A 71,511-nucleotide genomic window follows, 5' to 3' on the forward strand; every position below is an offset into this window, starting at 1 on the left:
CTCTTGGCTGGCCGCAGGGCTGCCCTGGGCGCTAGGCAGGGCGATTGGCTTGAGCCGTCTTCCCTCAACCTAGGGCACCACGGTGGTCCTAGTAATTTACAGTCCCACCACGAGTGGAGGCTGAGGCAGGAGGATCACAAGTTGGAGGCCAGCGTCGGCGACGGAGCAAGGCTTTGACTAACTCGGCGAGACCCTGACTCTAAATAAAGAGTAAAAAGGGCTGGGGGTGTGGCTCGGTGGGTACGTGGCCCCTGGGCTCATTCCTTGTAAAAAAAAAAAAAATATTAAGATCTGGGTGGGGAGGCCTCTGGGGTCCGGGTGGGGCCTCCGCACACCCTGGGCTCCCAGGCCCCTCTATGGACTCGTCCCCTCTCCTGCTCCCTTTGATTGACAGTCGGTTCCGCCTCCAGGAGACCAGTGCATTCTGCTAGATCCCAGGTGATGGAGAAGGTGCTTGGGGCTCTGGGACGGCTGAGGTCACCAGGTGCAGGCCGTGAAGGGGACCAGGGTCCTTATAAGAGGGACCCCGAGAGCCCCCTGCCCTTCCACCATGGAGGACCCAGGAGAAGCACCCTCTGGGAGCAGGAAGCAGCCTCAGCTGACCCCGGTCAGCCCTGCCTGGACCTCGGGCTGCAGCCCAGAGCTGGGGGCACTTGGGGTCTGGGAGTCCCTGGGGCTGGGGACTCGGTTACAGCAGCCTGAGGGGCTGAGACTCATGCCAATGGGCACAGGTGCATTTTGCTCCTTAGTCCCGGGCAGCGGGTGACCATGTGAGCTGGGAACCTGGGCGGGTTTGCAGGTGGACTTCCCCGTGTGGCCGGCTTTCCGCGGGGGACAGACGGGGGCTCATGCTGCATTCACTATGACCCCGTCTGCACCGTCTCCGGGGGACACGAGCGTGCACACTCACACGCACTCGCACAGTGCCCGAGCCTGCTCACCGGCCTTTGCTGGCGTGGGCTCGGGGGCTCTGCGACACCCCGAGCTGCCTGTGTCCCTCCCTGTTCCTCCCAGGTGCCCCCTCCCGAGCCCAGGGACGGCAGGGGAGGACGTGGCTGGGGCCGTCAGGGAATCCTGCTTCGCTGCTGACCTTGGCCGGGGTCAGTCCTGCCCCACTCCTGGGGCTGGACCAGGGCCAGGAAGCCCGGGATGTTTTGGGAACTGGAGTGAGAAAGGCCGGGGATATCGTGGGGCCAGGAGGAGGGCGTGGGGGGCACGTGGCCTGTGTCCCCCCAGCGGGCAGCACGGAGGCCAGCTAAGCCCCACAGCCCGAAAGTCAAAATCGAGCCAAGGCTGCGGTGACAGCCACATTGGTGACGTGGGTGCCCGCGGGCAGGTGGCACAGGACCAGGGGACAGGACATGGCCACTGATACAAGGCCGAGTGTCCCTTCCTGTGCCACTCCAAAGCCCCACAACCTGGAGACTTAAACAGCTCACATCTAGTGTCCCCCGTCCTGGAGGCTGGAGGTGCGAGGTCCAGGCTGGGCAGGGCGGGCTCCTCCCGAGGCCTCTCTCCTGGGCTGGCGGACCCTGTCTTCTCCCTGTGTCCCCCCCAGGGTCGTCCGTCTGTGTGTCTGTGTCCCTCCTCTACAAGGACCCCAGTCCTGCTGGGTCAGGGCCACCCTGGGGACCTCACTGCACCCCCATCCCCTCTGCAAAGACCCATCTCCACACAGAGGCACGTCCCAAGGTCCTGGGGCCAGGATGGAATTTGGGGACTCGTTTCAACCTGTCACAGGACCCAGGAATGTGGTGAAAAGAAAAACAAAAGAATCATTTAGCTTCTGGGAGTCTTCGGCTGCTGTAGGAACTCAGGTTTTTGCAGATTCACTGGGAAAAAAAGACCTCTTTTTAAAAAAATTTTTGTCTCCCGCCAAAGAATGCAAACTGTCCTTCTCACGGCCACTCAGGGGAGTGGACATATCAAGGGGCAAATGCCAAATGGAATCAGAAGAGTGTTGGCAGCTGGGGTTTTCTTTCCTATGAGCATGTCCAACGGTCCCTCTCTGTGTCGGTCCACCTTTAGGACAGGACGTCATTTTATTTATTGACTTTTTTTTTTTTTTTGAGTAGTAGGGATTGGACTTGGGGTCCCTCGACCCCTGAGCCCCGTCCCCAGCCCTATTTTGCATTTTATTTAGAGACAGGGCCTCCCTGAGCTGCTTATGGCCTTGCTTTGGTGGAGGCTGGCTTTGACCTCACGATCCTCCTGCCTCAGCCTCCTGAGCCGCGGGGATGACAGGCGGTGGCTCACGTATGGTGTTATGTGCATGTGTGACCACGGCACGATGAGCCCCACGGTCAGCGGGGGGCCCCCGCCGAGGTCCACACGGGTTCCTTTGCGGACTTTCTCCCCTGAGGACGTGCAGAGCTGAGACCCTGAAATCCAGCTTTTGAAAGATGACACTTTGGGGCCAAATGATTCAGTTCGCCCAGTGGAGCTAAATGCAAATCCATGTGCACCCATTGGGAGGTCCCTGGGGGTGGGCATCGGATCGTGCGGAAAAATTTGGAAACCCTTTACCCACGTGGGTTGGGTCTCTCTGCAAAAAAGAAAAGATTAGAAAATTCCGGAAGAATTTAAGACCCGGATGGGGTTTCCCTCCCTTCTCAGGTGACTGTCACTAGGATGACATCTGAGGATGGGGAGGGTTGAGGCTGGACTCTGCTGGGTACCACTTGGCCGTCGTCCTCTCTGGGGTCAGTGTCCTTCTCCTCCCCCGAGGACACACGTTCCTGAGGACAAGGGGGAGTCACTGTCCAAGGACATCCAGGAGCTGGGACTTTGCAGCCCCTACCCACAGAATATTCCCGTGGAGTCCAGCTCACGCCCCACAAGGACTCACCGTGTCCTTGGGCCGAGTGTCCAGATGGGCTTCCAGAATGTTCTCAGGTGGCCCTCGTGGTCCTCAGATTCCTTCCAGCCCGGCGGTGGCGGATGGGACAAGAGCCCGCGTCGGAGGAGCGCCACGGAGACCTTTTCTGGATTTGACCTTGGAACGACCTCCAAGGTGCCATTGGGTGTCCGCCATCTTGGTTTCCTGAGAGCAGACACCGCAGTGAGGACTTTTGGGGTGGCTCTCGGGGAGCGGAGGACTGAGATCCCCATCAACGTAGGAAGGAGGGGAAAGGGGGCCGGGGCTGGTGGCCAGAGGGCTAGGGGACAGCAGGGGTCCTCCGCTGGCCCTGGTTGGAAGCCAGTTTGGCCATCTGGGCGGGATCTCGAGAGCCACGGTGCCCACCGCCTCCATCAGAGACCCTGGACCTCGCACCCCCAGCCTCCAGGACATTCGTCACCACGATCCTCACAACAGTGGGTCACGCACAATCCAGGAGGAATTCTGCAGGAGGCCTCTGTTTTGCAAGGAGAGAAGACGGTCTGACGTTCCTAGTGGACCCACAAGCTCATCGTTTTCCCCTGTAAGATCCGGCGTTTGCAGATGCCTCGTCAGACTTGGGGACCGGCTGTCTTCCAGGCTGGCTTCCGTGTGCCCACGAGTGTGGGGGGCGGATTGTGGTTGGAGGGGACACGGCTGAGGTTCTCCCCTGGGGACAGCGTGTCCTGTCAGTCACAGCCCACGAGCTGCGCTGACCACAGCTGACCATCTGAGCCCACGGCCTGCCGGGGAGGCACGTGGCCCTGCACCAGGGGACTTTGGGGTCCTGCCAAGACGCCGCTACCGTGATGTGGGGGGGCCTGCATCCGTGGCCACGCGGAATCCAACGGCTCCTCTCTCCGGACTCCTTCTTCTTTGGCTTCATTTTAGCTTTTTTTTTAAAAAATCTTTTTTCTTTCTTTTTCCTGGTTCTGTAAGAGCATCCAGAGACGACAAACGGAAACCGACCGAACACGTCCTCTTTTCCTCTGGTATTTTTATAATCCGAGCTGTCTGCTGCCGCCCGTTGAAATGGACGAATTGTCACAAAGAATGATGCGTCCCCTCCGGGCGCCGTGTCCAGCTGGCCCTGAGCCCCGTCACAGAGTGAGTCCCCTCCGGACGGGGAAGGAACCCAGAGCGCAGATCCCCGTCTGTCCCCCTGTGACGTGGAAATGCGTGCAATTATTTTTATGGCTGCTAAAGGGACGGTAGGTGACGGAGAGTCAAGGTGGCTGATTAAAATCCCCGCATTTGGACATTTCCTGATTTTTGTAGTCACTTATTAGTATTTGCAAAACTGTGGGTCAAAACCCAGGGTTTTGTGCATACCAGGCTGACACTGGACCCCTGAGCCCCGTCCCCAGCCCCTATTTTGCATCGTATTTAGAGACAGGGTCTCCCTGAGTTGCTTAGGGCCTCGCTTTGGCGGAGGCTGGCTTTGAACTCGCCATCCTCCTGCCTCAGCCTCCCCAGCTGCTGGGATGACAAGGGTGCGGCACGGCTCTTGGCTTATTCTAATTCTGATGGCTTTGCACACGCACAGGCTTGCACACTAGCATGCTCAGCTCTTTTTCTGGTCCCGTTCCTCCGACAGATCATTGCCCAGGTCACCGTCGTTGCTTGCCAACAGAGAACGCGAGGATCCCCTCATTCGGAGGGAGAATCGGCCGCCACAGACCAACCAAGTTCATTCTTGCTTCGGGACGGAGAAGGCCTCTCGCCACGCCGTCCACCTGCCCCGTCCTGGCCGGGCCGCTCAGAAGCCCATCCGAGCAGGCTCCGCAGCCTGGGCTCATAAGCAACCAGAGACGGCGACCAGGACTGGTCTCACCTGTGGCTCTCACAGTGCCTTGGACGCAGACGGCCGTCAACAGACCCCGTCAGACACGTCGGTGTATTTCCTGCATCACCACCGCAACGTGGAGCAGCCAAACGGACTAACCAGAGAGGGCAATAAAGGACAAGGAACCTCAAAATGCAAGGGAATACTATTCACCCCTGAAAAAGAAGGTAATCTTGCCATTAGGGACAACGCACGTGATCCCCAGGGACATCGTAAACCAGGCACAGAAAGACAGATAACGCATTTGCTCTCTCAGATATGGAAGGGTCAATAAATTATTTTCAGAGCAAAACGGACCCCAGGTACCTAAAAATATAGGGACTGGAGCCACCCATTGGGGACATGTGCCCAGGGTTTCCATTCAGGCAGAAGCTGGGGATCGTGTTTCTCTCTCTCTCTCTCTCTCTCTCTCTCTCTCTCTCTTTGGAAACGTGCCACAGACATAAACACACAGAGACGGGTCACTTCTCTCCTTCAAAATGTCCCCAAACTCAGCGACTCTACAGAAAGGAGCAAACCCGTCTCTAACACCCGTGTCCACGGCTTCCGAAGCCCCATCTGTCCCAGGAGACCCCGGAAGGGTCCCCGACCTCCAGACCCATGGGCTCAGCTGTTCCTCCCGCGGGTGGGAAGCCGATCCAGTCCCCGAGAGGCAGCTGAGCTGTGGAGGCCGCCTCTACCCTGCGCCGGGAGGAGGCCGTCCGGCTCCAGCTGCTCGGGGCCCTTGTGCTGGGGGTCAGTGTGCAGCCTGATCGACCTCCTGGGGCCCACGGAGACAGGCCACTGGCTCGGGTTCAAGGACCAGCGAGGAATCGGTGGGCGTCCTTAGCCAAGGGGTCCCAGGGCAGGAAGGGAACGGATTCTTCTTTCCTAAAAGGACCCAAAGGTTATGGAGTGGCCTCTGGTTTGGGTGGAAACCACAGGAAATGTTTCAGGCTTGGATCATTCGCCTGAAGCTGCAGGGAGCGAGATTCTGGAGAGGAAACCGGACTCCCACGCGGAGATACAGCAGGAAAGACTGGGGGTCAGGAACCCGAGGGACTGGCTACTGTACTCGGAGGCAAATTGGGTTCCTCTCTGCCTCCCAGGTCACATATGGCTCTTGTAGAAGAGAGAATTGGCGGCTCATGAGAAATATGTAGTGAAATGATTCTGGGTGATAAGAAATAATTGGTGGATGGAAGTTGTCAAGATCGTACCTGGTGGAGGAATAAACCAAACGGGTCTCTCTCAGGTACAAATGCACACGATGGAATATTATTCAGCTATGAAAAGGAAAGAAATCTCGCGGTCCTCGTGCTGCCAGGGATTCCTGATATTTCTCCTGATTTCTGCTGTGCTCCATCCCCAGGGCCCGCGGGGCCAGCCTCACCTTGGCTGGGGCCCTCCTGGGGCTCTGAATGCGAGGCTGTGAGCATCTTGCACCTTTGGCGTCTACACCGGAGCTGGTGTGTCCGGCAGGGTCAGGACAAGGAGGAAGAGGGGATTGTCAGCATCAAGACCTGAAATGAGTTTTCTGTGTGTTGATTCATCAAGCGGTAAACCCCGAATGGCTCTGTGCACTGCATCTCTGCCCAACTGCTGTACAAAAATGACCTTTTTTTCCTCCACCCGTAACTCAAAACGATTGGGATCATCCAAATGGGAGCTGGACTCTCAATTCGGGGACCTGGAGAGGACACACCCATACTGATGGCAGCACAATTCCCAACAGCCAAACTATGGAACCAGCCTAGGTGTCCATCAACACATGAATGGATACAGAAAACGTGGTTTAGACACACAATGGAGTATTATGCAGCCATGAAAAGGAATGAAATTGTGTCGTTGGCTGGAAAACGGATGGAACTGGAGACCATTATGTTAAGAGAAATAAGTCCAGCTCAGAAGATCAAGGTGATAGGTTTTCTCTCATATGTGGAAGATGGAGACAGAAAGGAACCTCATTTGTAAATGTTCGTCAGACGCGTACGCTGCAGAGATAGCAAAATGTGGGCATTGGCCAAAGGGCTGGTGGTCTCCATGATACCAGCCTCCTTCGCTGTGAGGTCGGCCAAATCCGGTCCATGAATCAAATCTCCAGTTGAACATCTTATTCTTTTCGGGAAAACCTGGGTGTTTCTTGGCCAGTTCACGTCTTTCACCCTTGGCTGCACATCAGTATCAACCAAAGAGTTTAAAAATGAATCCGATCCCAGCCGCTGGGGAGGCTGAGGCAGGAGGATGAGAAGTTGGAGGCCAGCCTCAGCAACGTAGCAACATCTTCTGCAACTTAGCGAGAAACCCTGTCTCTAAATAAAATTAAAAAAAAAATTTTAAAAATGACTCTGTGGTTAAGCATTTTTGGACTCAAATCCCAGTACTCCAACTCCAAAAAAAAAAAAAAAAATAGATAAAAAATTTAAATAAATGTAATACCAGGTTTTGAGTCCATTATTCCGGAATGGGGGGCTCCTCTTTCAAGTGTGGCCCATGCGTTCCCCAGCATCAGCGATCTTTGAGGGGACATTTGAAAAGCCGACTTGGGGACCCCCCACCCCAGACCTGCTCAGCCGCCATCTGCCTTTTAATGAGATCCCTGTCCACATGCAAGAGTCTGAAACCTTGGTTCGGGGTGATTTCTCAGCTCTGTGCAGCAGGGTTTTAAAATGATTTTAAAAATTTAAAATCTCTAATTTTTTTTTCCTTCATAGATGCGTGTTCTGATCTCCCTGTCATTCCAGGCAGGATCCGTGACGAGCCCCAAAGAGATCTCCAACCTCCTTCCAAGAAAACGTTGCAGAGAAACACTTCTTGGCCTCTATTTTATTTTATTTTTTTAAATTTTTAATGTTCGGTTTCTGAACCCAAGCCCGACCTCAAAAGGACGCCGACCCCCCTCCCAGGCCACCGTGGGGGTGTCTCAGAAAGAAATTACACGTTCGCCGTGTGCAACCCGCCAATTCCCAGGAGGGCCGTTCTGGGGGACGGGGACAGAAGTTTTCTTTGCAAATTGAACACTCGCTTCTTTTTATTTTGCATGTAGATAGTTTTCTTTTGCATTTTGCTTTTGCAAAAATGACGTGGTTTATCTTCTGACCGCCCACCTGCTTTGCGACGCTTGATAGGTCTGCATTCGTTGCAGACGGTGACAGTTTTCCAAGTCGTAGCCAAGACTATGGACATCGATGCCATTTTGCTGTGGCTGGTTGCGACATGGCTAAAGCATCTGCTTTGAAAAGCCACAGATCGCGGTACCATCTGTTTCCCTTGCCCTTAGTAGGACCACACGCCATCTGCACAGTTGCTGAAAGTAGGTTCAGTTTGCATCTTGAGTGTTTCCCATGATCCTAAAAACTCAGATTCTTTTTTTTTTTTTAAATTTATTTCCTGGGCTCTAATCCCTTAAGGATGCTTCGAATAAAAAACGTCTAAAAAATGCAACTTAAATTTCCTCTCGGAGACGGTGGGAGGAGGCGTCCGAGGGGTTTCTATACCATCAAAGGCTGCGTCTGATTCCAGACGGAGGAGGAAGAGGCTTTGCAATTTTTTGAACCGGGGCCATTTTTAGATTCCCAGCGCTGGCCCCATCATGCATTGCAAATGCAAAAAAAAAAGATAAAGAAAAAAAAGATAAAAAAAAAGAAACATATTTTGAAAGCTCCCAGAACACCTGAGAAAATCAACCTAAAGCAGAAAAGAGAGTGTCTGGGCTCCATAGTTGGCCGACTCCATGGCTCTGGCCCAAGGGGAGGCAGAACAAGATGGCGGCAGGGCCTGGAGGAGGAGAGCAGCTCAGGACAGGGCACCAGGGAGCAGAGAGAGCTCTGCTCACCAGGGACAGGACAGAGACCCCAAAGGCACAGCCCAGTGACCACCTCCTCTAGCCACACCCCACCTGCTGCAGTCACCACCCAGTGAGTCCATTCAAGTGGATTAATCCACTATTAGTCTACACCTCTTACAACCCAATCATTTCACAATATGGCAGCAGGGCCTGGAGGAGGAGAGCAGCTCAGGACAGGGCACCAGGGAGCACACAGGGAAGAGAGAGACCTTTCCAGGGGACACCTGCAATGACCCAGTTCCTCCAAGGACGCCCCACGTCCTGCAGCCTCCTCCTGCTCCTGTGGAGGCTGTGGAGGTCAAGCCATCCTCCAGCCTCCACCAGGTACTGGTCCCAGAAACCAGCGCCTGCCAGCGTCCCCGCGTGCTCCCCGTCTGTATGCACCAGTGTGTGGCTCCGTGTGAGTCTGGAGAGGACCGAGTGCCCCTGGGCTTTGGAAGCAGAGCACCCAGCGCAAGGCAAATGCTGCGCACGTGTTTCCAAGGCTCCGTGGTTTCCAGGGTTGTGAGAGGAGGGACGTGTGTGCACATGTCCCCAGCAGATGCCACCGGAGCTGGCCCGTCTCTGCAAAGTGCTGAGCACGCAGCATTGCCTCTGCAGACAGGGTGACAGACGGGGGTTCATGTCCACCCCATGCCGATCTGTTAGTCCACGGCACTCACGGCCGCTCAGCTGCCTCGACTGACCCTGAAACAGAGATCCTCTGTCTGCTGCCAGGAAGGGGGTTGTGTGGACCGTGGGATCCAAAGAGCGTCACCCCTTGGGGACTTGGGATCATGGGCAATAAGTGTCCCTTCAGTGCAGGCTTCACGCGTGATTCCAACAAATTCAATATGGCGGCCGTAATGGAGGGCAATGGAGGGGATTAGGTCAGATGGAGGCTGTGGCTGGATCTTGGGAGCCAATCCACCCCCACAAGCCACGAGGACCTTGCAGCCCCCAATACACCTGGGTTGCACCCACTGGGGGATCCTGGTCCAGCTGGCCCCGGGCTCCCAACCCACAGAGACCCAGATGACTGGGCATGTTGTGTGCTGCTGCGGGAGGCTCCATATGCGGGTGACCTGGGCTGCGGTCCTACCTGGCAGCATTGTGAATTGCCACCAAGGTCATCATGTCCGGTCCTAAGTGTCCCGGCTCCCTTCTGGGAATCACACCATTGAGGAATCGATCAGCGGTTGCAAACCTGGATGTCCACCATGTCACCAGATGGCATGACCTGGTGCACAGGGATCAGGTCACCAAGCCAGAGCCATTAACATGGGCAAATACTAGGTGTTCATTTAAAAAAAGAGAGAGAGAGAATCACAGGGACATCTTACGGTGGGTGACCTAGATCGATGGGTGACAGCCAGGGCAGTTAGAAGATGGTGGTGGAAGGGACGAAGCCCTGGGGACCCCAAAGGCACTGATTATATTCCCTGCCAATGCCATTGTTCAAAATGCAACTTGATGTCCAAGACTCCGATGTCACCACTTGTGCCCTCAAACGGGAGGACAGACCACCATGGCATGGAGAAGAACAGACCCACCGTTTGCTGACCTTGAAGATGCAGGACAGGGCTATGGTCCAAGGAATGGGGTGTCTCCTAGGAGCTCGAAAGACCCCCCCAGAGACCCCAGGAGGAACTTGGTTCTGCCAAGATGCTGGTTCCAACCTGGGGAGACCCATCTTGGATGTCTGGCCCCCAAAAGGGAATAAACCCAGGGTTCAGGCCGTGGAGCTTGTTAGGAAATCCACGCAGCATGTGGCATCAGGTGTGTGCCCTGGAGAATCTCAGCGGGGTCATCCAGGGCCGGGATCCACTCCAACGACCCTTCTCTCCTTATTTCTTGTCAAACAAAATGGCGCCATGGAAACCACTTACCTGCAGAATCCCAGATAGTTTCCTCCCCGGGGTTCTGCCCAGGAGGTAAAATGTCCCTCCTCCTAACCCCCTGGTGTCTGCACGATGATGAAATTCCATATGGCATCGGGTGGGGGCTCCGGCTACCCATTGAGGGTCCACGCTTTAGTTCCAATGGGGTCTCCTGCATGGTTCCATGATGGCGGTGGTCCCATCTGAGAAGGAAACAGCAGCTGTCCCTTCACTCAGCAGTAGCTGGGGACACGTCCTCCATTGTCTTTGGGAGTCGATGGGAAAGTTCTACCCACCCACTCACATTTCTCCCTACTGTCTCCCACAACCCCGATCGATGCCTTCCATCGGTGTACACAGCCGGATCTCAAAGACTGCCAATGCATCCGAATGACAAACTTGCTTTTGCTACAGTGAACTATATTGATTCCGTGAGTATCCATTAAGGGTTCAGTGACCTCCAAGTCCCGCAGGGATACCAGCCACAACACACACCCGCGTTGTCTTCCCCACGTTTAAAGTTGGACTTGATGGATTCCTTTCAAGTACATGGGATTCACTTGAATTTCATTTGCAGTGAAGACCTGCTTTCTTGGGGGGCTTCGGCTTCCCCGAGATCTGCTCCTGAATCCTGGGTCAATCTGATGTCCTCTCTCATTGGACTTCCCTCCAGGGGTGTGGGGTCATCATATTTATGTTCTGAATGTTAGACTCACTTCAAAACCACTTATGACCCCAGAGTCCCGTCCACACCCAGGACCAATGAAGTGTAATTTCTGAGAAGAGGAGCACAGATATGAGTGTTTACGAAGCTCGCACGTGACGGGGGATGTCCTGCCTGTCTGACTTCCGTGGGGACTGGATGTGATTTTGTGTGTCCCTAGAAAAATCCCATGGCTCGTGCCATCCTCACCTCTAATGAGAAATACGTTGTGCCCCCAAGAAGCAGCCTGCACTTAGTCAGCCCACTGACTTGGATATCTACACCCCTATAATACATCTAGTTTTTGGACATGAGAAGTACCCCCAAAGTTCACAGAAGAGAATTCAGAGATGTTCAGAGGTAAATAACTAGGTGTAAACTAGAAGTGGATTAATCCACTTGAATGGACTCACTGGATGGTGACTGTAGCAGGTGGGTTGTGGCTGGAGGAGGGGGTCCCTGGGCTGTGCCTTTGGGGTCTCTGTCCTGTCCCTGGTGAGCAGGGCTCTCTCTGCTCCCTGGTGCCCTGTCCTGAGCTGCTCTCCTCCTCCAGGCCCTGCCGCCATTTTGTTCTGCTCCCCTTGGGCCAGAGCCATGGAGTCGGCCACCAGGGACTGAACCTGAGAAACCATGAGCCCCAAGTAAACTTCTCTTCTTCTAAAAGCTCATGTGTGAGACACTACAAGAACCTTCAGAAGTGAAATGCTTGGGTTAGGAGAGGTGTAACCTACTCAGTGGATTAATCCACTTAAATGGACTCACTGGGTGGTGACTGTAGCAGGTGGCTGTGGCTGGAGGAGGGGGTCCCTGGGCTGTGCCTTTGGGGTCTCTTTCCTGTCCCTGGTGAGCAGAGCTCTCTCTGCTCCCTGGTGCCCTGTCCTGAGCTGCTCTCCTCCTCCAGGCCCTGCCGCCATCTTGTTCTGCTCCCCTAGGGCCAGAGCCAAGGAAGATGTCCATCTGGTGCATCCCAAATCTTACAGTCTGCACAGGAGATGGAGGATTCCATCTCATTCACTGGGTTCCATAGTCACCACAGAATGTAAGAGGACTTGCTCCAGCGAGGCACCCAGGCGAGGTACCCTAAAACCTACACCCCAGTGTAAGTGACAGTTTGCAGTTGGTGTCAAGAGGTGGGTGAAGGTGATTTGGAAAACTGAGGCTTCCAGGAAAAGCCCTCTGAGGAGTTGGGGTCTGAGTCCATCTTCCAGCATTTGGACAAAGGTTTCCAAACAGGAGGTGCACTGGGCCGGACGTGGATGAGCCTCATTGGTACTGGACATCAGGAAGGTGGCCGTGTCACCTTTCCCTTCTTCTCTATCGGAGGACCACATGTCCTAGGAGGGTCCACACGTGCTTCCGCTCAGAGAGGGCGCCTTCTCCTGGGTCCTCCATGGTGGACGGGCAGGGAGCTCTCTGGGTCTCTCTTATAAGGACCCTCGTCCCCTTCATGGGCTGCACCCTGTGACCTCAGCCCCTCCCAGAGCCCCACCTGCAGCACCAGCCCCTGGGTGAGGGGTCAACACAGGAATTTTGCAGGAGACACTCATCAGGCATAGGATTGTCCGTGTGTCGGTCCTTCTGTGGGTCTGCATATCTCTGTCTGTCCATCCATCTGTCCATCCAGCTATTATCTCTCCTCTGTAATTCCTCTATGTGCGAGTGTGTCCACTCCGTGCATTCTCTCTCTCTCTCTCTCTCTCTCTCTCTCTCTCTCTCTCTCTCTCTCTCTCTCTGTCTCTCTCTCTCTCTCTCTCCAACATTCAGGTGGCAGCTGACCGCAGCACCGTCTGCATCACCATCTCTTCATTCAAAGTTAAACAAAAATCCAGGGAGCCCCGGGAATTCTTCGTGCATCTGGAAAATCTTGAACGGCGTCCATGCAGACACAACACGTCTGGTGACGTGCGTGTCCGCTGAAACGGGCTCAGGGAGGGATGCTGCTTCCCAAGGAAGCAAATCTACCCCAAGGACCTGGCTGAGCGCCCAGTGTGCCCACCCTGGACTGTCCTTGGCTGTCATGGGAGGCTGGGTAGGACCTTGGCGAGGGTCTGGACAGTGTGTTGATACCTGGGGGCACTCTGGTTCCTTAAGCCTGGGTCAGGAGCTGGCCGTGACATCCAGCCCCAGCTCCCCTCCTGGTGGACAAAGCAGGACAAAGATGTGGGTCATCCTGTGCATTCTGCTGGGTTCTCCTCCATCCAGATGGTGCACTCGGATCCTTGGTTGCATTGGGGGGAAATTCACGGAGCACATCTGTCTCCCTGCAAAATGACCAATAGAGAGTCTCCAGGTGCTGCCCGGGGCCCTGGCCCAGGGGGGTGCTTCGGTGGGAACATGTATTTACCCATCGGCTCCTTGAACGCATCACGGAATGTTTAGTCTCCTGGAAACGGTTCCACCACCAGCTGGCAGAGGGACAGGGCACAGCTGGGAGACAGCGACAGCCATGCTGACCACCTGGACACAGCACGGGGGTGGCTGTCTTGGAATCCGGGGTCCCACGGTCTCAGAGCAGGTCTCAAGTGCATCCGGCCCTCTCCTACCTGCCCGCCCTCCCGACTGGCCAGAGCGTGGAGCCCCCAAGGTTTGCATTTCTCTTCTGGTACTTTAAATTCATGACTTCTTCTTCCTCCTCCTGCTCCTCCTCCTCCATCTCCTCCTCCTCCTCCTCCTCCATCTCCTCTGCCTCCTCCACCTCCTCCTCCTCCTCCTGCTCCTCCTCCATCTCCTCCTCCTTCTCCTCCTCCACCTCCTCCTCCTCCTCCTGCTCCTCCCCCTCCTCCATCTCCTCCTCCTCCTCCTCCTCCTTCTCCTCCTCCTCCTCCTCCTCCTCCTCCATTTCCTCCTCCTCCATCTCCTTCTCCTCTTTCATCTCCTCCTCCTCCTCCTCCTCCCCCCTCCATCCTCCTCCTCCTCTTCCCCCTCCTCCTCCTCCTGTCCAGCATGTTGCAGGAAGCACTTTGATGCAGCGTAACTTGCCAGGATCCGTTTCACAAAGAAGGGAAACAACCTTAAGGATCATGAGCCTAACAATGGTGAATCAGGGTCGACCTTACCTAATGGCTAACAAGATGATTTTCACGAATGATTTTCATTATAGTTCTTGGAAAGAAAGTTATGCATGGATTCCAGAGAGGGTTTTTTTTTAAAATGTATTTCAACCTGTACCCAGAAAAGTAGATCGGTTGCAGGGGTTGATTCAATTAGGGAACTATAGAAAAGATGGCTTAATGCATGTGTGGGGTCTCCTTTTGGGAAAGTCACAAGTTGAAGACAATCCAAGCCTCTTGTGTTTAAGCCACCAATTTTGTGGTGACTTGTTATAGCAGAGCAAGCAAACGGGTACCATCTATGCAGACATTTCACACCTGATCAGAAATCACGATGCATCGTTTCTACGTTGATTTTTTGGATTTTTTTTTTAACCTTTGTGTTTTGTGACCTATGCAAAGAAATCGTGCCCGGGTCCTTCATTTTCCCATCCACGTTCTCCAAACATCTCCCATTTGTTTATAAGCGGATTTTATTTACATCTTGAGAGACGGTTTTCCAAAGAGTCTGGATAGTTCTCTGAAGGGCATTGCTCTTGAGTTCCGTTGTGGTCCTGCTAAATGTCCAAGCGCCTCTGCTTACAAACACGCACCTGTATTTACAACCGGGAAGACCTCGGATGACTCACCCTCGGGGACAGGAAGGGACTCTCAAACCGCTCTGACCTCAAGGACTTGATTTGTGCTTCTTTGCTTCGGGGATGGGGGACACCGACTTGAGTCACAGGTCACATCAAGTCTGCTCACCGAGGCTGCTGCTTCTAATTCACGAAACAGACATCTTACCAAGGAGGTTGACGTCACCTCCCTGGGTGTCTCCTGAATGTGTCCTGAGGTAGGAAGAATGGAGCCTCAGGTCCCATGAAAGGGCAGGATCTCCAGCAGCCTTCTGAGCACACGTGTACCTCCAGCCCTTCTGTGTAGAACCTGTTGGATGGCTCTCTGCCAGGGATCAGCTCGGCTGCAGGAAGGAGAATCGGCCCAAATGCATTGAAAGAAAGAAAGGGAAAAAAAAAGAAAGAAAGAAAGAGAAGAAAAAAGAAAAGAAAGAACAAACTTTGGATGTTTTCATCACATACTTGTGAAAACTTGATTTTTAAAAATTATTTATTTATTTGGGTACCAAGGATTGAATTCAGGGCACTCCACCCCTGAGTCCCCTCCCCAGCCCTATTTTGCATTTTATCTAGAGACAGGGTCTCCCTGAGTTGCTTACGGCCTCACTTTGGCTGAGGCTGGCTTTGAACTCGAAATCCTCCTGCCTCAGCCTCCTGAGCCGCTGGGATGACAGGTGTGTGCCACTGGGCCTGGCGGAAGCCTGTTTTTGCACAGTCTTAGGCTAACAGCCAAACTGAACGTAGGTGCACAAAATTTCGTATGCATTTGGCCGTCCGTACATGTAGATTCAACCAACCACAGATTAAAAATATGCAAATATTTCTCTTTTTTTCTTTTTGTTTTTAGGTTGTTATTTCCTCGAAACCACAGTGTGCCGTCGTTTACCTTGTATGAAGTATTATAAGCCATCTAGGGGGGATTTAATGCATGCAGAAGGACATATCTGTAAAAATTTTGCACGATTTGGGGCGGGGTACTAGGAATTGAACCCAGGGGTGCTTAAGTTGCATTTCCCCAATTCAAGACCCACATCTGAGTCCTTTCTATTTTTATTAATTTCTTTTTATTTTGAGACAGGATCTCACAGAGTTGCTTTGGGCCTCGCGAAGTTGCTGAGGCTGGCCTCCAACTTGCGATCCTCCTGCCTCAGCCTCCCCAGCTGCTGGCATCACAGGCGCGCACCCCGGTGCCCGGTTCTGCACCATTTTATACAAAGCATTTGAACAGCTGCAGATTCTGGTGTTCGCCGGGATTCCTGGGACCCCTGCACTGCAGACACCAAGGGGTGACTCTACCCCTTTCCTTTCCACGGACACCCACTCCTGCATCCTCAGCCAACGTCCACCCGCGAGTTCCCCGAGCAACGGGAGCAGCATTGCCTGCAAACGGCTCTGCAAAAAAGACAATTTCCCTTTGCTTAGGAGAGAGCTCAGATGTGTCTCGGACAGGAACTTCCGATGCACTGACCCTTCCCTGAACGACTTTTATCAAAGGCCACACACACGCACAAAAATCTGGAAGCATTTTGTTTAAATGCAGCAGAAAAGAGGCTTCTATGGTGGTGGTGGTGGTGGAGGGGGGCGGCTATCTCCAATAAAAAAAAAGCAAAATGAAACCCCCCTCGGGTCCTCGGCTGATTGAGGTTTTACCCCGAACGGACCTGGGAGAAGTTTCCCAGGGAAGATTCCTGGAAGCCTGTTTCTGCTCAGAGAAAGACGCGGCTTCAAAAGTGTTTTCCTCGAGGGACGCCCAAGCGCTGGGAGGTCATGAACCGAGCACAGACTTCCTGTGCAGGAATTTTTAAAAAGTTTCTCTCTCACTCTCTGTCTCTTCCTGTCATTGTAGCAAAACTCAGGATGAGATAGATCACGTGAGCCAGGTGGACCCCTGAATGTGCAACCTGGAAATGACTCTGACAATCCCCGAGAAGCCAAAGACACGGGGACCCTCAGAGTCTTCTTTGAAAAAAGAACACAAGCACAACAACTTAGAGGAGGAGAAGTTGACTTGGGGCTCACGGTGTCCGAGGTCCAGTCCCTGGTGGCCGACTCCATGGCTCTGGCCCAAGGGGAGCAGAACAAGATGGCGGCAGGGCCTGGAGGAGGAGAGCAGCTCAGGACAGGGCACCAGGGAGCAGAGAGAGCTCTGCTCACCAGGGACAGGACAGAGACCCCAAAGGCACAGCCCAGGGACCCCCTCCTCCAGCCACCACCCACCTGCTGCAGTCACCACCCAGGGAGTCCATCCAAGTGGATTAATCCACTAAGTAGGTCACACCTCTCATAATCTAGTCATTTACCTCTGAACATCTCTGAATTGTTTTCCTTGGACTTTTGGGGGACCCCTCACTTCCCAGTCGTGATAGAGATTAATAACTGTAGTCAATAAGGAAATTGAACTATTGCAAAAATACCCTCTAATAAAACTCATGTGAAGGTGGTCTCTCTCTCTCTCTCTCCCTCTCTCAAAAAACACCTTACCAGGTGGGACTCGCCCCTCCTGTGATGGCGTGAGGCGGTCGAGGCCTGCACCCTGATGTGAAGTTGGGGGACGGGGTCCCTAAGCACTTATTACACACACCGTGGCCGCGACTTCTACATTCTCATATGTCAGACCAAAGCTACTAGCTTTTTCACATGAGGGTAATGTATACTGAGTGGATCCACTGGTCACAAATTCAAAGGTTTGCATTTAGAAAGAGACACTTTTCTGTTTTCTCTCCTTTTTAATAAAACAAAACGTTTCTAGGCTGACATCTTTTCCACATTGTACCAAACTGAAAAGAGCCCAACACAATGACCATGGAGATCCCTGTCCTAAATCAGCGTGCTCCGGAACCTTCTGATGGTTTCAGTTTCCAGTGAGGCTCCCAGAGACATTTTAGGCAGATGAATTCCTGAGAATTCTGTAATCCCATGCCCACATTTTTTTAAAACATAAATAACAGGACTCTAAACACACTCTTGGGCTTTTTTGTGTGTGTGCAAAAGTTACACAAATGCAGATTTTTTTAGATAAAAATAAGATTTTTTTTTTTTTTTTGCAGAAAACAATTTTTGCTTATTTTAAAATGCACCCTCCACACCACCAGACTCTTCCTGTCAGCAGACAGATGAATTCAATTTAACCGACGTGGACCTCGAACGTCCATATCCGCGGGACTTTGTTGGTACATCAAGGGATCCTGCAATTAATAAATTAATAATAAATTAATAAATAATGCTTTAATTATGCACGGTGACTTTTTTTTCTCCTAAAGTACAAATTTCTCAACAGAACTGAATCTCATTCACCCACCTGTTCTCACATACCTTCGTTCACTTACTGAGTCAGTGAGTTCAATACCTGGTGCGTGGACAGTTTCACGCGGGTCTTATGCCCTCGGACGCTACTACAGCATTCAAACAAAAGGCTGGGCACGGTGGTGCACGCCTGTCATCTCAGTGAGTCCGGAGGCTGAGTCCGGAGGATGGCAAGTTGGAGGCCAGCCTCAGCGATTCAACGACGCCCTAAGCCAACTTGCAAGACCCTGTCTCAAAGGGCTGGGGATGCGGCTCAGTGGTAGAAGGCTTTTGGGTCCCATCCTGGGTACCACAAAAAATTAATTGATTAATAATAAAGGGCATCCAAGGAGGTGAGTGACCATCCATCTCTTGGCCTCTGTCACAAGTCAGGTATCTGAGCAGATCCCTTGGGGACTGGCTCAGTGGCACTTGGCATCACAAGTGCCATCCAGCTACGCACACACTTGGGGCTCTGGTTTGGAGCCACCCTCCAGGTCTCAGGGAGGGTCTGGGTTGCTGAGAGAAGAAGGGATTGGTGCAAGATGCAGCCGGCCGGCAGGACGCTCGGGGACAGGAGCCTGACTATACTTCCGCAATGAGAAAAAGGACCTAAGAGAAGTTGTCCCCTCACACAGTCTTAGGACTCAGAGTCTACTAGACTGGCAAGAGGTGGTGGCCTGCCAATAACACATCCAACGACCTTGGATTTGAATGCCGTCTGTGGCTTGGGTGCATGCAGAGAAACAGAATTCTCAAAGGCACTGATGGGCATCTGCACACTTGTCTACACCTACGGAAAAGCTGCAGAATAAGCGGATATAGGAACCTGTCTGTGCAAATCAGCCCTGAGTGTGGGAATTGCTGCCCACTGTGTTTCTTAGGAGCCAAGAAGGCGATCCGTGCTTGGAAATGCCCCTGTCTCCCCAAACGGGCTCCTTTCTTGCTTGCTCCCCAAGACCACTAGCAGACTGTGGGTACAGGGCAGGAACCCCCCGGGGGGACGGGCTGGGCCCCTTCCTTCCCCCCAGGTGGGCTGCTGCTAGCCCCTGCCCTGCTTTCCCTGGACCAGCCTGACCTGTGTGCGCCCCCAGGGGCCCCAGTCTCCGGCTCCAGAGGAGAGCCCCCTCCCCGTCCCCTAGCCTGGCCTGGCCGGGGCCCCGTGGGTCGCCCACTCGCTCGGGCACCTACCAGCAGGCTCCCACCGTTCCGGGCCCTGGCTCCCCCCTGCAGGAGCAGCCATTCCGGGTTTTTGGCTGGAGCGCTCGGGCCTGGGGGAGGGCGGCGGGGGAGGGCGTGGCGGGGCTCACGTTGCAGCGGGGCCTGGCGCTGGCTGCCCGCGGGGGCTGCGGGCTCCTGGCTGCACACGGGGCCGGAGGCGCGGCCAGAGGAGTCGCCGTCCCGCCTGGAGGAGCGCACGCTCCGCGCCTTCTTTTTTTCTTTTTTTTTAAATATATTTTTCCCTTGAAAGGGGAGACACCGTCTCCACCCTCCGGCCTCTCGGGCCTGCAACTTCTCGGCGGCCGCTCCCACCGCGCTCTCGAGTCGGAGTCCTCGCCCGGACCCGGTCGCTCCCGGACGAGGCTTCCTCCTTCCCCTCGCCGCCGTGCGCGCTGGGCTCTGGGCGCGGCCTGCCCGGCCCCGGGCTGGCGCGATGAGGAGGCGAGACGAGGGCTGAGCGCGCAGCGGCGCGGCCAGGGTCCCTGGGCTCAGGCCCGCGCGCCGTCTCCCCGGGGTGGGGCAGGGTGGGGGTGGGCCGAGGCGTGGACTCGGGGAAGCCTCCCGGCGGCGTCGGGGATAAAAGGGCGCTGGCTGGTGGCGCCGCGCTGGGAAGCGGAGCAGCCTCGCCCCGGGCCCCGGCGAGGGCATGGCCTCGCGGACCGACTCGCGGCGGTGACTCGCGCGCCCCAGACCCGTCGACGCTCCGGACGCACGGCTCCCGCGGACCTCGGCTTCCCAAGGGCAGGTGAGGACCTGGGGTGGCCAAGGCGCGCGGGGCACGGTGGCTCTGCCTGCAGACGGGGTAGGGGAGTGGGAGGAAGCCCAACGGAAGGACCTGGGCGCGAGGGTCGGGAGGCGCATCCAAGGGTCCGTGGCGCAATTTAAAGTGGGGGCTTGGAACAGATGTGTGTGCAACCCGAGGCTGCTGTCCCCCCCCCCTCTCTCTGGCCAACGCGACACCCGCCTCCCCCTCCCCCCAGCAGCTCTCCAAGCCGCTTTCTACCGGGCTGCCAAACGCTTTTCGAAGTGAGGTCGAGTCTGCTCCTGGGATCCTGGGGGAAATACCCCGGGCTCCTTTCCAAGTTCCTCTGGCTCAGGTCCCCTTCCTTCCCCTCCTGCCCTCCCCCTCCCCCTCCCCCGCCTCCCCTCCTCCCTCTAGCCCTCCGGTCGGTCCCCTCATCCCCTTCCTCGCGGTCCTCCTCCTCCTCTCCTCCTCCTCTTCCTTCTCTTCCTCGCCCACCCACTCCCCTCCTCCTCCTCCTCCTCCTCCTCCCCCTCCCCCTCTTCCTCTCCCTCACTTTCCCCCAGACCTCTTGTGGGAAAGGGGGACCGCCCAGTGTCCAGATGGGAACCCAGCTGTGCAGAAACCCCCGCGAATCAGCGCTGGGGACAGATGGGGCTGGAGGTCCGAGCCGCAGGCGACTGGGACTCGCGGGGACACCCCGAGCCGCGGGGCAGGAAAGCTCGTAATTCTCCGCGCCGCCGACGGCGGGGCGAGACCCTGCGGGCCCTGGAAGCCGGCCAGGGGCGCAGAGCCTCCCGCCCGGCCGCTCCAGGTAGTCGGCGCTGGACCAGCAGCGAGCCGCCCACGGCTGGCCTGCCCACCAGGGCCGCCCGGGGCCCCTCGGAGCAGGGTTACCTGGGCGAGTCCTCCCGGGGAGCAGGAGGACTGGGCGGAGGAGGTCGCTTGAAGAGCAAAGACCACCGGGTCCGTTTGCAGCGCTGGGGCCAGGTCTGCCCGAGGGCGCTGGGCGCAGGGCGCAGGGCGCTGGCCGGGGAGCGCCTGGAGGAAGCAGCCGCAGGTCTGGCGCGCTGGCCGGCGGGCGGGGAGAGCCCGGGCGCCCGCGGCGAGGAAGTCCCCCTCACCAAGCCCCGGGAGCCGGTGGCGCCCGCGCTCAGCCGCGGAGCCCGAGCCTGGCGCGCAGCGGAACCGCGAGCCGCGCACACGGGCTTCAGAGAGGACCGACTTTGGGGTCCTCCACGCCTGGGCAAGCGGGGGGGCTGCGGACCGCGCTCGCTTGCAGGAGCGAGAGATGGCCGCCGTGTCCTGTCCACGCACATCACCATCCCCAAGTCAACCGCCTTCAAGAATTGCCCAAAATCATTAGGTCGCTAAGGCGTGACGGAAAAGCCGCATCACCGCTATCCAAACGGGCTACCGAACATTTTCGTGAGCGTTCCCTATTTCATGCATTTCATTATATATATATATATTTTTTCAACATTTCTGTTGGGTCGGCACGTGTTCCCTCGATTTTTACAGAGGTTCACCCCAAGCTGACTCCCAGCAAACCACCCTAGCGCACCATTACAACCCATGCGTTTCCCCCCCCCAAAAAAAAATCAGCTTATTTTTTTCCCCCTCACAAATAATGCTACGATTCCCGTTCCTTTGCGCGCGTCTTTGGGCACTCGAATGAAAACTTTGACATTGAAGGAAATCTATGATCCTATTCAAGAACAACTTTTTTTGTTGTTGTTCTTTTTTAAATTTAAACTTGGATTGTGGATTTTGGCTCATGCTTTTGGAAGACAGAGATTAAACTCGTTATTGATTATTATTATTATTATTATTATTTTGCAAAAACGTCAGTATATCTCCCCCCTCGGCGGCGCCCTCCCTGTTTCCCAACCCAACCATCAATGTCAAGACTGAAGGTCATTTTCTACCCTCTTGACTAAAGAGAACGTGGACAGGTCACGACACCAGGTCTACTAGGCGGCCGGAAAGTAAGACCCCCTCGCCTTCTCGCCCGCAGGTGTCCCGGGACCCCGCACCCGCCCAGGATGCTGACGCAGGCGCAGTGGGGGGCACTCTCCGTGGTGCTGACTGTGGTCTGGGGCCAGCCGCCAGCCGCGCGGGCCTGTCCTCACCCTTGCGCCTGCTACGTGCCCAGCGAGGTCCACTGCACGTTCCGGTCCTTGCCTGCGGTTCCGGCTGGGATTTCTAAACACGTGGAGAGGATCAATTTGGGGTTGGTACCTCCTTCCTTGGGAGCAATTTCGATGTCTTTGCAGCGCGTCTCCATCGGGTTTTGCATAGACGCGTGCGTCTCTGCTGAACTCCCCCGGGGGGGTCTCTGTCCAGCGTCGCTCATCTCTGTGCTTGAAATAGAGATCACAGGTGTTTTATTATTTTTATTTTTATTTTTCTTCCAAATGCATCCTCCCCAGCGATTATCTGGCTGTATCCACCAATTGGCTGCAACATGCATGAAGTTGATTAATAGCTTTGCATCCACACGTTGGAAGCTGCCTTAACAGTTGGTCCACGTGGACGTCTGTGGCCACAGTGAAACACGCGGTGCCTATTTAAACAGAGAGACTTCGGACCCTAGGAATAAGTCAAATGGGTAGAAAACCTCGGCATCCCTTGATAGGATTCTCTCATGGAGGATGCGAAAAGGTCCTCTGTATTTGCCGATTGAAAAATGAGAATATTCATGAAGTTTTAAGAAACAAGGTCATCAGTTACTATGATAAAGTAATTTTTTTAAAATGAGATTCCTTCAAAATCTCTGTCTCTCTTTCTTCTTGGGTACTAAGGATTGAACTCAGGGGCACTCAACTCCTGAGCCCCGTCCCCAGCCCTATTTTGCATTTTATTTAGAGACAGGGTCTCCCTGAGTGGCTTAGGGCCTCGCTTTGGCTGAGGCTGGCTTTGAATCACCATCCTCCTGCCTCAGCCTCCCGAGCTGCTGGGATGACAGGCATACGCCACCGTGCCTGGCTCCTAGTATTTCTCTGATGGGAGTTAAAAATTGTCTAAACTGCCAGGCGTGGTAGTTCGTGCCTCTAATCTCAGCAGCTTGGGAGGCTGAGGCAGGAGGATCACAAATTGGAGGCCAGCCTCAGCAATTTAGCAAGGCCCTAAGCAACTCAGCCAGACCCTGGCTCTAATAAAATACAAAAAGGGATTGGGGATGTGACTCAGTGGATGAGCCCCTGGATTCAATTCCCAGTACCAAAAAGAAAAAAAAAAAAAATCCCCATGCATCCGCCCCAAGGTGAAGGCTGATAATTGTGCAACTGCTTTCAAGTTGCTTCATCTGTATGATGATCCCCGTCCATCCTATAGCTGGTCTGGGTTGTTTTTCTACCAACCCGTTTTAAACCGCATTCTTTTGTAAGCACGAAATGTAACCAGCCTCCAAATTAGAGCCCAGACTCTGCAGTCTTTGACTTAAACATCCTATAATAAAGGCCAGGAGTCACGAAGCAGTAAGACATTAGAATGCTATTTCCTGTTGGCGCCTGTGTCATCTTGAGATAGATTAGTGTCACATATAACCAAAAAAACGGGGGGGAGGCGGGGAGGTATCTGTAATCCCAGAGGCTGTGGAGGCTGAGGTAGGAGGATTGCAATCTGAAAACCAGCCTCAACAACTTAACAGGGCCCTAAGCAACTTAGTGAGACCCTGTCCCTAAATAAAATAAAATAAAAAGGCTGGGAATGTGGCTTAGTAGTTAAGCACCCCTGGGTTCAATCCTCAGTACCCCCCCCCAAAAAAAAGAAAGAAATTAAAATTCCATAAGGTGTCTGTTCGTTGCACCAACAAGTATTTCCATTCCAACTGGCTTCATTTGTCATGTGGGTTAATAGACCATTTTTTTTTAAATCACTCATGATTTCACAGTAGACAGTGAAGTCGGCTTCGTGCATGTTTTTGCAAAATTAGAGACGCAGCCCAAGACAAGGGGGTGAGGCCCGACTCTGAGAAAACTCGGGATCTGAATTATCTCCCGGCGGTTTGGAGAGACAGCGTGAGTCTCCAGCAAGGAGGGCCCCTTGCCAGTGTCCTAATGAAATGTCTCCTTCCCACACAGCTGTGTTTAGTGTTCGCAGTTGGTATTGTTGCTCCCTGCTTGGAAAGCCTCAGAGCTTTCCAGAAAAAGGAGTTTCCAAATATTTTTTCCAAAGAGACGCACACACACAATCAGTCATGGAGCGTCGGGTCTAGACACTTTTAAAGATACCGTCCCCCCTCGGATCACAAGAGGAATTTGTTGATATTTCTCCACTGCCCACATTCTTTTAAAAGTAATTTTGCCACCGTGCGCGGTGGCACACGCCTGTCATCCAAGAGGCTCGGGAGGCTGAGATAGAAGGCTCAAAAGTTGGAGGCCAACTGAACAAGGCCCTAAACAACTTAGAGAGACCCCGTTTCTAAACAAAAGGTAAAAAGGTCTGGGGATGTGGCTCCGTGGTTAAGCACCCCTGGGTTCAAATAAATAAATGATCATATTTTGCTTTTGATGCTCTCTGAGACTCCATCTTGCATAGAGTGTCTAACATGAGCCACTTTTTTTCCTGAGTTTGCTATGTATACAGTCGGTGCCCATCAATGGGTGATAAATATACTCTAGCACATACATCTAGGTGCTTATATGTTGCAGAACGGGTCTCCAGCTGGATTTTAGGTGATGCAGAGATGATTGATGCTCATCCTCCATTGGTAGGTGCTAGGATAGACAGACAATCCGTCTTGGTCTTCCACTTCTTCTCTTGTCCACCTGCCATGACTTCTCCTCGGTGGCCAACGGGGTTGTTTGAATGCCCAGTTGGGTTCTTGCCAACCCTTCCTATACCACCCCCGGCCATTCACTAGCCCCTTGGACTTGGAATGAACATGGCTCTCTGGGCTCTTAGTGACCTCACAAGCCCACCTGCTCCATCGAAGGCCATCCTCCCTCTGGTGACCATTTTCAGACACAGCTAAGGACCCAAGAATCAGAAAAGGCTCTCGATGCTCTTATACATTCTCCTTAGCGAGTTCGCCACCCCAGACAGACTGACTGAGGAATCCTAGATAAGGAGGCAGTGCAGAGGCCCTACCTGGGGACAGAGCAGGGCTGGTCCACCCCAGCACAATTGGCCCCGAGGACCTGTTTGCTGTTTGTGGTAAGGTGGTTCTTGCTCACAGGGCTGTCCTGTCCTGTCTAGGATTTCAGAAGCATCCCCAAAGTGATGCTTAATTGAGATGCTAGTGGCGTAATTGGGGCCAACAAGGAGGTCTCCAGAGGATTCCAAGTGTCCCCCAGGGGGTCACAGAAGTCCTATTTGAGAATCACTGCCATAGATCCATAGATGGTAGAGAGACAGGTAGATATGGAGATAGGTGATAAATAGATACAGAATAGATGGTCGATTAGATGATGGATAAATAGGTTATTATCATTTGATAAATAGATTATTATTATTATTAAATGATAAATACATGATAATTGACATAAAGATAGATATATGGATGGACTATGGATGGATGGATAATGGATGGATGAATGGATGGATGCATGGATGGATGGATGGATAGATGGATGCATGGATGGATGATGGATGGATGGATGGATGGGTGGATGGATGGATGGGTAGATGGATGGATGGGTGGGTGGATGGGTGAATGGATGGATGGATGGATGAATGGATGGGTGGATGGGTGGATGGGTGGATGGGTGGGTGGGTGGATGGGTGGGTGGATGGGTGGGTGGATGGATGGGTGGGTGGATAGATGGGTGGGTGGATGGATGGGTGGATGGATGGATGGATGATGGATGGATGGATGATGGATGGATGGATGATGGATGGATGGATGATGGATGGATATATGAATGGAGAGATGGATGGTTAGATGGTTAGATAGATGGATAGATAGCAACACAATGAATTGACAGAAAGATAGATATATGTAGACCAATTAAACAGACATGAGAGAGAAATATAGAAAGATTACAAATAGATGCATGATGGACCCATACATGATAGATGTGTATTTAGATCACAGATATATTATAGATAATAATTATAGAGAGAGACATAATAGATACATGGCAGATGCTACGTGATTAGGTAAATGATGGATGGATACGTCTATAGAGAGACAGAAGATAAATAAAGCCATCATAAATAGGTAATGGATTAGACAGAGAATATAGGTACCTAATCATTGATATAGAAATAGACTATAAGTAGACTCATGGTGGATAATAGGTGACAGATGTTAGATATAGAGATAGATGGTAAATAGATGATAGATTGTCTGACAGATAATGTGTAATAATGATAGAGTGATGGATGATATATAGTGATGAATGGATGGGTAGATGGTTATAGAGGTCGATGGAAATACACACATACGTCATAGATTGGCGATGGATGGATGGTAGATTTGATAGCTGTTGGATGGGTGGATGGATGGATGGGTGGGTGGATGGATGATGGACGGATGGATGGGTGGGTGGATGGGTGGATGGGTGGATGATGGATGGATGGATGGATGGGTGGATGGATGGGTGGATGGATGGATGGGTGGATGGGTGGGTGGATGGGTGGGTGGATGGGTGGATGGGTGGGTGGATGGATGGGTGGATGGGTGGATGGGTGGGTGGATGGGTGGATGGATGGATGGGTGATGGATGGGTGGATGGGTGGGAGGATGAATGGATGGATGGGTGGATGGGTGGATGGGTGGGTGGATGGGTGGATGGGTGGGTGGATGGATGAATGGGTGGATGGGTGGATGGATGGGTGGATGGGTGGATGGGTGGGTGGATGGGTGGATGGGTGGGTGGATGGATGGGTGGATGGGTGGATGGGTGGGTGGATGGGTGGATGGATGGATGGGTGATGGATGGGTGGATGGATGGATGGGTGATGGATGGGTGGATGGATGGATGGGTGATGGATGGGTGGATGGGTGGGAGGATGAATGGATGGATGGGTGGATGGGTGGATGCATGGATGGATGGGTGTGTAGATGGGTGGATGGATGCGTGGGTGGGTGGGTGGATGGATGGTTAGATACTTTCATATTAGGGCCATATTTCCAAGACCTCAGTGCTATTGATGTTTGAGGCTCAATCATTTTCTGTGATGTAGAATCCTGGGCACTGTAGGACATCAGGAAATGGAAGGTGGATGGGTGGGTGGATGGATTATTGATGGGGGATACATGGATGGATGATGGATGGATGGACAGATGATAGATAATGGATGATAGATGGGATAGATGGGTGGATGGATGGATGATGGATTCATGGATGCATGGTGGATGGATGGATGGGTGGTTGGATGAGTGGATGGATGGATACTTCGATACTAAGGCCATATTTCCAAGACCTCGGTGTTATTGGTGTTTGAGGCCCCCTCCCTCTCTGTGGTGGAGGTCCCTGTGCACTGTAGGACATCAGGCAGCTTCCTGGGCTGCACTCACCAGATTCCCGTAGCAACGTCCACCCTACGTGACACCGAACAGCATCTCCAGACACCACCAGCTGTGCCCTGGTGGGAACTGTCCACTTATCACACCCTGGTCAGGGAATTCTGAGTTAGACGAGTCAAGTCCAAGTGTCATACCCATAGAGTACCCCAGAAAAGTCCCCAGGACAGAGAGAAGGTTGACATCTCCTGATTCCAGGGTGAGCTGTCCCACAGAGTAGAGAACCAAGTATATCCACAGAGATCCTGTAAATGGCCCTTTTTGGAAAAGGTGAAAATCAAGTAGCTTCAAACTGCACCCTCCAGGTGTACGATTGAGTGACAGGTCGTCATCCACGCTGAGTTCCGGATATTCTCATCACCCCCCGAGGAACCCGGTACCCATTAAGCCGGGTTCTCCCTCCTCTCTCCTCAAAACCACCCGGGCATTTCCTGTTTGCCGAAAGCAGGTTTAGAAAATGGGCGAGGAAATGCACGGGTGAGATTTGAGATTGCCCGTCGGCCGCAGGCTTCTGTGGAGCGCAATTGGACACTCGGGTCGCTTGGGACAGGTGTGCATCTCAGGTCGCTTGGGAGGACAGGTGGGCATCTCAGGATGCTTCACGGTTGATACTCTGCTCAAGGAAATACCTTGGTGCGTTCTGTGAGGGGTTGTTTTCTGAATTTCTTTTTTTCTGGTACCAGGGATTGAACTCAGGGACACTCGACCCCTGAGCCCTCTCCCCAGACCTATTTTGCATTTTATTTAGAGACAGGGTCTCCCTGAGTTGCTCAGAGCCTCACCTTTGCAGAGGCTGGCTTTGAATTGAGATTTTACAGGTGTGCACCACCGTGCCTGGCCAATTGATAAATGATCTCCTGTGCTCAATTGTGTGTGTTTGCATTTAAATGGAGAGAGAGAGAGAGAGAGAGAGAGAGAGAGAGAGAGAGAGAGAGAGAGAGAGAGATTCCTTAAAAGAGCAAAGTGCTTCTGAGAAGAATCCAAGTGGACCAGAAATATTAACTCATTTTTTTGCATTACGATATTTCTCAATTTTCATGATTTTTAAGCACTTGCGTGTGCTATGACGAAGCATTGGCTGCTGTGGCATCTAACTCCTGCTTTCCTCTGACCTGAGCAACGTAGTTGCTATTTTTATTACTGATGCTCATTCTATGTTCCTAGTTTCTCCTCCGATCTCCCTGATATTTCTTGGCCAGGTGTCCGACTCCATTCCAGCCAGAGATCCCAGCCACCGATCCCTGACAGACTACAGACGCTATGTCACTTGTCATTAGGTCATTTTCCCACACAGTCGGCTGGAGGAAGAGTTATCAGTGGCATTACTAATGAGGAAGTTGGGCTTCCAAGGAGTTAAGTAATGTCCCTGGGGCAGCCGCAAAAATGCAAGTCCTCATTATTATTTGGTACAAAGGATTGAACCCAGGGGTGCTTAACCACCGAGCCACATTCCCAGCTGTTTTAATTTTTATTTTTGGAGAAAGGGTCTTGCTAAGTTGCTTAGGGCCTCGCTAAGTGGCTGAGGCTGGCCTCCAACTTGCCATCCTCCTGCCTCAGCCTCCGGAGTGGCTGGGATGACAGGTACGGCCACCCCACCCGGCTCATTCTGGCTAGCTTTGTGATCCTTATCATTTTAAACTGCAGTTCCCCGTGTGGAACAGACTCATTTAAAATTCTAGGTCGTACCAACCTCCACAAGAGTCTCTGGACTCCAGAAGCAAGTTGAGGCCGACATTTCTGGTGCCTATTCTTTAGTGGAGAGAGAGTAAAAAATGCATCAGGTCCTTTGCACACCCCAGAGATGGGCGAGGCCACACAGAGATTCAAGGACTTGGCGCAACCTCGATTGGCTCCTGAGGGGTCTGGGGAAATGGGTCCCATGGGGGAAACACTTGCCGTGGCTTATTCTAACGGTGACCCTCGTATTGCGCAGGTTTAATAGTATCCAGGCTCTGTCGGAGACGTCCTTCGCAGGACTGACCAAGCTGGAACTGCTCATGATCCACGGTAACAACATCCCCAGCATCCCCGATGGGGCTTTGCGGGACCTCAGCGCTCTGCAGGTGAGTCCCCGGCATTGAGGACCCTGGTTAATCCCACCCTCTGAGCCGATCTGTAAAGAGGGAAAACTCTAATTCTCCCCTGATAATCTATAAAATGGCTATTTTTTTATATATTAAATGGGAAGCCTAATGACTTGAGGTTCCTGTCCCTTTGTAATGGCTGTGAGTTTATTTATTTTTCATTTTTTTGGAACTGAGAATTGGACCAAGAGGGCTTAGCCGCTGAGCCACACCCCCAGCCCTTTTTATTTTATTTTATTTTATTTCATTTTATTTATTTTTCTGAGACAGGCTCTTGCTAAATTGCTTAGTGCCTTCTAACTTGCTGAGGCTGGCCTCCAACTTGCAATCCTCCTGCTTCAGCCTCCAAAATTGCTGGGATCCCAAGTGTGTGCCAACACCCTCCGTGTGGCTGAGGCTTTTTCAATCGTAAACCAGATTTTTTTTTTTTCCTAGTACCAGGGCTTGAACCCAAGGATGTTTAACCGCTGAGCCACATCCCCAGCCCAGCTTTGTATTTTATTTGGACATGGGGTCTCATGGAGTTGCTTAAGTCCTTGCTAAATTGCTGAGGCTGGCCTCCAACTTGCAATCCTCCTGCCTCAGCCTCCCCAGAGCTGGGATCGCAGGTGTGCGCCTGGCTGTAAATTGGATTTTTTTTTTTTTAATTCACTGGTTTGTTCTCGCTCCGTCTCTGCCCCCCGTCTCCTTGTAGGTGTTCAAATTCAGCTACAATAAGGTGCGCGTGATAACGCGGCACACGCTGCAGGGCCTCTCGAGCTTGATGCGGCTGCACATGGACCACAACAGGATCGAGTTCGTCCACCCGCAGGCCTTCCAGGGCTTGCTGTCCCTGCGGCTCCTGCACCTGGAGGGCAACGTGCTGCACCAGCTGCACCCGGACACCTTCTGCACCTTCACCTTCCTGGACCACTTCCGGCTGTCCACCGTGCGGCACCTGTACCTGGCCGACAACACCCTGCAGGCCCTGCCGGACGGCATGCTGCAGAACATGCCGCTGCTCGAGAACCTCTACCTGCACGGGAACCCCTGGGCCTGCGGCTGCGGGATGGCGTGGCTCCTGGGATGGGGCGCCAGGTCCAGAGGTAAGGCCGGGAGGGCGGACCTGGCCGGACGCTCAGCGCGCACACTGTTCCATTTTCCAGGAAAGAGCTTCTCGTGCGGTTGGTGCATCTTGCACTGGGGGACATCGGCGCCCACGGCAGAGGTTGCAACTTGGGGGTTAGGATCCCTCCCTTTAATGGTGCAGAGGTACTTATTTGCCCTTGAGGAAAATGCACGGAAAGTCACTGCTTCACCTGTTCCATGGGTTGGGGGGTCTCAGCAGGGAGATTTATGATTTCCAGACTGTAGCTAGACTGCAGGAAGCCACGGGGATGGGGAAGGGTCCTGGGGTCCCTGAGCTGTGAAATGCATCAGGGAATACTTGGAATAGAGAAGGCTGAGGGTGGGGGGGGAGACAGAGAGAGACAGAGAGAGAGAGAGGTTCTCTACTGATTTAGAGAAACAACTTGATGGAGAAAAATATTATTTGGGCTCATGTTTTCCGAGGTTCAGTCTGTGACTGGCCAACTCCGTGGCTCTGGCCCAAGGGGAGCAGAACAAAATGGCGGCAGGGCCTGGAGGAGGAGAGCAGCTCAGGACAGGGCACCAGGGAGCAGAGAGAGCTCTGCTCACCAGGGACAGGACAGAGACCCCCAAGGGACAGCCCAGGGACCCCTCCTCCAGCCACACCCCACCTGCTGCAGTCACCACCCAGTGAGTCCATCCAAGTGGATTAATCCACTATCAGTCTACACCTTTCCTCACCCACTCGTTTCCCCTCTGAAGGTTCTTGTAGTGTCTCACACATGAGCTTTTAGAAGAAGAGAAGTTTACTTGGGGCTCATGGTTTCCGAGGTTCAAGTCCCTGGTGGCCGACTCCGTGGCTCTGGCTCAAGGGGAGGCAGAACAAGATGGCGGCAGGGCCTGGAGGAGGAGAGTAGCTCAGGACAGGGCACCAGGGAGCAGAGAGAGCTCTGCTCACCAGGGACAGGACAGAGACCCCAAAGGCACAGCCCAGGGACCCCCTCCTCCAGCCACACCCCATCTGCTACAGTCACCACTTAGGCCATTTAAGTGGATTAATCCACTCACTAGGTTCCAGCAGCCTGCACCGTGGACAGTAGAACTGCAAAGCTCTGATGCACCAGAGTTACGTCTGGCATTATCTAGAGGGTCTAAGCGTGTGCATGCCTTTGCACACATATGCCTTTGTGTGTGCACGTGTGTAACTGTCCCGTGGTGTGCACACGTGACCCGGGATGCATGCATGTGTGTCTCTGTGTGAGGACGGTGACTTCCAAACAGAATCCCAACATGCTCACTCCAAGGTGCTCAATGTGTGAAAGTCACACAGGGAGGTTCCCAGATAAAGCCCTGCAGCTGGCTCTTTCCAGTTGGAAACAGAAGGGGAGGAGCCGACTCCCAGGGAGCCACCTAAACGTGCTCCTCTCTTCTGGTTTCCCCAAAGGCTGGCACTGGGTACAGCTGCAGAGGAGTGTGGTGCTGTTCCTACATGCCACTTCATGGAGGGTTTGCAATGTCTAAATAGACGTGTCACGAATGCAATTGGGCGTGGAACCCGGAGACTGTTTGGACAGGGGACAGGCATATGGGAGCCATCTCTGGCTGAGGGTTGGTAATTGAAGCCAAGCACGGGCTCAAGCCCCCTCCTCCATGAGGCTCAGCCAGGAGAAAGAGGGTCGCAACCTAATCAGTGCATTGTACCAGGAAGGAATTGGGCAGGGGGAAGAGGATCATTGAAGGAGACGGAGCAGTGGCCAGAAAGGAAATTCCGAGAGATTTCAGAGGCAGGGCTCCAAGAGACAGGAACTCAAGGTGCGCACTGTACAAATGAAAATCAGATAATGTAGCAAGGGGAAAGATGGATAAATGGGAGCTAAGATGCGAAAGGGCTTCGTACCAAAGCTGGCCCTTCACCTGGAAATATTCTTGTGTCTCCCTTATTTCTGTGGCTTCCCCTGGACCTTCACAGAAGGCACACTGTATAAATGCATGTGGATGATGTTTTGGGCTTTAAAAATACTGGAAAAAAACTATGTGATAATTCATTAAGCAAAGTGCACACTCTAAAATACCAGGAAAAATAGAGTGTAACTATTTTAATCAGCTTTTTTATCACTGACAAAAGACCTGAGAAGAACAAATTTACAGGAGGAAAAGTCAATTTGAGCTCATGGTGTCCGAGGTCCAGTCCACGGTGGGCCGACTCCATGGCTCTGGCCCAAGGGGAGCAGAACAAAATGGCGGCAGGGCCTGGAGGAGGAGAGCAGCTCAGGACAGGGCACCAGGGAGCAGAGAGAGCTCTGCTCACCAGGGACAGGACAGAGACCCCAAAGGCACAGCCCAGGGACCCCCTCCTCCAGCCATACCCCACCTGCTGCAATCACCACCCAGTGACTCCATCCAAGTGGATTAATCCACTATTAGGTTACACCAGGAAGCAGAGTGAGCTCTGCTCACCAGGGACAGGATAGAAACCCCAAAGGCACAGCCCAGGGATCCCCTCCTCCAGCCACACCCCACCTGCTGCAGTCATTACCCAGTTAGTCCATTCAAGTGGATTAATCCACTACTAGGTTACACCAGGAAGCAGACAGAGTTCTGCTCACCAGGGACAGGATAGAAACCCCAAAGGCACAGCCCAGGGATCCCCTCCTCCAGCCACACCCCACCTGCTGCAGTCATTACCCAGTTAGTCCATTCAAGTGGATTAATCCACTATTAGGTTACACCAGGAAGCAGAGAGAGCTCTGCTCACCAGGGACAGGATAGAAATCCCAAAGGCACAGCCCAGGGACCCCCTCCTCCAGCCACCCCCCACCTGCTGCAGTCACCACCTAGTGAGTCCATTCAAGTGGATTAATCCACTTATTAAGTTAAGGGTGGTAATTGAAGCCATGTCATTTCTGCTCTGAACCTTTTAGCATTGTCCCACCCGTGAGCTCTTGGGGACACCCCACATCTAAGCCACACCCTACATAAACCAGTAACATCTTTACCATGATGCACTAGGACGTGCAGCAGGCACACAGTGGGTCTCACTGTACTTCTCCACATCTGCTGATTTTGTGTGCAAGAGCATCAGCTCATGAATAAGGCACTGCTGTTGGTCGTTACCATGGTTACCACATCACCAGGCAGGGGGACTTCTCAGGGGACCAACATCATGAGGGTTGCTAATCAGGGTCCAAACCTCACGACGGGGTGGCAGGAGTCTCGTTTTAGGACTCCGGTGAGTTAGCGCATGGTGTCTTGGAACTGGGGACTCGGGATCTAGACAGTTGCTGCTGGTGGATCATCGTGGTTATGAACCTCTGTCCGACGAAGAAGCACAGTCTTTACTGTCCGGCTTCCTTGCCGGGCTCGGCGCTCTGGTGTTATCCTGAACTCACTGGGTGTTTCTTGCTTCTCTGTCGTAGGCATCCTCAAGTGCAAGAAGGACAAAGCCTACGAAGGTGGCCAGTTGTGTGCCACCTGCTCCAGCCCCAGAAAGCTCCAGAAGCAGGAGATCCTCAAGGTGACCGACATCGCCTGCCTGAAGCCCTCCATAGAGTCCCCTCTGAGACACAACCAGAGTCACCTGGAGGAGGAGGAGGAAGAGGAGGAAGAGGAGGAGCAGGAACAAGAGGAGGCGGGGGACAGCCAGCGGGCCCCGGAGGGCTTCGGATCCCCGCCGTGGAACATCTCTTTGAATATGACCGACGAGCACCGGAACATGGTCCTGCTGCTGTGTGACATCAAGAAGCCGCGGGATCTGTCCAGCGTTCAGCTGAACCAGACGGACCCCCCGGACATCGACGTCAACGCCACCCTGGCCCTGGACTTGGAGTGTCCGATGACCAGGGACAACTACGAAAAGCTGTGGAAGCTGATCGCCTATTACAGCGAGGTCCCCGTCAGGCTGCACCGAGAAGTCATGCTCAGCAAGGACCCCGGGGTCAGCTACCAGTACCGGCAGGACGCCGACGCGGACGCCCTCTACTACACCGGCGTCCGGGCCCAGATTCTCGCGGAGCCCGAGTGGGTCATGCAGCCGTCCATCGAGATCCAGTTGAACCGAAGGCAGAGCACGGCCAAGAAGGTTCTGCTCTCCTACCAGGCCCAGTACTCCCAGACGGTGTCCCCCAAAGACACCAGGAATGCTCGGGGCACAAGCTGGGTCATGATCGACGGGGCCACGCAGAGCGCTCACACGGTCTTGGAAGGCGGTCAGTGCCAATTGAGCTGCAACGTCAAAGCGTCCGAGAGTCCATCCATCTCCTGGGTCCTTCCAGACGGCTCCATCCTGAAGGCGCCCACGAGTGACCAGGACAGCAGGTTCTCCATCCTCAGTGGGGGGCAGTTGAGGATCCAATCCATGGCGCCGTCGGACTCAGGGTTGTACCAGTGCGTGGCTCAGGTGACGGATGAAGTTGCCCAAGTGGCGTACAAGGTGCTGGTGATGAGTGCCCCCAATCCGCCCCTGGACAGAGAGACAGTGACCATTGACAAAGACCCAGGGGAGTCCGCCATCTTACCTTGTAGTACGTTGGCAATACCCGAAGCCCACGTCACTTGGATCCTTCCAAACAGAAGACTGGTCAGCGCTGCGGCTAATACATCCCATGCCTATATGCTCCCAAATGGGTCTCTGTCCATCCCCAAGCTCCAGGTCGGTGATGGTGGCTACTACAGATGCGTGGCCGTCAACCAGAAAGGGGCAGACCACTACACGGTGGGAATCACCGTGCAGAAGAGTGGACCCGGCCGGTCCTCCAAGAGGGGCAGGCGTCCAGGTGCTAAAGCCTTTTCCAGAGTGAGGGGAGACGTTGTGGAGGACGAAGGAGGATCAGGGACAGGGCAGGAAGACGACCCTTCAAGGAGAGTTCCACACCCCAAGGACCAACAGGTCATCATGAAGTCGAGGGACGAGGCTCCCCCCGGAGATAAGAAGATCAAGAAGGGGCGGAGGAAAATGAAGCTCTGGAAGCATCCGGAGAAAGAGCCCGAGGCCAACGTCGCGGAGGGCCGCAGAGTGTTCGAGTCCAGGCGGAGGATCAATATGGAGAACAAGCAGATCAATCCCGAGCGCTGGGCGGATATCTTAGCCAGGGTGCGAGGCAAAAATCTCCCCAAAGGCACCGAAGGACCCCAGGTCCCGGAAACCACTACTTCTCCATCCACGAGTCCAGAAGTGACCTCTCTGTCCCCTGCTATGTCTCCGCCCTCTGTGTCTCCAGTGCAGACGGTCACCATTGACGAAGGGTCCTCGGAAGAGGTGTCTCTGTTCGGTGAAGAAGAGCAGGTGTCAAGCACCCTGTCGTCCACCGGCACGGCCCACGATGACGTTGTTCTCGGAGAACCCCAAGTCACAGAGGCACGTCTAGAGGAAGAGGTTGAGGATGAGTTGGCCGAGAGGACCGAGGACGTGGCGCCCACTGAGGTGGACGTGAGGTGGGTTCCAGCCACCACCCTGAGGTCTGAGCCTCTTGACTCATCTCCTGCTCTGTGGACCTCAGACACAGTCTATGAGGAGCCCACAGATGAAGAGAGAGCAACCGAGACTTGGTCTCCAGCTGTGGACGCCACGTCCATGCCAGAAGGTACAACAGAAGATGAGGAGACTCCATTGGAGACAATCTCCTTGGCCGAGTCTGAGACGGTGCGGTCCTATCATCAAGCTCTGGAGACGAATTCAGAACCAGGGGAGGAGAGGACCTCTGCACACTTTCCTCTGACCCCCACCGCGTGGGTGGGTGACACCAGTCCATCGGACTCCTTAGGGGAACCGGATGACCCAGCCCTGTCACCTCTACAAGGGCCAACGGACAATTCCCACCTTGAGAAGAGTAGCCTAAGCACCCAACGTCCTCCACTCACTAAAGAGGACATGGCGGAGACGTCTTGGGGAGACCCGAGCGCGTCCAGACCTTCTGAAGGGCAAGACATCAAACCCACGCTGACCGCCACGACCCACATTTCTCCGTTTGCTCAGCCCGGGGAATCCACAACTGGAGCTCGACCCCACCAGGGTACCACCGTGGTAGCCATGACAACGTCCAGTCCGAAGGCCACTTCACCTTCAGCATCGGCCACTCCCACTTCTCGAAGGAGGCCCAACGGGAGGAGGAGGTTTCGCCCCAACAAGTTTCGCCATCGCCACAAGCAGACCTCAGCAACAGCTTTGCCCCCGCCAGGGACGTCTTCTACTCCACCAACTCAGGTCCCTGAGACGAAGACCCCAAGCCAAGTGGACAGATCCCTGGTCCCCACCTCTTGGGTTGATACCACCGTCAACGTCCCCAAGCGGCTGGACCTGGAGAAGCATCCAGAGCTTGGATCCAAGGGAACCCCACGGAGGAAAAACGGGAAGAGGCCAAACAAACACCGGTCCTCCACATCCACGGTGAGTCCCATGGCGTCCGTGTCCAAGCCCAGCCCCTCTCCAGAAAATGAACCTAAACATGCTGTTCCTCCGAGTCTGGAAGCCACAGTTTTGCCTAGAATTGTCCCTCTGAGAACCGGGGACCCATATGAGGTCACTGGAGTGACAACCACCACAAAAATACCTTCCTCTCATGCGACCGTCCAAGGGACCACTGTGGTCACCCATAAACCCGAGTCAGATGGAAAAGAAATGGCCAATGACGGTGTCACCAAGGTGAACCGTGATGAAACGGACACTTCCGTCCCCAGTGCATCTTCCATGAGTGTCTCACCAACTTCTGTTTCCTGGGCTTCCACTGTGGGGGATTTCAAGGAAGAATCTCCTCCTTTAGGTATTCCGGGAGTCCCCAGTTGGAGTCCCCCAAGGACAGCCCAGCCCAGGACACTGCAGACAGACCTACCTGTGACCAATTTGGGGGAAGAACTTACAGACCCGCCATTTTTGAAAGAGTTGGAAGAGGTGGATTCTACTTTTGAAGTTTCCCCTTCGGCTCCGGTGTCCACACCGTTCCAGCTGGAGGGACTTGGTGTCCCAACCCCTGTCTCAGACCTCCAAGTAGAGTGGTCTTCAAGTCAGGTGGAGACCACCACCAGTGATCAGGATGAGGGTGAAACCACTGTGGTCCCTGGTTCTTCTGAAACAGAACCACAGAGTGCCATCTCCAATCCTGCTCCATTGGAGGAAGTGGCCTCTACATTGCTACCCACCACCTCTGCATCGTTGGGACAAGCCACCACCAAACCCTTCCTTCTTACCGTGAGAACGTCTCCAACACCTGCAGGGAACAAGGATCATGTTTTCTTGAACTCTGTGGGGACTCCAGAAACCAAAGCTCCCCCAGGAAGCAATGAGGGAACTCAGCTTCAGGGGATGCCCAGTGAGTTATCTACCCCGTCTTCCCACCAGGATGGATTGAAGGCATCTCCGCGGCAGGAGTTGGGCAAGGAAGCATTTGACGGTAGCCACAGAAACAGCCTGTTCCGCGCTCCAGACACTCAAGGTCAGGATGGGAGACTCCATAGTTCTCAGCCGCCTGCCAGAGAACCTGCCAGACCTCCGCTACCAAGGGGAACAGCCTGGCCACCAGAGATGGCCACTCAGAGCTCCTTACGATACTTTGCAACTGTCCAGCCATCTCGTCACTCGACCAGGAAGCCAGAAGTAACTGCATTTCCTTCAAGGCTTTTCCCAGAGAACAAACTCTTCACAGCTCCAAAATCAGCGACTACGACAACAGCTCGCGTTCCGCTGCACCTGCCCAAACCCGCCATTCCTGGTGCGCGGACCAACCAAAGAATGGACCGACTCAACGGCGATAACAAACTCTTTGGAAGTAACACCATCCCCGAGTCCAGAATTCCTGTTGGCGAGCTTCCAAAGTCAATGGTCCCCCCATATTCCGTTGGGCGATTCCCCTTCTTCATCAACAGGACTCCCTCTTTCCCAAAGTTGGGGGTCACTCTCAAGCCTCAGACGTCCCCCTCTCCTGCCCCAGTCACAAGAGACAACAAAATGAACCCCGGTCCCTACAACAGGGTCCATTCTCAGGGCACCATCCACGTGGACTTTGGCCCACCCGCTCCTCCTCTGCGCCCTTCCAGGACCACGGCACCCCCTTCGACCCGCTTACACAACGTCCCCCTGATCTACTCCACCCGCAGCTCCGTCCCCTCGGTGACGCCTCCTGCCCAGTCCTCTGGCACCTTCTACCACAGCACCTCCAAGATCTTTGTTGGAGGACCGTCGACGTCCAAATTCTGGGTGCTGGGGGAGAAGCCCCAAATTGTCACCAAGTCTCCGCAGACTGTGTCCGTCACGGCTGAGACGGATTTCGCGTTCCCGTGTGAGGCCACAGGGAAGCCCAAGCCCTTCATCACGTGGACGAAGGTTTCCACAGGTACGGGGCTTACGCATCTGGATTGGGACCCTGGGGGCTGCTTCTGGATCTGTGGACTCAGGCAGGGCCACAACTCTGGGAAGCTCAGGGGTCGGTGGGATGAGAGGAAGCATCTGAGCACTTAGACTTGGTTCCTTTCCAGAGAATGGACGCCAGGGTCTAGCCTGTGGGTGACACGTTAATGGCGGCATGGGAACACATCCTTTGGTCCTTTCGATAGGAAATATCTTAGGCTCTGAGATCTTCTGTAAGGGATCCTCCTGCTGGGTCAGGGCCACCCTGAGGATCTCTCGGCACCTCCATCACCTCTGCAAAGACCCATCTCCACCCACAGCACATCCCAAGGTCCTGGGGTCAGGTCACCCTGGGGACCTCATTTTCCCTTGATCAATTCTTTAGGTCTTGGGGCTTAGAATTGCAGTGGGTCAATTTGGGGGAACCCAGTTCACTCCATGATAATGACCTATACTTGGAATCCAGCTGTTCTGGCTGGAATAACCCCTCTTTTAGGGAAAGCATCATCATAAGGAGCATAAGCAGGTCACTCGGGAGGTCACCAAAAACCAAATACCAAGGAAGACAGCATGAGCCGTTTTAGTCATAGCAAAAACTCTTGGCAGATTGGAAACAGAAAGAAAAGCTAAACCTCAAACAAATCATCTACATAAATATAAATACACGCCAGGTGTGGTGGTATATGCCTGAAATCCCAGCAAACTGGGAGGCTGAGGCAGGAGGATCACAATGTGGAGGCCAGCCTCAGCAACTTAGGGAGGTCCTAATCACTTAGGGAGACCTTGTCTCAAAACAAAAAATAAATAAGAAGGACTGGGGTTGCCTGTCGGTGTCAAAGAGCCCCCGGATTTAATCTCCAGTATTGCACAAAAAAGAAAGAAAGAAATGTGGGGAAGGGGTCCAGAAATAAGGTCATTTTTTTGGTCCCTGGGGGAAGGAAGTAATGAGGCTTAGAATTAAGAGCCTTGAGAAATGTCAGCAGGCTCAGGAGCCTTTGGGGCTGGAAAATATGGAAACTTTAGAGATCTGAACTCAGGTCTCTGTTTGCTGCCCCCCGACCGGCTGCAGGGGGTGATTCTAGATGACCCCAGGGAAACACGAGAGACGCTCAGTTCAACCACAACAACTGGCCAATTTCTCCTCCTGTGAACTCAGGGAAATCCCTGTGGGTGGAGGTGGATGGGATCTTCAAGACTGGGGTGTCCATGCCCGCAACACACACATGTGTAACCTACTCAGTGGATTAATCCACTTGGATGGAGTCACTGGGTGGTGACTGTAGGCAGCTGGGTGTGGCTGGAGGAGGGGGTCCCTGGGCTGTGCCTTTGGGGTCTCTCTCCTGTCCCTGGTCGGCAGAGCTCTCTCTGCTCCCTGGTGCCCTGTCCTGAGCTGCTCTCCTCCTCCAGGCCCTGCCGCCATTTTGTTCTGCCTCCCCTTGGGCCAGAGCCATGGAGTCGGCCAAACACGGACTGACCTTCAGAAACCATGAGCCCAAATAGACTTTTCCTCTAAAATTGTTGTGATCACAGTGACAAAAAATCTGGCTGGACACCCCACATCCTTTCCTCTGGCCCTGGTGACCACCTTTCTACTCTCTGCCTCTGAATTCAGCTTTTGTAGCTAGATCCCCCCGTGAGTGAGACCAGGTGATTTTTGTCCCTCTATACTGGGCTCATTTCCTTTCATATCCTGCTAGTTGATCTGTGCTGTTGGAAAGGGCAGGATCTCCATCCTAGCAAAGCCGGAATGGATGCCCTGGTGCCCCCAAGACACGTTTTCTTATCCATTCCCCCTTTGATGGACACTTAGGTTGCTTCCATATCTTGGCGACTGTGAATGGCGCTGCTATGAAGATCGAGGTGCAGATATCTCTCCCTACACTGATTCCCTTGTCTATGGACATACCCTCAGGGGTGTGATGGTTGGAGCCCAAGACCCTAGCATTATTTTTTTTTTCACCTTGAAGGAACCTCTGGCCTGTTTTCCTTGGTGTTTGTGGTGGACATTCCAATCCCCAGCCATGGGCACAGAATCCCTTCCTGATTCTTGGTGACCCTGTTCTATCAGGTGCCACTGTGACACCTCCGTGTGATCCAATGTGCATTCCTTTCGTGGATAGTGACATCTTTGCACATTTCCTTCCGCAGTTTGGGGCTTCAAGAGGAGGACACCCTGACCAAGCCCTGGTGGTTGCTGGGTTTTTAGGGAAATCGGTGCATTTGGGGCCGAGACCTAACCGCGTTCTTTCTTGTTGGCCAGGAGCGCTCATGACGCCCAACACCCGGATTCAAAGGTTTGAGGTCCTCGCCAACGGCACCTTGGTCATCCGGAGGGTTCAGACGCAGGACCGGGGTCAGTACATGTGCACGGCCAGCAACCTGCACGGAGTCGACAAGATGGTGGTGGCGCTGGCGGTCACCGTGCAACAGCCCCAGATGCTGGCTTCGCGCTACCAGGACGTCACCGTGTACCTGGGAGACACCATCGCCATGGAGTGCCTAGCCAAGGGCACCCCGCTCCCCCAGATCTCCTGGATCTTCCCGGACAGGAGGGTGTGGCACGCCGTGTCCCCCGTGGAGGGACGAATCACCCTGCACGAGAACCGGACCCTGTCCATCAAAGACGCCTCCTTCTCGGATAGGGGCGTGTACAAGTGCGTGGCCAGCAACGCGGCGGGCGCCGACAGCCTGGCCATCCGCCTGCACGTGGCCGCGCTGCCCCCGGTCATCCATCAGGACAAGGCCGAGAACATCTCGCTGCCCCCGGGGCTGAGCATCCACATCCACTGCTCGGCCCGGGCCGCGCCCCCGCCCACGGTGCGCTGGCTCCTCTCGGACGGCTCCCAGGTGCGCCCCTCGCAGTTCGTCCGCGGGAACCTCTTCGTCTTCCCCAACGGGACGCTCTACATCCGCAACCTGGCGCCCAAGGACAGCGGGCGCTACGAGTGCGTGGCCGCCAACCTGGTGGGCACCGCGCGCAGGACCGTGCAGCTGACCGTGCAGCGCGCCGCCGCCAACGCGCGCATCACGGGCACCTCGCCCCGGAGGACCGACGTCCGGTACGGGGGGACCCTGCGGCTGGACTGCAGCGCCTCGGGGGACCCCTGGCCGCGCATCCTCTGGAGGCTGCCGTCCAAGCGCATGATCGACGCGCTCTTCAGGTAGGGGCTCCCCCGGCTCCCGGCTCATCCCTGGGCCCTGCGCTCGGCCTGCGTGTTGGGGACGGACTTGGTGGCCCAAAGGGGCGAGAATCCGTGTCCACCATGAGGACGCTTAGGCACTGGGCCCTGAGTGCCCTCGTCCACACACAGAGGTCTGTGTGCTCTCCACCTCCTGGTGCCCAGCACAGCCCACCCAGAGAACCCCCAGCCCCAGAGGCCCCCAGTGCAGAGCAGATCTGCAGGACAGAGTGTCTACCTGTCTAGCTGCCATCTGTCTGTCTACCTATCGTCTGTCATCTACCAAATCTATCTAGGTGATTGTCACTTTGAGATGGAGTTGCTCCTGGCTCCTGGTGTGTGGGGCCCAGAGAGGCTGCTCCACCTCCTGCAGCGCACAGCACAGCCCACCCCAGAGACACCCCCCCCCCAGCCCCAGAGGCCCACAGTGCAGGGGAGACCTGCAGGACAGTCTCTGTCCATCATCTGTCCACCCAGCTGTCACCTATCTTTCGGTAGAAAGATATCAATCATCTATCTATCCATCCTGTTGATCTATCATCTATATATCTATCTACCTATCTGTCTGTCATCTACCAATTCTGTCTGTCTATCTGTCTGTCTGTCTATCTATATATCTATCTGCCATCTACCAATTCTGTCTTATCTGTATCCATCTGTCTATCTGTCTATCATCTACCCATCCTGTCTATCTATCATCTATCATCTACTGATCCTGTCTATAAGTCTATCTATCTCTCTGTTATCTACCCATCCTGTCTGTCCAGGTGGCTCTCACACCCTGGGTGGGGCTGTTCCTGGCTCCTGGTGTGTGGGGCCCAGAGAGGCTGCTCCACCTCCTGCAGCGCACAGCACAGCCCACCCCAGAGCACCCCCAGCCCCAGAGGACCCCGGTGCCCAGGAGACCTGCAGGACAGAGTCTCTGTCCATCATCCATCCACCGTCTAAACCCTTTTCTACCTACTCACCTATTATCTACCTCCTGTCTGTCTAGCCATCTTTTATGCTATAATCCATCCTATTCTCTATCTGTTCATCTATCTATCATCTGTCAGTCAATCTGTCACCTATCTATCATCTATGCCCCATCCATCACCTATCAATAGTCCATCATGTATCTTCTATGTCCTGGCTCTTGATGACCCACCAGTTTAATATCCATTATATCACTTACTGATGGCCACCATCCTCACTGGGAAATCATGTCGTCCCCCACCCCCAGGGGACACGCGGGACTGTGGAGACCTTTCTGGTGTCTCCCTGGAGGATCTATGTGCTCCTGGCTCCCGGTGGCTGGGGACCCGGGATGCCGCTGCTGTCTATGCTGGGTACCAGGGTGTCCCCCACCACCGCGATGCACCCATGTGTAGATGCTGGTGTGCAAAAGCCCAGGCCCAGGTCTGTTTCATACGACTCTCAAGAAACAGAAGACACGTTGGAGGAGCAGGAAATGAGGGAGAAGCTTCATCCTGCTGCTGCTGCGGAGGAGGAGGAGGAGGAAGGCGTGTGTGTGTGTGTGTGTGTGTGTGCGTGTGTGTGTGTGTGTGTGTGTGTGTGTCTGCACAGGCGAAAGCCCGGGCACTGGGTTTCCAGGTCCCTTGTGCACCCTGGGGCCCTCCAGGACCCTCCCAGTGCAGGGACGAGGCTCAGCCCCTCTGCCCCCCTGCGCTTCCCACCCCAGGCAGCCGGGCGGTGCCGGCCCATCTTGCACAATCCCTGCAAAACTCCACGCATCCGGTTTTCCCTGGAATCCCTTCCAGCCCAGCAGATGCCTGGCCCCGGGCAGCGCTGAAACATGGACAGCTCAGGAATGCGGATCCTGCCGGCGGCTGGCTGGCTGGCTGGCGAGTGCTTCTCTCAGGGTGTCCCCGTGAACCCGGATCCCGTAAATCACTCGCTCTCTGAGGCTTCCTTCTTACTAATCCCGGCTAATTACACTCTGAGACATGAGCAGGGAAGCCCCTTTGTGACAGGAATTCATCTATCACGGAGCGGGCTCCTTGGCCAGCCGGCAGCTTGGGAGTTCTTTACAGATGCAGAGAGGCCCGGGCATTGTTTAAAAATACAGATTCTCGGAATGTCCCTGCAGAGGCCAAATCCCTGGGGTCGGGCAGCCCCGGTGCATGCTTCAGGTTTGCTGTCCGGATTGCACCCCAAGCTGGGGATCATTGCTACAGAAGCTCCCTAGGCTCAGAAATGCTGGCTGCCCTACGAAATGTTGGATGCAAACTTGTTTCAATGCATAAGAAAATGTGCTTCCCGCCCCCCCCCCCCCCCCGCCCTGTTATTCTCAGACCACTTACCAAGTCTGTGACTTGATGGACACAAACAGACCAAACCACACAGTTTAACTGGTCAACGTCAGTGCTTGCTTTTATTAACAATGATCAAGCCCAGTGTGGTGGCCCATGCCTGTCATCCCAGAGGCTCTGGAGGCTAAGGCAGGAGGATTGAAAGTTCAAAGCCAGCCTCAGCCAAAGGGAGGCCCTAAACAGCTCAGGGAGACCCTGTCTCTAAATAAAATGCAAAATAGGGCTGGGGACGGGGCTCAGGGGTCGAGTCCATCTGAGTTCAATCCCAGGTACCAAGAAAAAAGAAAATAAGTCTGTGTCTATCAATCATCCATCTTCATATATAGAGACTCTATGTTTTATATATATATATATATATATATATATATATATATTGCATATATACAAATATATTTTGCATTCTGCTTATATTATACATATTCTGCAAGCAGAATATATACAGATGATCCATGCATCTCTCTTTCTCTCTCTATACATGTATTTATAATGTTCAGATTTTTTTGCATGTGTGTGTGTGTGCATGTGTGTGTGTGTTTAAAACTCTGTGACACAACCCTAGATGTTCCATCAGAATGGAGCCATGTGTAGGAACTACTAAGGGACTGGAATCCAAGGATAAGCAGCTTCTATAGGCTCCCGCTAGAAAGCAGGAGGCATTGAGATTTCCAAAGGGCAAGTCTGAAGACAAAACTGTGCACCCTGATGCAGACATTTGATCTCACACACACACACACACACACTACAGAGCAGGAGTCGGATCGCATTCCACACTCTTGAATCTGCAGCCAGGACAGCCCAAGGTCAGACATGCAGGGAATTCCTCTGTGTGGTAAATCGTCCACCTCTGGACGCCAACCCCTGGATGCTGCAGAAATCCATGGGGCTCCGTACAGGCAGCTGCATGTCCCGATCCATCTCTGAACCGACCTTTTCTGGGAATCTGGACTTTTCTTGCAGGTTGTCAAAGTCCTCGGGGTGGCCTTGTTGCAAATGGGATCCTTTGGATTCCCCAGAATCTGGTCAAAGGTCTCTTTTGTTATCTTTGACTTCATTTATTTAAACTTTCTCACTTTTTATCTTGGTGTAGTAGCTAAGTGTAGGTTGGTTTCCTTCACTCTTTTGAAGAAAAAAAAAAAAAGAAACTTCCTTTTGTTGATTCTTTGTATTTTTTCTTTTTTTAAAGCAAGGAGAGAGTGTGGGGGGGAGGAGAAGATGACTCATGTGTTACAGTTACAGTTGGATAAGTTTAGAGACAGAGTCTTGCTAAGTTGCTTAGGGCCTGGCTAAGTTGCTGAGGCTGGCCTCCTACTTTCAATCCTCCTGCCTCGGCCTCCCAAGCCACTGGTATTACAGGCCTGCACCACCCAGGTTCAGGCTTTGGTTTTAATTGACCCACAACAATTGCGCATATCTATGAGCCATCCTGGGATGGTTGTTCAAGATGTGCAGTGCTCAATTTGAGGGTGATCAGCATCTCCAACACCTCCTACCATATCTTGGTGTTGGAATGATGGGACACCTTCCCTTTTTGGACATAGGTGATAAATGATGGTGAGCCAAATTCCCCCTATGGAATCCGCCCATTTCTGTGTTCTTCTTGGCACCTAAAGCCAGGGGCAGGGGGTATTTTGCCAGACTGACCCCTGACTCGTTTTCTCCTCTTCTCCATCAGCTTTGACGCCCGGGTGAAGGTGTTCACCAACGGGACCCTGGTGGTGAAGTCGGTGACCGACAAAGACGCGGGCGATTACCTGTGCGTGGCCCGCAATAAGGTGGGGGACGACTACGTGGTGCTCCAGGTGAACGTGGAGATGAAGCCCGCCAAGATCGAGCACAAGGAGGAAAATGACCACCGCGTCTTGTACGGGGGCGACCTCAAGGTGGACTGCGTGGCCACGGGGCTGCCCAACCCGGAGATCTCGTGGAGCCTGCCGGACGGCAGCCTGGTCCACTCCCTGATGCAGTCGGACGACAGCGGGGCGCGCACCAAGCGCTACGTGGTCTTCCACAACGGCACGCTCTACTTCAACGAGGTGGGCCCGCGCGAGGAGGGGGACTACACGTGCGTCGCCGAGAACCAGGTGGGCAAGGACGAGATGCGAGTGCGCGTCCAGGTGGTGGCCGAGCCCGCGGCCATCCGGAACAAGACCCACTCGGTGGTGCAGGTGGCTTACGGAGAGGTGGCCACCGTGGCTTGCGAAGCCAAGGGGGAGCCCGTGCCCAAGGTCACTTGGTTCTCTCCAGCCCACCGGCCGATCCCCGCGTCGTCGTCGTCATCGGACAAGTACCAGGTCTACGAGGACGGGACGCTCCTCATCCACAAGGCGCAGCGCTCGGACAGCGGGAACTACACCTGCCTGGTCCGGAACAGCGCGGGCGAGGACAGGAAAACGGTGTGGGTCCAGGTGCACGTGCAGCCCCCCAGGATCAACGGCCATCCCAGCGCCCTCACCACGGTCCGGGAGGTGGCCACCGCCGGCAGCCGGAAACTGCTGGACTGCCAAGCCCGGGGCATCCCGTCGCCCAGAGTGCTGTGGGCCTTCCCAGAGGGCGTCATCCTGCCCGCGCCCTACTACGGAAACAGGGTCACCGTCCACCGCAACGGCTCCCTGGACATCAGGAGCGTGAGGAAGACGGACTCGGTGCAGCTGGTGTGCATCGCGCGCAACGAGGGCGGAGAAGCCAGGCTCAGCGTGCAGCTCACCGTCCTGGAGCCCCTGGAGAAGCCCGTCTTCCACGACCCGGTCAGCGAGAAGATCACGGCCATGGCCGGCCACACCATCAGCCTCAACTGCTCGGCCTCGGGGACCCCGCCGCCCACGCTGCTGTGGGTCCTGCCCAACGGCACGGAGCTCCCGAGCGGCCAGCAGCTGCAGCGATTCTACCACAAGCGCGACGGCATGCTGCACATCAGCGGCCTGTCCTCGGTGGACGCCGGGGCTTACCGCTGCGTGGCGCGCAACGCCGCCGGCCACTCGGAGAGGCTGGTGTCGCTCAAGGTGGGGCTGAAACCCGAACCGAGCAAGCAGTACCACAACCTGGTGAGCATCATCAACGGGGAGAACCTGCAGCTCCCCTGCGCCCCTCCTGGGGCCGGCCGGGGCCGCTTCTCGTGGACGCTCCCCAATGGAATGGCTCTGGACGGTCCCCAAGACCTGGGACGCGTCTCCGTCTCGGAAAACGGCAGCCTCACGGTGCGCGAGGCCTCGGTGTTTGACAGGGGCACCTACGTGTGCAGGGTGGAGAGCCCGTACGGCTCGTTGGTGGTCAGCACCCCGGTCATCGTGATCGCCTACCCGCCGCGCATCACCAGCGAGCCGGTGCCGGTGGTCTACACCCGCCCGGGGAACACGGTGAAGATGAACTGCTTGGCCATGGGCATTCCCAAAGCTGAGATCACGTGGGAGCTCCCGGACAAGTCGCAGCTGACCGCCGGGGCCCAGGCCCGTCTCTACGGGAACAGGTACCTTCATCCCCAGGGATCGCTGTCCATTCAGCACGCCACCCAGAGGGACGCCGGCTTCTACAAGTGCACCGCCAGGAACATCCTGGGCACGGACTCCAAAACCACGTACGTCCATGTCTACTGACCATCTCCGCAGGACGCACGTGGGTGGCCGCTGCTCACTGGGAGGTGAGACCCAGAGGTCATTGGTAAGGAAATTCAGGGCGTAAGGATTGGAGCTCGGGAAGGCGTCGCACTAGGGCACTTTGGTCCCCGTGGGGTTCAAGGTGAGGCTGACCTTGACCTAGCGTCCTTGGCCAAAAGAAGCGCTGATACCCCCAGCAAGAAGAACCCGGATTGTCTTGCTATCCCTGTGAAACATGATCACCTGGATGATCACAGGATGGAACATTCTAGAAATTTCTGTTGCTTCAGAATTCCCGCGTGTCCCTTAAAGGGCTCAGAGCCAGACAGGGTCAGTGCCTTTGTTTTTAAATCTCTGGTTTCATATGCACACCGTGTCAGATGTAAAGACTTTTCTCCGGAAATATCTATACTGTTATAAATATAAATATTAAAAAAAAAATTGTTTTCTTCCCCCTTCAGACGATTAGAGTAGAAAGAGAGAGACTTTCTAGCTCATTAAAACATAATAAATTATTGGTCTTTACAAGACTCGGGTACATTAGAGCAGACATGGAAATGCCATTCAACACCAATTTCTCCCCGGGCCGCCTTCCGGAACCCTACATTGGTGGTGAGTGGGGGTGGTGGTGGTTGGTGGGGGTGGAGGCTGGGATATTAAATTTCGTTGCATGTAAAATTCATCTTGAAAGCTGTCCTTGGGTGATGTAAACAGGAGCCAAAGGAAAAGAGGAATCCAGGCCCCCATAGAAGGGCACTGCAGAGTCTTCTAAAAATAAATAGTAAAATGTAAAAAGCCACCAGTCTTTTCTGCAGTGCCTTACCTGTCAATCAAGTCCAACCAGCTGCCCACCCCCCCACACCCCTGCCAAGGTCAGGAGGCACTGATGGAGGTCAGGAGAGCTGCTGTCCCCATGACTGCTTTATTGTATTTTTAAGGTCCATATGCTGTACATTTGACAATAAAGTGATATTTTCCAAAGACCTGGGCTGTGAGTTTTGCAAGAGCCAATGAATCGGGGGCTCAATCAGACCTTTTGGGGGAAAAAAACCTGCTTTAATGCATTGCATTTCAGCTATTCTCTGTAAGTTTTTAGACAGGGAAGGAGACGGGAATTTTTGCTTTGTTTGCAAAAATTCTTCTTCTTTCTCTCAAAAGACACATCTACATGTCTTGGCATTCCTGAAGTAGGAAAATCTCTCATTCCTTTGCTTCTTCAGAGAGACTCTCATTCTTTGGAATTCTCTGGGGGAGGGAGAAAAACAGCAAACTTAAGATAAATCCTCAGGAAGAAGGTACCGGGGGCCCGTCGGGTCGGCATTTTGGCAAGCACACGTCTGCCAAATGCTGAACCGTTTCCGTCCCTGCATGGAAAGAATGCTTGCTTCTCCTTCACGAGTCTGTGGGAAGCACAGAGGTATCTCTCGTTTATTCATTAATACGTGGGTTTTGTTGACGACCTAATGAGGGGCAAGGAACAGGACAGGCACCTGGGGAGGAAATGGATCCTGTCTGAAGGATTGGTGCTCCCAAGGGAGGACTCTGGGGCTGGGGGTGCTCTGGGGTGGGCTGTGCTGTGCACTGCAGGGTGTGGAGCAGCCTCTCTGGGCTGCACCCACCCCAGGTGCCAGGAGCAGCCCCACCCAGGTTGGGACAGACACCTACACATCATTCCCTGAGCTAGTCTGGGTGCACGTAGCTACAGCGAACAAACCCAGATACTTAACAATCCGTGGTGGAGCTGGATAAGTGAGAGGCACTGGGCAGCTCGTGACTCAGCCACATCAAAAAGCATCGGAACCAGTTTCCCCAGAATAAGGACGCGGGAGCTCTGAGCTGCTCCCTCAGTGCAATCACTTAAGCATGCACCATATATATTCATATATTTTTTTCCAAAAAAAAAAAAAAAAATCCTAACTGAAAGAAACGCGTTCTTTCCTCCCTCCAAAGGGCTAACTTCTACCATCTGGGGTTGGAGCTTGTAAATCTGTGTGCACAAGCAGAATTCTGAGCTCGCACTCCATTGCCACTCTTTATGGCTCCCAGATCCTCACTGGAAAGCCAAATTACAACCAGGCTCTGTGATCCAGCTTGCAAAAGCAGACGCAGCTATTGTGGACGGGGTGGACGCTGGACCCGGGGAGGGAGCTCCCCACCCCGCAACCCAATGCAATGCGAAGGGCCCTGCAGCCACGAGAGACTTCCTGCACTCCTGTCTGTGCAGGCTCAAGTCTCCTGGGCGGGGTGATCCCATCACCGGCTCAACATGGCCCTGGCAGGTTGGGGTCCTGACTTGCTGCACTGGCAAGTAGCACCTCACACCAGGTGGAGCAAAGCCCACAGGTGGACTTCGGCCACCCCAGGGGCTGGCTCTAGCCTCCTTTCTTATAGGGACTTCTCTGCTGGAATGTTGTTAGGACATGTATCCTCGGGGCTTCCTGTGGGTTCACCTTCTGCTGGTCACCTGCAGAGACGGAAGGACCCTCACATCCTGCTGTGTTCCTGGGGCTGCGGTAATAGGTGACCATACACTCGAAGCCTCCAATTAATTGAAATTTATTATCTCTCAGCTGCAATGGCCCAAATGTGAGATCCAGCTGTCCACGGGCTCCAGGGGGCTCCTCCTGCCTCTCCAGCTCCTGGGCTCCAGGTGGCCCTGGGCTGGTGGCCCCTCACTGCAGTCTCTGCCTCCTGTTGTGTCTCTTGCTAAAAGGAAAATCCCATTCAGTTCAGTAGCTCATTGGAGCAAACCAAAGCCAGACCAAGAAGAAAGCAAAATGTCCCAAACGCCAGTTGCCTATTGGGGCGGGTCCCAGAACCACAGCGCGTTCTGAGAGCTCCCGGCCACGATGGAACGTGACGGCTTCGGGAGACAACTTAATTGGCTTCCACTTCATCGCTGACTGGCTTGCAGAGCGTCCCGGGATTAAGGGGCGCTCAGCCACCGTGATGAATGGCCGGACCGCTGGTGTTTGGTGCACACCCAGTGGCCTCCCACACATCTTTTCTATTCCGAGGACATCTGTCACTTCGATGTGCAGAACAACCTCTTCTGGAGAGCCATCCCGTGATTGCGTGTCACCCAAATAAGTTGACAGGGCGTGGATTCAGGGTGTTGGGTTGGGACACAGACATATTTGCAGGGGGGAATGCAATCCTACCTGCTACGCCAGCCGTGTTTCTGAGTGACCGATGGGTAGATGGTGGGTGTCCATTCCTGGGGGAATCTCAAGGGCCACCTTCCGCCATATTGGAGACAGTACTCCCCTCCCCGTGCAGAAATTGCAAGCTTGGGCATGCATTCGTTGCATCTAGGTGCTTCTGCTATCGGATTGGTAAGCGAGGGGGTCACCATGCCAACAGAAAATGTGGTGCTCGCTCGGGATGCCAGGGTCCCACTCCAAGCGGTCATCTCTCGGTCTCTTTGCTTGCAGGACCCTGCAAATATCAACATCCACAGGTGCTCAAGTCTCCCCTCCAAAATGGCCCAGGAACTGAACCATCCCCCCGCTCCGTGGACTTTATTTAAATTAAACCCTTTGTGGGTGACTTGTGCTACCTAACGCTGTAGAATTGCTACTCAAGCCCCCGCTGGACTCGGGGAATCACGGCACTAAAGGAAAATGTGCACATGTTCCGTGCAGATGAAAGACTTCCCCAGGATCAGAACCATCCATGTGCCCAGCTCTGGGGGACGGGGTGGAACTGCAAGCCACTGAGTAGCTGCAGACCCAGGAGGGCCACCCAGGCTCCGTTTCTCATCTGTCGAGTGCGGTTGGTGTCACCGTCCTGGCAGGATGATTGGGGAAACCGATGGAGTGTGGCAGTTCCCGTTATACCCCAGGGTGATGGTCAGTCAATGGCCAGTTGCATGGAAGGAAGTCGTCAGCCTACAGCCCAGGGGTGCGGGGGGATATTCCAAGTGTGCATGTGTTCCTGCACTTGGGGGCTCACACACAACCACAGGGATTGGTATTTATCTTAATTTTTTTTTTTTTTGGTACCAGAGCTTGAACACAGGAGCACTCGACCCCTGAGCCCCCTCCCCAGCCCTATTTTGCATTTTATTTAGAGACAGAGTCTCACTGAGTTGCTTAGGGCCTCACTTTGGCTGAGGCTGGTTTTGAACTTGCGATCCTCCTGCCTCAGCCTCCAGAGCCACTGGGATAACAGGCAGGTACCACCCTGCCTGGCTCTACGATATTTTTTGATTATGTAAAAGCCAAGACATCCAAGGCTGAGCGCTAACATTGTCTCCAGTGGAAGGGGATTTCTGTAAGGGGTGGTATGCAAAGAGAAAAAATACCTGAGGCTCCTCACTAGGGCCGTGGGCACTCAGAAAGTGAGCTGGTGTCTCAGCCGGAGCTCAGAGGCTGCAACTCAAGGTCAAATCCAAGGAGGCTCCCATGTCCCTTGTCCCATGTCTCCTCCACACTCCTGCTTGTCCCATGGCTGACCCCTGCTGGAAATAATTAACCCTTAAGTCCCTTCATCCCAGACGACCTATGACCACTTTGATCCACAAATAGACCATGAAGAGGAACTGTTGAAATCCATATTATGTTTTTAGACATCTATCCCTTGGGGAAAAAATAATAGATAAAAGATTAAAGTTGAATGCAACCATAATAATGAGTTCCAACATGTATGCATGCTCCTTCATTGAAAATTAAATTTAATTTAAATTTTTAAAATGTTAATAATGGGTGACAGGGTGCTGAGTCTGAATCCCGATTGATACATTTTTGCATTTGATTCTCAAAGGCACCCTGGAGCAAGGTCATAGACCCGCTGGGCATACTGGGAATCTGAGGCTTGTTGAGATGAAGCAAATAATATAAGGTAACTCACTCACCCACAGGAAGGGGATAAGGGGCCAACAGGACTCTTTTATCTCATCTTAACAGCTGTGCCACGTTCCGGGAAATCTCCTAACCTCTGGTACTTCCCACTGGCTGCCCGTTGCACTGAAATTACCTGAAAAAAGGAAATAAATCCAATATCTGGGCTCCTCTCTCCTGCCCACACCCTAAGACTCACCGGCCCTGTGCAAAGTCACAAAGAATGGCTGACGTTTTGGGTCCCCTCCCCTGAAAAAAATGAATAGCTTTCTTGTTCAATGGAATTCTTTGGCACGTTAGCACAGTGTTATAAATAGTATCATTCCTCCATAAAAAAGAAAAAAAAACCCACAGAATATAAATGGTATTGGAACAACTGTTTTGTCATTATTAGTCTTGGACAAGATAAATGAGAAATGATAGGAAACAGATGCTAGATAAATAGATGTACATAGATAATGGATAAATGATTGGGGTAGATACATAGATGATGGATATATATAAAACCTTATATAAATTAATATAAAATAACATACATATGATGTTACATGATATGCATGCTCATTTACAGTATATATGAATATAGTATATATGCATATTTTAGTGTATTCAGTCTGAGCATTCCTTAATCTAAAATTCCAAATTCCTATCCAGGGTCCAAAATCCAAAACTTTTCCAAAGTCAACAGGGTGTCAACAAGTTTAAAACTCTTCACCTGGCTTCACGCGATGGGTTACAATCCAAACACAGGCACAAAAAAATTAGCATATACTATGCCTTAGAGCTATGTGGAGGAGGTATGCGTGAGACATAAATGAATCTCACGTCCAGGCTTGGGACCCATCCCCAGGAGATCTCTTTGTGTTGTGCAAATCTTCCCAAATCTGAAGAAGTCCTAACTTAAAACTACTTAGCACCTTGCTGTTGTTGAGGCTGGTCTCCAACTCGCAATCCTCCTGCCTCAGCCTCCTGCACCACTGGGATTACAGGCGTGCACCTCTGCACCCGGCTCCAAGTTATATTTTCTCTCTTCCATAGCATCCTTCTGAGTTGTTCGTGCCTACACTTGGAATGCCACCTCTTCTCTCTGTTATTACATAATCTCCAAAAAATATAAAAGACTTTTAAACGTTATATATATATATATATATATATATATATATATATATACACACACACACATACACACACACGCACACACACACACATACATACACACACACATACACACACGTATAGGTAGATAATATATATATATATATATATATATATATATATATATATATATATATATATATATATTATAAAACTTAGGAAAAAATTACAAACCCCAGATATGAATTTTAAAAAAAAAATCTTAATTTTAACTTTCTGGAACAAGAAATATAATTGCAAAAAAAAAAAATCAAAACAACCGCATCAATAGGTTTTTCTTATTCTTTCGTCCGACACCTTATTTGCATTGAGACGCACAAGCAACGCCCTGCATCTCGGCCATATTGCAGAATGTAGAAGAGACTACATTTCCCAGGATCCCTTGCAACCAAGTTGGGCCACGTGGTAAATATCTACCAATGGGAAGCCACCCATAACTTTTGTTCACCTACTAGAGCCCTTGATCCATTTTTTTCCCATCAGTTATTATTATTAATCTCCCACTGTGTCCAACTCATAAATCAAGCTTCATCACAGGGATGTGTATGTGGGAAAAGGCACCACATTTAGGGCTCGGTCCTGTCCAGGGTTTTCAGGCATCCAAAGGGGGTCTCCCCAGGGGATCAGGGCAGATGAGTGCAAATCAGCTCTTATTGCTGCAGAAATTATTATCGCTTTCCTGATGCAATGATGCTGTCATTCAAGTTTATGCATTGCACTTTGGCTTTGGAAAGCACTTGAACTCCTTTTCCAACTGTATGACAGAATCTTTGGCAAAATATCCTTATTCTCAATGAGAGGTGCAGGGCTCAGGGGGGGACTCTGTGGCCAGCCCCAACCCTCCCCTCCAGTGGCCACAGAGAAACACCGTCTGCCGTCCCGGCATCCGTCCCTGACATATTTTTTTGCTGGATAATTAATCAAAATAAAACCTTAAAATTTTCTACCAAGCCTTCCTCACCGTCTGCAAACGTGTAGGTACTCTTTGTCATTTAAGAGACTATTTTTTTTTAAAGTCTATTTAAGTTTTTTTTTTTTTTTTTTTAAGAGGTCTGGAACAAAAATAGAAAATGATGCATTGTTATGGGAAACTGAATTCAACTTTCTGTCATGGGAAATAAAATAAATGTGGACCTGTGGCTCTTGGAAGGGAAACCCAAGGTTATTTTTCATTCGCGTCCAGAAACGTGAATTTTTAAGACGATAATGAAATGTAAGAAGGCTAAAAAACCTCAGGAGATTCCTTGTCCACCGCGAAAGCTCACGCTGTTCTTTATCATTATTTTTATTATTATTTGATGTTATGGGAGCGTTCGAGAAACCCATGAACATAATGCAATCATTTCATTTTTCGGCGGTGGGAATTGGTAGCTCTCCCCCCAAAAAATGTGCCTCTGAGGTTAGTGTGTACCCTTTTCGGTGCATTTCTCTTTGCATAACAACAGCAGGTCCAGGGCTGTTTTAAACAGCTAAAGGAAGAGAAATGAAACGTCTTTCAGAGGGTCACCGGAAAAAAAAATCTTCTGTTGGGTTTCATGGTTGTTGATATTGGAAACTCAGACTTTCCTCAAGTCCAGACTTAAACTCATAGGAAGAGAAAAAAAAAAAAAAATCTCCCCTGGTATTTATTTTCCTACAGAAGATTTTGCAATGGGGGATATTTCCAAATAAAGGAGAATGATCTTTCTTGAAGTGTTTCCTGCATGAATCCAGGGGGGGGGGGGGCAAAGGCCACCCATCAGGAGACCAGGTGGCCGGAGGGACAGAGAGGAGCGGACTCTGGGAGGCAGATAAGCCTCCTCTTGGAAGCAAGAGCCCATTTGCAATGCATTCACACACACGGCTGGAACCCGACCAGGGTTCTGTAACAAGCCTTCCTTTCCTATTACAACGCCCATAAATATCAAGATACAGAAATAGAGGGGGAAAAAAAGTTTAGAAACTGATTTGCAATCCCTTTGCTGAGCGCGAATGTTCTCAAGGCACTCAGCTTGACACTGGGTGTGAGGACGCTGTCGTTTTAGAGTGGTTCATCCATCAAACCCTCCGACTCGGGGTTCATTTTCTTTTCCATATTTTGTTTATCAGCCCAGGGTGGAGGGGGATGAAGAATTTAACCCTTCATCTTATCTGTGAAAGTCCTGAGATGTCCAATGATTGCAATGCAGCCTATGACCCTAGCAAATGCTCGTGCAAACACATTTCCAAAGCCCTGCAAATAATAATAATAATAATAATAATAATTTTGATTGACAGGTACCATACTGGTTTAGGAAAGTTGAAACAACATCTCTCCCCCAAAAATTGTGATCACTGAAGCAAATCCCACCTTGAAACCCCACCACAGTATCCTTGGGAGGCTGAGGCAGGAGGTTGGGGAGTTCAAAACCAGCCTCAGCGAAAGTGAGGCTGTAAGCAACTCAGGGAGACCCTGTCTCTAAATAAAATGCAAAATAGGGCTGGGGAGGAGCTCAGGGGTCCAGGAACCCTGAGTTCAATCCCCAGTACCAACCCCCCCCCCCAAAAAAAAAAACATAGCATGGTATTAACAGATCTTCAATGAACATAAAACTTGGACAGTTTATAATCTTTTTTTTTTTTTTTTCATTTTTGGGGTACTGAAACATTGACTCTTTGGAACTCTCTGGAACACACCCTGGGAGGTAAAGGTGCAATTTGCTTTTTTTTTTTTTATGGTCCTAATTATTACAATAACCCAATGAAATGTCACCTTGGACGCTGTCACTTTGCAGGACATTCCGACTTCCCCATATATACAGAAATGGTTGTTTCCTGCCTGGATTTGCCTGTATGCAGTTCAGAGAAGCTACGTTTTATGTATTTTTTAACAACTTAGCAGAATCGATGGAGCCCATTCCATTGGGTACCTCCGATCATCAGACTCAGTCCCTTGGGGGGAGATTTGTGACGGACAGACTGGGACGCAGCATTGAGCGTGGAATTGGGAATTCGTGCAAGGATTGCAGAGAATCCTCTAAAGGACCCTCTTTTCTCAAGACGTCCCCAGTTCCCCCCAAAACGGTCCCCAGCGCTGCTCGTTTGGTTTCCAGATACATGATTCTCTCTGTGCGGCTGAGGGACTCCCACGGAAAAAGAAAATGAATGGTTTTCACATGGTTCAAAAAGAAACGAAAGAAAAAGCCGAGGTTGCAAGAATTCACCCTCTGACTTCCCACCGGGCCCGTGTGCTAAGCTTCTTGGAATTTTGTTTCTTCTGTGTGCATTTGGGGCTTTGGGCTGGTCAGCAGGAGGGCCGGATAGGAACCGGCCTTTCTTTACCAAGTTTACCGTTAGCTTCGGGCAGGAGTGTTCACCATTCACGCAGCATTTGATGAAATGTGAAGCCTGCATTTTTATGGACCGAGTTTCCTTTTCGCAGAGATGGACTTGGATCCGAAGTGGCAGCCATTGCTGTCCACTTGGGATAACGGGTTCCAGGAAACCCACCAGGATCTCAAAATCGACAGATGTTCTGGTCCCTTATCTCAGATGGCACGCTCTTTGTGTCCAGTGGACACACATTCTCCATATACTTTAAATCCTCTCTAGATTATCAAAGACAGCTACTGCAATGAGAATGTCATGCTATTGTAATTGCTCAGGGGATGATAACCAACAAAAGCTGCAAATATTGAGTGCAGTTGCAATGGTTTCTTCCCAAAATCTTCCACCAGCCTCCATTGAACCCGCAGAGTGACAATATTCAAGATGGCGCACGGAGTAGATCAATCAATGTCCATTACTGATATTCCAGTTTTGTTCATTTAGACCTTCTTATTGTTGGTGAATATCTACCAGGGAAAATGACTTGCCCTTTGCTGAAAGACATGGGACAGAGAACTTTTGGCATGGTGGGATACCCACAGTGGGCTCTTTAGCAGAGGAAATTGGGAGACCCGTAAAGAGAGAACAAGGTTGGATTTGAAAATGGGTCCATAGAGAAGGTCACACAATTGTTGATGTGGTTTGCCTGTGGTGGACAACTGGCTTGCACGATCACTCAAGGATCATTTTTTGCAAATGGCGGATAATTGGCTCAGACAAGCAGAGGATGAAGATCTTGCGAGATTTGGGGAAACCATGAAGAGTTCAATTTAGCTCGAAATGGCTGCCTGCGGTTCCAGGTGGAAAGATAAAAGTGCAGTGTGGCATTTTGGGTGACTGTTGGATGCCTGAGGGGAAATAGCAGTGTCAAGTCGAGTTTGAACCTGAGTGACTTAGCAAGGTGTCTTATTCCACCAAAGTTGGAGAGGCCAAGAGACAGAGCCCCGTTGTTAGATGTTGGACAGCAGGTATCAAGGCCAATAGTGAGAAGTAACCATTCCAGATGTGCATTCAGTATCCGGCTTGGGAATGAGTCCATAAAAAAAAAATTAATCGTCCCTCCCATTATTTTAAACATTAGCTGTATGGACTGTTACGCATTAACCAGGATGTGGGAAACAAACGTGATAAAGAGAAAAAAGGTTCGGTGATTAGGGCAAAATTCAAACTATAGCTGAGCACCCAGAGAACAGAGAGACATAGGGCAAAATTGTGGATTTTTGTTTGGATTTAAGCCTCCTAGGTTAACCCCGAGCTTGTTCTGATTGCACATTGGTGAAAGGTTTAATGAGCTTCCGATGAAACTTTCATGACTCGGTCCAAGATGTGGCGATCAAGCTCAATGAGAACAACCGGCTCTTTCTCTGCAACCCACTAAAATCTGCTCAGAGCACCCTCGGCCAGGGCCAAAGTCCCTACACACCTACCAAACCCGGTTGGTGACCGTTAAGGTCCCAGGTCAACTCCTTCTATGTGCATGGACCCAGCGATCCCAGGGTCCAGCCCAAGGCGAGACCCAGAAATGCCACCTCTCCCCCACACCCACTTGCAAGAAAAAAAAATCTTTTTTTTTTTGCAAAAGCATGAACAGAAATTCACTCTGAGCAACTGGGAATGACTCAGACATTCTGTCCACCACGGAAACCGGCGAGCGGAAGGCTGAAGCAGAGAATTGGGGAGGAAAAAAAAAAAATCCCACATTTATTTTGCAAAACTCAAGAACGGGTCAAAGGAGAGGGAGACCCAGGGTGCAGGGTTTTCACGACGCCCGGGGTGTTCCCGGTGCATGAGACGATCGTGATCCTGAACGTTGGACGGATGTCCTCACGGTGCACCGAGCAACTGGCGTCTGTCATGCAAAAGGCCAGAATAAATAAGCGAGCGAGCGAGCGAGCGAGGGCCTGTTGGGGCTGGGAGGATGGTTTCCATGCTCAGGGTGGAGTTCACAAAAGCCTGGGCAGCTCCAAGAGCTCTGTCTAAAGCGCCCTGCAGATTCCTGAGCGATGAATCACACAGGAGGCGGGATCCCAGGGAACACAAGACCTGGAGGAGAGCCTTGCAGTCTATTTTATTTTATTTTCCAAAAACCGTAACCATGGGAGCAAAAAAAAGAAAAGTCCGGGGTCAAGCAGAACAAGAAGTACTTGCATAAGTTTTAGAAAGCCACCCCCCCCCCCCCCCGGAATTCTCTCCTGGTTTTACAGGGAGATTTATATGATGTGTAATAACAGTGCAAAGACACATGGCCCCCGTGATAAAGGAACAGTTCACCAAAGTCATGCAACAGAGCTCAACGGGACAGAGAGATAAATGATACGGCGGGACGGGCAACGGAGGATGCTGAGATTGCAGCCCAAGGACAGCATTAAGGAAAAAAAAAAATTCACCAGAACAACGTGTCTAAATACGAACTTGCAGCCGTGTTCGATGTCCATGCTGAAGAAATGCCTGGGACCCATCGGAGCGCTGTGAAATTTTGTAACCCGTGATTTTGCAAATTCTACGGGTGCTGCAGGAACCCAGTTTTATGTTGCATGGTGAATGGAATCGCCTGTACTATTCCTCATTGGAAAATTGCAAGAATGGTAAGATGCAAAGGTAACTCATGTGCGTAGAGGGGTGGAGATTGCAAAAGAGCACGGAGAAGTCCTTTATCTAGTTAAGGGGGGGAGGGTCTGTAGTTCCCTAGGTGATGGGAGCCAGACCCTGAGAACGCCAAGTCCAAGGACCATTCAACTTCCTTATAAAAAATCAGGCAGGATGGCTTGGTGTCCCATAACTGTCATCCCAGAGCCTTGGGAGGCTGAGGCAGGAGGATGGTGAGTTCAAAGCCAGCCTCAGCCAAAGGGAGGCCCTCAGCAACTCAGGGAGACCCTGTCTCTAAATAAAAGGCAAAATAGGGCTGGGGAGGAGGCTCAGGGGTCGAGTGCCCCTGAGTTCAATCCCTGGTACCTCCCAAGAAAAAGAAAGTGGGGACCCTGGGCCACCATGATCAGAGTCTCCTGAGAACTTGCTAGAAATGTACACTTCCTCCCCAGGTCCACTGAATGAGGAGCGAGTGGTTCCCAGACGCCTGTGTTTGACGAATTCTTAGGGGAATCCAATATTCAGGCGACATGGTCAGGTTTGCAAGGTCTCCCACCAAATCTCCTTCACCCTGTGATCTGAGCAGCAAGCAAGGCTGTCAGTCATTCCTGGACCTGCTGCTCTTTCCTTCTGGGTGTACCCAGGATCCCGGGCTTCATCCGTGGAATGGGTAGAATCTAGAAAGGGGCATCCCAGGTATGAGCAAGGTGCAAAGATAAAACATCTCCAGGGTTTAATAAAATCTAACAACATGGAAAGAGCAGGCTCAGGTTATGACTAAGGCGAAATCCCGTGGTGGTCTGGTGTTGCTCAATAGCAGGGGTAGATTCTGGGAAGAGGCAGCTTCTTGGTTCTGCAAACCCCAGAGTGTCCTTAGATAAAGTAAAATGGCCAAAGTGTCAGCAGGCAACACAATCTCTAAAGGACCCCTCGTGTCGGTGCAGTCCCACTGTTGAACAAAGTGTCGTTTGGCTCCTTGATGAAAAACCGCTGGTGGCCATGAATCCCGTCTCTGGAAGCCTTTTCTTTTAACTTACCCAAAGTTCTTGTTGCTAAACTCTGTCTGTCTCCACTCAGCAAAACCCCAAGTAATAACATGTGCCTGTAAATTAGAACCAAGTGGTTTCTATCACCCACTAAAGCGAGGATCTTGTAAACAAAATGGCGGAGCATGCATGGAAAGACCCAGGGGAGGGGACTGGGAATCCTCTGGGTGGAATTTTCTGGGGAAGGTTTCAGAGCACTTCCTTTACAAAACTTTAATAAAATCCACTGGTAAGAAGCACCCGGGGGCAGATGATTTTAAATATTCTATTTGGTTCACACTGGCAGTATAAGAAATGGATCATATTTGAACATAATAGATGCTTTCATAAATGGCAAGGTCGGGCTTCCCAGGTCACCCCAAGAGAACCACCAACTTTTCTTCTGTGCTCCCAGATGCCCATGGTCAATCATAAAGGAAAGAAAAATAGAATGAAACCAGGTACAGAGAGGCAGAGAAGTGCCGTGTGCAGAGCTCGCACAGAAGACATGGCCTCGTGGTAGAGGGAGATTTCCAAACTAACCAACTTCAGCGGTTCTCAGTCCCCACTGAATGACTTCCTGGGATGTTCAGAGTGTATTAAAAGTGCTCACCTGCACCTCAAAAAAACTTAACCCTAAGAAACCAAATAACCCAATCCATCCATGGGCTAAGGAACTGAATTGACACTTCACAGAAGAAGAAGAAATACAATCCATCAACAAATAATAGGTGAAAAAATGTGCCCCGTCTCTAGCAATCAGGGAAATGCACGTCACAACTATGCTGAGATTCCGTCTCACTCGAGTCAGAATGGCTACTATCAAGAACACAAATAATACTGAGCATTGGTGAAGATGTGGGGAAAAGGTTTACCCATCCCCAGCCCTATTTTGCATTTTATTTAGAGACAGGGTCTCCCTGAGGTGCTTAGGGCCTCACTTTGGTAGAGGCTGGCTTGGACCTTGTGATCCTCCTGCCTCAGCCTCCGGAGCTGCTGGGCTCACAGGTGTGCACCATTGCACCTGGCTTATTGTGAAATTCTTGCAACACTCGCAGTTCCGGGAAATGCTTGCTGTTTCCCCAGACCACAAGGAAAAAATCACATTCTTCTATCCTCAGTCGAGGACTTGTTTGTTCACTTCCAAGTGTCACTTAAACCACTGAATTTTCAGACACTTCTTCGTGGTAAGGACCCAGATAGTATCCCGTTGCCTTAGTCAGATCAGGTTGCTATAGCAATTATGTCATTAGACTGGGTGACCCCAAAAGGAGCCCTTCCCTACAGCCCTGGAGGCTGCAGCTCGAGGTCCAGGTGGGGCCGAGGCCAGGTTGGCTGAGGCTGCTTCCTGCTCACAGAGGGCGCCTTCTCCTGGATCCACCATGGTGGAAGGGCAGGGGGCTCTCTGGGTCTCTTTTATGAGGACCCTGTTCCCCTTCCTGGGCTGCACCCCATGACCTCATCACTTCCAATGACCCCACTCCTAATACCGTTACAGTGAGGCATTCGGTGCCAATATATTGATTTGGGGGTCACCATGAACATTCATCCCAAGGTACCATCCACTGAGGTTTAGTGTTTCGAAATCTGAAATTGGGGACGATCAGGGTCCATGTCAACTGACTCTGGGTACCTGCCTATCAAGTGTCTTTTATCTTTTCTTTCCATGATGGATTTGACAGGTGCCCAACTTGGCTACTGAACTTTGGGGAGAAATCGTGAAGAGCAGCTTGAGAGGTCTTTGGGAATCTCTCTGTAAGAGGCACACATGATGCTTAATTGGCCTTTAATTAATATCAACAGAGAGAGGGGAGGGAGCTGTCTGCACTGCAGATGAGCAGAGAATTGCCAACTCCAACATTTGTTCCCATCGAGCAAGCCTAGAAGTCCCAAGGGACCCGCCCCAACCAGCTGCTTGGGATTCCAAGTGAGAACATCTGCCCTCTTCCACTCTGGCTCCCGGTGTCCCTGGATCCTAGGATGTTCCTCCAACACATGTCACCACCGTCCAGTAGCCACTCCTCTCACCAAGGGATCTGACCCTTAGAATCCCCCAACAGGGTGCTGAAAATCTGTACCGTCTTCCCAATATCTGGAAGGGAGTCCCGAATCGAGTCCTGTGCCCAGGAAAGCAAATCCTTCAGGATCAACAGGGGGGGACTCTTCCTCAGGCAGTGTTGGGCTTTGTGGAGCCAATGCGTTCCGCCATCTTGGATGGAGTTTCATGGTCTCCAATTACCAGAAGGTCCCCAGCCTTACCCAATATTCTTAAATGATCTTTGTTCTTTGACTCTTGCAGGTGGAGGTGGGGGAGTTGATTTTGGCTCCCGAGCTCAAAATGCAAAAGCATGTGTGTGCGTTGCCAAAGAGAACCTCACGTGGCGCGGAGGCCAAGTCACCATGAGGTATTCCATTGGAGGAAGCGGACAGGGGAGAAGCCACACGTCATTTCACTTTGGTCTCTTCCATGATGGGTCACCCCAGAGCCCCAAACAGACTTTGCCCATGGACACTCCGTCTCCTGCTCTCTTCCCCGGGGTCACCTTTGTCCCCCCCGGGGGTAGCAGGATGAGATGCTAGTTCCCACATGTGTAGCCGCCCCCCACGATTTATCTGCAGCCTCCAGGAATTAAGTCGTCCTTCCAGTTGACGTGTAAACACCAGCCTCCTTCAGAGGGTGGTGGGGATTGCAGGCTGGGACCTGCAACGGCCCTGACAAGTCAGCTCAGAGCCCGACCCTGTTTAGGGAGACGCAGTGACTCATGGCCGCTCTGGAGACGGCTGGAGGGTGCAAGACCACCTTGGAGGAGCAATCGCCCCTGCAAAGCCCTGCCAAGTGACCTGGAATTGAGAAGGGCTGTGGGCAGATGCAGGGGGTTGACTGAAGTGAGTGCAATCTGACTTCTGTGCCTTGCTCCTCAGCCCCTCCACGATCTTGCCGGGAAGTCACTTGGAAACTGCAAGTCTTGGCCGGGCATCGTCCTGCAGACTGGCAGATGGGTGCTCCCCTTGCCAAGCCCAGAGTGGCAATAAATTAAAGACAGGGCCCAGAGCGTGGCGGAAAAAGCTGGATGCAGAAGCAGATTTATCAAGGCGAGGACATCTCCGGGCCCCCTGCGCTGGCACTGCCAGCCGCCCGCATTCCTGAGGACCAGAGCGTGACAAGGACGCAGGCTGTCAGGACTGTCACTCATCTCAGGGTTTACTGTGTTACTCCGGCAGGCTCTGAGCGGCTGGCCTAACTCCCCCCCTTTGGAACACGGTGCAGTGCCAAATGCGATCGTGCCCGACGGCCACCATAAGTCAATCATTCTGGCGCGAAGCAAAGATCCAGTGGGTGCAAGCCAAATGCCTCTTGCACGGTTGACATGGCCCCGGGGGGAGAGCCATGTGGGAAGAGGTGCTCCGGTGGACCTTCTTTATGATTAGGATGCAACGACAGACGTATTTGTGATGGCAACGTCCAGCCTTGTGACTCTCTGTGGGATTCTTGGGTGGGAAATGAGGCCCCTCAATGGATGATCCCATCTGTCTATTTTTGGGGCCGTCAACACAGAGCCCTAGAGCTGGTCTGTCTGCCTGGACTTGCAGGGACCAAAAATGAGCTCAGAAACCACAGACGCTGATCCAACCATCAGCCCTGCCAGGCTCGAAAACCGTGTCCCTCTGCCAAGTCCAATTTAGAGGGAAAGGCACGGCACCCGGAGGAACGGTCCAATTTGGACAGGATCGTGAAGTCGTTAAATGAGCTGTTCCACCTTTCTCCTCTGGACCTCTGTGTGCGGCGCTTTGCTCCTCTTCATCTGTGCTTTGGGTCTCCCAAACCATCTGTGGAACATCTGCAAGAGTCAGAGTCCAGGCTGGGATTTGCCGTCCAGGTCTCCCCAACACCTCAAGGGGCCATAAGAGCTCATCAATGAGTTTTTAATTCCTCCAGAAATCAGTTTAATTGATGTCCACCCTCTCTGCCAACGTGAGTTTGGAGGAGAGATTCTGGAGCGCAGACAGAACCGTTGGCATTAAGGTCACTATGAGTTAATTATTCATTTCTCAAATATTTATTGAGCATCTACTAAGTTCACGCAAGGTACAAAGGTCCGAGGATGAGGAGTATAAAACTGACTTGTTGAAGCTAATTATCTCTCACAGAGAGGCAGAGAGTAAATTAAAAAAAAACTGTATAGAAAGGCAGAGATGTGTGGGAGATATAAAATAAATCACGTGGGAATCAGAAAGTACCATGTAGGTGCCGCACGGGTGGATTCCTGTGCTAATCAGTTTTTTGTTACTGTGACAAAATACCCAACAAGAACATCTTAGAGGAGGAAAAGGTTATTTTGGCTCCTGGTTTCAGAGATTCAGTCCGTGGTCAAAGCGCTCCATTGTCCTAGGTCTGAGGTGAACAAGGTGTCATGGCGGAAGGATGTGGTGGAAGGAAGCTTCTCGGTTCATGCATGATAATCAGGAAGCCAAGGGAGAGGAAGGGGCCAGGGACAGGATATAGTCCTCAAGGGAAGGTCCCCAAATACACACTCTGTCTCCTACCAGTTAGAGACCTCCAGTAGTCTCCACGCCCTCCCAATAGACCATTCCGCTATGAATCCACCAATGGATTAATCCATTGATGAGGCCAGAGACCTCCCGATCCAGTCACTTCTACACGTTGCTGCATTGGGGACCAAACCTTCAACACAGAAGCCTTGGGGGACACTCCAGAACCAAATGATATCAAATCCAATGGCAGGATATATGTAAAGAGGCGATATTTCAGCTAAGACAGAGCCAAATACCTTAAAGGAAAGAACAATTTGATGATTCCTGGAAGTAGAACCCACAAGACAGGATCGAAAATGGAAAAAGGAAGTATTTAAACAAATCTGTGGTTCTCACAGCATTATTCAAAACACTGAACCATGGAACTAACCCAAATGTCCATCCACTGGGGAGAATAAATAAACAACAATGGTATATCCATGCAATGGAATAGTACGGAGCCAGGAAGAGAAATTTACAGTGATGATTCACGTTACGACAAAGACAAATTTTGAGAACATTAGGCTGAGAGGAAGAAGCCAGATAGAGAAAGGGAGGTGTTGTGTGGGTTCAAGTCCATGTAATTTCCAGCATAAGGAAATTATTCATGGAGACAGAAAATTGATGAGTCATTGTTAGGAACGGATCCCCCTAATCTTTTTGTGCGGAAGGCTTGGCACTGTCCAGTGGTCAGGCTTTTGGAAAGTGATTGCATCATGATGACCCTGATCTTATCAGTGGATTCATCCATTGAGAGCTGAAGGCACTTTGGGGAAATGGTGGAGGCTGTACACAATTGCAGCATGGTTGGAGAAAGTGGGTCAATGGGAACATGGTTTTGCAGAATATATCTTGACCCTGACCCCTTCTTCTCTCTCTCTGTCTCGGCTTCCCCACTGCCCTGTCCTGAGCTGCTCTCCTCCTCCAGGCCCTGCCGCCATTTTGTTCTGCCTCCCCTTGGGCCAGAGCCATGGAGTCAGCCAGCCATGGACTGAACCTTGGAAACCTTGAACACAAATAAACTTTCCCTCCTCTATCATTGCTCTTGTCGGGTCTTTTGGTCACAGCAACAAACAAGGAAAGTGACTACAACATTGTGGATGCCAAGATCCCCCATGGATACCCAGATCTGCAGGGACTCAAGTCCCTTATGACATATTGGCATAGTAATTGCAGAGACCCTATTCACAGCCTCTTGTATTCTTTAAACCATCTGCAGATGACTTAGAATACTTAATGCAATGTGAATATCATGCGAATGGCTGTTAAATTGTATTTATTCAGACATGAAGTGATTACGTCTTCGGAGATGTAACCTCATCAGTGGATTAATCCACTTGGATGGACTCACTGGGTGGTGACTGCAGCAGGTGGGGTGTGGCTGGAGGAGGGGGTCCCTGGGCTGTGCCTTTGGGGTTTCTATCCTGTCCCTGGTGAGCAGAGCTCTCTCTGCTCCCTGGTGCCCTGTCCTGAGCTGCTCTCCTCCTCCAGGCCCTGCCGCCATTTTGTTCTGCTCCCCTTGGGCCAGAGCCATGGAGTCGGCCAATCATGGACCGAACCTCAGAAACCTTGAACACAAATAAACTTTCCCTCCTCCATCATTGCTCTTGTCAGGTCTTTTGGTCACAGCAACAAACAAGAAAACTAACTACAACGTGGTGGATGCCAAGATCCCCCATGGATACGCAGATCTGCAGGGGCTCAAGTTCCTTATAAATGGCATAGTGATTGCAGAGACCCTATTCACAGCCTGTTGTATACTTTAAACCATCTGCAGATGACTTAAAATACTTAATGCAACGTGAATATCATGTGAATGGCTGTTAAATTGTATTTATTCAGAGGTAAAGTGACTAGGTAATGACAGTCTTAATCTAAAAAGTGGATTAATCCACTTGGATGGACTCACTGGGTGGTGACTGCAGCAGGTGGGGTGTGGCTGGAGGAGGGGGTCCCTGGGCTGTGCCTTTGGGGTCTCTGTCCTGTCCCTGGTGAGCAGAGCTCTCTCTGCTCCCTGGTGCCCTGTCCTGAGCTGCTCTCCTCCTCCAGGCCCTGCCGCCATTTTGTTCTGCCTCCCCTTGGGCCAGAGCCATGGAGTAGGCCCGCCATGGACTCAACCTCAGAAACCATGAGCCCCAAATAAAGTCCTCCTCCTCTAATTGACCTTGTCAGGGTCAAAGCAATGAAAAGATGACCCAAAACAGACTCAAATGTGTTAAGAGTATGTTAATAGCATAGCTCCCTCAAGTCAGTCCCCACATGGAGAAGGGACAGGGTCTCTTTTATAAGGTCACTCATCCTCTTCATCACCTCCTAGTGCCCTCATCCTCTAATGCTACCACCGGAGGGTGAGGATTTCAACATAAGAATTCGGGGAAAGGCACACACACATTCAGCTTGTGGAAGAAGTGCCAAATAAGTAGTTACTGAAATACATAAAAAGTAGGAGACGTGCTCTTGTTTCTGCTACAGGAACTTGGGACGTTCGCAGGGATGAAAAGCACTTTGAAGTAGGACCTCCCTCATGTGGAGAAAGAGATGAACACGAGCAAATTCAGCAGGAAGCGGGGAGAAGTGGAAAGGCAAATGTAAGAGTAGAGAGGACTTGGGGGGGGGGAAGAGGGGTTTTGGCAAAGCAGAATGAGATCACTTAATTCTTCATGTTTTTTTCTAACCGTTGCTTCTGGTCTGACCTGGGTTCAAGTCTCAGCACACACTTCCAGCCTTAGGCAGGTTTCCCAGTTCCCCACCTAAGATTTATCTTTACATTTTCCCCAGTTATTTTCCCAATATTTTTTACACAAGAGCAGCAAAAATTTCTCAGAGTATTTGTATAATTTTTTTAAATTTTTTGTATCAGGGATTGAACTCGGGATGCTCAACCACTGAGCTCTCTTTTCAGCCCTTTTTATTTTTCTTTTTAATTTGAGACAGGGTCTTATTAGGTAGCTTAGAGCCTCACTGAATTGCTGAGGCTGGCCTCCAATATGCGATCCTCCAGCCTCAGCCTCCTGAGCTGCTGTGATTACAGGCATGCACAATTGTGCCTGGCTTTTGTGTAATTTTTTAAAGACATGTAAAATGCCAACCCCAGGGACTGTCTTTCACACCATTGACAAAAATAAAAGGGCACAGAGCTGGCTAAAATTCTAAAGAGTTTGAAGTATGTAATTTTAAAAGTCTCTGAGTACCATCAACCATCGCTGTTTATGGATTCTGTATTTGCAAATTGACCTGGTCCCTAAAGTGGGCAGGTAACCTCAGAATGAATGTGCACATGGGTTTTGGGGTCGTTGGCAGGCACAGAGGAAAGACTTCATTCAGCTGATCAGCGTGTTCCCAGCGGAGGTGAAAAACAATCCTACTCTGCCTACTTATTTTAGGTGTCATCCTATAAACGTCGTTTCGGTCGTCTGCGGAGTGCCATGTGTTTGCATACTTGAAATTCTTGTTGGGGATCATGCTGCTTAAAATAGCCCCACAAACAGTGCTGAAATACTGTCTGGCGTTCCTAAATGCAGGGAGAGTGGGATGTGCCTTACAGACCAAAAGACACACTCAGCCGTCTACACCCTTGTGTTCCATAGATGCGCAAGAAATTCGGCTGGATTGAAATACAATTTGTATAAAGCACAAATTGCTTTTTTTTTTTTTTCCTTATCATTGTGACCTAAACAAAATGGTACCAAAAAACTAGCATTCAGATTCCATTGGGAAGTACAAGCCCTCCAGAGGAGACTTCAACATCTGGGGGATGATGCGCAGAGGTTCTGTCCAAATACCGCACCATCTTATATTAGGGTCTTTGGCATAGATGGAGTTGGGTGTCCACAGGGGGGTCCTGGAACCAATACTCAGCAAATACCAAAGATGTCAGCACATTTTACAGAGCTGGGTGTAGACATGAGGGATAGCACACTTGGCTGTGTGTCCAATGTGGGTAAATCAATCTCCAATATGGTGCCCTTCAACAGAAGACAAGCTCACATATGGATTGGTTGACGGTCCCGCTGTGACCAGAGGGCATAGGAACCGACGGCTATCTTTGCCCTTGGAGCAATCTCACAATATTTGCTCGTTCAGTGTTCCCAGTGACCTCATAGAACATTAGCATCATGAATCATGGGGATTAAATGTGGTTTCAAGGATGAGTTCTAGGAACAGAGCGAATCAACCCAGGAACTTTGGGTGCTGCTCATCGGAGCATTGCTGATGATTGATCCAATGGAGCGTTCATAAAAGGAACTTGATGGATATCATATTAATATATGAAGTGGCTGATTGACATGCCCTGCTACAAAGGAGGAGGTTGGTTTCATGACTTAATGCAACATTCACAATGAAAATGGTGTCATATTTATTAATGACAGAGAAATTAAATGAATGCAATTCCTGTACTAAACCATGTAGGAACACGGTATAAAATAGCTACAATGGAATAAAAATTCTCATTTCTTTTCTGACATCATATGGAAAACACTTTAGGAAGGCAGTCATGTTATCAATGTGGACTTTGAAGACTGTATTAGTCACTATTACGTTGCTATAACAAAACACCTGAGAAAATCAAGTTAGAGGAGGAAAGATTCACTTGGGACCCTTGGTTTCAAGGGTCTCAGTCTATGGTTGGCTGGTTCCATTGCTCTAGAAGCCATCAGGGGACACTCCAGATCCAAAGTATCACCTCTCCCAAAAGTCTCATCTCCAAATATTCCCATGGGAGTTAGGGATCCAGTATGTCAATTGGGGGAGGAGGAAATAAACATATATTCCATAACACACAGGTTCCAAAGATTATGATGTGTGTTAAAATATAGATATAGGTCATCCCCCACAAGCTCATGTGTGAAGAAATGAAAGAAAGTTCAGACATAAAATGATTGAGTTATAAGAGTTTTAACCTTGTGAGTGGATTAACCCACTTGAATGGACTCATTGGGTGGTGACTGCAGCACGTGGGGTGTGGCTGGAGGAGGGGGTCCCTGGGCTATGCCTTTGGGGTCTCTGTCCTGTCCCTGGTGAGCAGAGCTCTCTCTGCTCCCTGGTGCCTTGTCCTGAGCTGCTCTCCTCCTCCAGGCCCTGCCACCATCTTGTTCTGCTCCCCTTGGGCCAGAGCCATGGAGTCGGCCAACCACGGACTGAACCTCTGAAGCGATGAGCTCAAATAGTCTTTTCCTCCTCTAAAATGTTCTGGTCAGGTCTTTTGGTCACAGCAGGGCAAAGGCTGCCTTAAACAGCATGAGTGTGGGTTTTAGGGGGCAGACTACCACCTACCTCACCAAATCCCACAGCACAGGATCACAGGATTTTAGGAGAACAGTAAGTCACGCTCAGGTGGCACTTCAGACTAGAGAGGACCTCACACTGTAGCCTGCCAAAGTGACGCACAGTGGATCGATCTGAGCTTCTGTGCTCTCCTCTCCCAGCGGGTCCCCAGAATTGGGTGACAGTGGCACAGATGCTGTAAAAAACACCTACAAGTGACATTGTGTGACAGCAGAAAGAACTGGATGAATCAGAAAAAGAAAAAAAAATTTCACAAGATCAAAACACCATGAAGAACACGTGGGAATCACTTCTGATCATCCTTGCTTTGCAGCTCTTGGGCAGATAGGGACATCCATCACACTATTCTTTCATTCAGAGACAATAAGAGACCAACCCAGCTGACACAGTGAAGAGGAGGACCAAGGAAAAGGTGAACCTGTCCGTGGCTGAGGCTAAGTGTCGCCATTTTGCATGCTCCGCTTCTGGGCAGGGAGCATCTGTACGTTCTTGGCTGATGTGAACGCTCGATTTGGAGATTTCTAGGTAGCATTGGGATCCCTTGAAGAATTTGATTTATATGATGCCAAGTGTATCCATTCATTGATTGGCTCTTGCATTTATCTCACAGCTGTCCATGGAGTATCTCCCAGGGTCCTTCTGGGCATTGCTCAGAGACATAGATGAACAGGATA

The 71,511-nt window shown here is 52.0% G+C and overlaps 1 protein-coding gene across 1 annotated transcript; it reads left to right on the forward strand.

Moving 5' to 3' along the window:
* Window positions 1–19,827: 19,827 nt before the first annotated feature.
* On the forward strand, window positions 19,828–49,012 carry LOC114080994 (matrix-remodeling-associated protein 5). The gene is made up of 7 exons (XM_027922558.2): window positions 19,828–20,027; window positions 22,042–22,257; window positions 29,432–29,561; window positions 30,277–30,667; window positions 34,067–38,971; window positions 41,246–42,146; window positions 46,149–49,012. The coding sequence occupies exons 2-7, from the start codon at window positions 22,070–22,072 to the stop codon at window positions 48,064–48,066; spliced, it is 8,433 nt and encodes a 2,810-aa protein (XP_027778359.2). The 5' UTR covers window positions 19,828–20,027; window positions 22,042–22,069; the 3' UTR covers window positions 48,067–49,012.
* The last annotated feature ends 22,499 nt before the right edge of the window (window positions 49,013–71,511 follow it).

The sequence above is a fragment of the Marmota flaviventris genome, chromosome Y (assembly GCF_047511675.1).
Source record: "Marmota flaviventris isolate mMarFla1 chromosome Y, mMarFla1.hap1, whole genome shotgun sequence".
Lineage (NCBI taxonomy): Eukaryota > Metazoa > Chordata > Mammalia > Rodentia > Sciuridae > Marmota > Marmota flaviventris.

Bases quoted from the DNA above. Each gene is read 5' to 3' on its own strand.
- LOC114080994 (XM_027922558.2), top strand. From the start codon at position 22,070: ATGCTGACGCAGGCGCAGTGGGGGGCACTCTCCGTGGTGCTGACTGTG. The intron at 29,562-30,276 runs GTGAGTCCCCGG...GTCTCCTTGTAG, and splicing joins GGGACCTCAGCGCTCTGCAG to GTGTTCAAATTCAGCTACAA. The intron at 30,668-34,066 runs GTAAGGCCGGGA...TCTCTGTCGTAG, and splicing joins ATGGGGCGCCAGGTCCAGAG to GCATCCTCAAGTGCAAGAAG.